At 49.7% G+C, this 71,441-nt stretch overlaps 1 protein-coding gene and 1 non-coding gene across 2 annotated transcripts; one reads left to right on the top strand and one right to left on the bottom strand.

The window, feature by feature from the left end:
• Positions 1 to 23,202: 23,202 nt before the first annotated feature.
• Positions 23,203 to 70,271, top strand: Wnt3a (Wnt family member 3A). The gene is made up of 4 exons (XM_004657446.2): positions 23,203 to 23,282; positions 44,072 to 44,313; positions 67,128 to 67,393; positions 69,792 to 70,271. Exons 1-4 carry the CDS (start codon positions 23,203 to 23,205, stop codon positions 70,269 to 70,271), a joined length of 1,068 nt encoding a protein of 355 aa, XP_004657503.2.
• On the bottom strand, positions 58,119 to 58,251 carry LOC123461953. The gene has a single exon (XR_006637997.1). It is a non-coding gene; the product is annotated as a small nucleolar RNA SNORA33 (small nucleolar RNA).
• Positions 70,272 to 71,441: the final 1,170 nt, after the last annotated feature.

The following is a 71,441-nucleotide window of genomic DNA, read 5'->3' as shown; positions in this document are numbered from 1 at the left end:
TGCATCTGCAACCTGGTTTTCCTGACCGACAGGCCTGCCCACCAGCCAGTGCCTTCTGCATATGGGGGGGGGAGTGTCTCTGAGTCAGAGACCTCCAAGTCTGAGGGTTGAAGCATCTCAGGAAGACTGAGATAGCTGGGTGCGCAAATCTGCTCAGACACCAGACACGAAGGGGAATCACAAAAGATTAGCAAAGGAAGAAACAGCAGAATTTACCTCTGCCTCCATAATGCTCTGAGCCGAGCAGCTCACTCTCGTGATATGTGGACCACCCAAGTGAATATGCCCTGTCCCGTCGGGTGTGGTGGGTGTGTGGCTGGGTGAGGGACGCGCGACAGGCACATCGCTGTCTCTCTGAGCCTTGGTTTCCACATCTTAGCTCCAGTGAGCAATGGCTCTTTCCTATTGGGTGGGACCAGCCTCATATCTTTTTCTCCATTCCTGAAACCTCTTCCCACGGTCTCATCTGCTCACACCTTGTCCCAAAAGGAACATAGAAGGTAGCCCCACCCACGCCAGCCCTGGGTAGCCTCAGGGTGACCAAGACTTCTTCCACCTGGAGGCCTGGCTCTCGCTCCCTGGAAGAGGCAGGGGACCTGAGACCCAGAGCGATGACATGTTTAAAGGCATGAGATCGCTTCCAAGAAAAATGATGTGTGAGATTGTAAATGAGTGTCACCAGGCGCCGCAGTCGATACAAATCTCCCAGTAAGAGTGGAGAGCTGTCACTTAGGCCACCCAGAGAGTCCCGAGAGAGGCAGTGGCTGGCCAGCTCAGGGGCAGAGAGGCCTGATCTTAGCCATGGCTCCCTTTGGCTACATCTGCTAGTGAGGGTGGTACCAATCTTAGAAGGTTCCTGCTTTGTGGGTAGTGGGGACAGGCAAGTCATGGCAACTGGGAGGTGGGGTGAGGCAGTCTGTCCCTGATTAAACCCACCAAACCTCCACTTGAAGCCCTGGTTTAGCTCCACCCAGGAATCTTTATCAGGAGCCCTGAGGACTAGGGCATGTAGGTGACAAGGCCCATGGCCAATATAGGTTAATGCCAGAGATGCACCTGAGGGTCTTGGAGGGCTACCACAGCCCTCTGTCTCTATACCAGAGGAGACAGCAGATGGAGGTGAAGCCACCAGCTGCCCCACCCTCACTGGACCCCAGAAGACACATACCTAGGAGCCCCCTTGGCCTCCAGCTCCATCTCATGTCTGACAGCATTCATTCCATTGTTGCCTACGCGCTGCCTCACCAGGACCTCCAGGTACCTATGGAGCCAAGACTTTTTCAGATGGGACCCTCGCCCACACTCATCTGAGGGGGGCATCCAGGCCTGCCAGTCCTTTGCATCTGCCCAGACTGCCACCACCAACAGCAGCCCAGCACCAGGGAAGAGAGGGTGCCTCCCCTGCCAAGGTTCAGCCCCACCTAAAGGTTTCCTTTGCCTTCGTTGAAGGAAGATAGAACGAAGGTGAGGCTGGGGAGTGGGGTCAGGGATGAAGGAAACAGTGACTTGTCAGGTTTTCTGATGCTGGGCAGAGTTCACTGGCTATGGTGGCCACTGAACAGGTAGAAAGTGAATTCTCATGGAAGAGCTGTTGGCAAGCACTTGGATGGAAAACTGAGCCAGTAGAATTCAGCAGAACTCTGCCCAAGGGCATGCAGCAGGCCTTTGAGGAATACCCCTTCTTCCCCCCCCCCCAAACCCCAGGGCAGATAATTAATCTCCTGGCCTTGTACAGTGTGGAAGGGACTGCCTTCCAGGGCAGGCCAGTTTATTCTCATCCAGTATACTGGGCTCTGGCCCATGGCCAAGTGGCCACCTGGTTTCAGTATGGGGATCTGTGGTTTGAAGGCTCATCGTCACCCACTGTGGCCACTCAGACATGTGAAGCCATCCAGATACTGGGCAAAGAGGCCAGATGTCCCTGGGTCAAGGAATATATCTAACTGAAATCATAAACCAAGCCACCGTACATAAATTGTCCCCAGACTTGAGTCCATTTACAGGCCCATGACCCCTGATGAAGGGAAGGTTAGATCCCCTTGAAGAAGGAGCCTGCTAACTGCCCAGAAGTTATATTGTTATTCTCCTAGCCTTCCCCATGGGGCTTTTGACCAGGTGACCATCCATGGGGAAAAAGGAAATAATTAGACCTTTCCAAGACTACTGAACTAGGGTCGATTTCTGAAAACCTGCAGAGTATCAGTGGCTTGAGGTCAGCTCTGTCTCATGGCTGGTCCCAAGGGCCCCACATCCCTCCTGTAGTCACTTCTCCAGTCCCTGGTGAGTAACACAAGTAGACAGTCAACAGAAGGTAGCGTTACTATGGTATGAGTGACAGCAGTAAGCAGTTAAGGTGACTAGATTTGTCTGACCTCCCTCCATACTCAGCATCTAGAGCCAAGGGGGGCAAATGATGCTTTGAAGGGCAAGACCAGCCCTGTGACAGTGATGTCAGTGCTGGAGAAGAAGGCACATGCTCTGCAACGAACCCTGAAAGGCAGGACACAAAGTCAGCCAGCAGTGAGCACTCCCCACATCTGAGTTTGTGGCAACTCTTGCACGATGAGCTGCTGAATTCATACCACTACAGATGTCTGAGAATGCTGAGGTGGGCGCAGGCTCAGGGGAGACTGGGGAGGAACTGAACAACTTGTGTGGCATGAACCCCCGCAGCTGCAAGGATGCCCCAGGGACATCAAGTAGGGTGAGAGAAAACTATCATCCTAGGCTTGGATCTGCATGCCACAGGACAGCAGGGACGGCTACAGCGGTTCTGGGGAGCTTGTGAGTACCTATGACCCCAACCAAAGTCAGGGTGCCCCATCAGACAGAAAAGAAAACTCAGTTGGATGCACTCTACTCCTAACAGCTTCAGGCAAGCCAGACTCCTCCGAGGCACCTCAGGAAGTACATAGACTGCTTACAGCATCCTGCTCCAAGCCTCCTCCTGCAGCCCCAGCCCAGTATCTGGCAGAGACCCCCCCAACCCCAGCGCACAGCAATCACCAGACTGTGTTCCAGGCTTAGAGGTGATTCCAGTCCCTCCCTCCTGGTACCATACAGTCCAGTGATGCCACCACACAGGCTCCTCTGCCTGTGCCAGTGGCAGAGATCTGGGCGGGGGGGGGGTGGAGGGAATGAATGAGAAGAGGTATTAAGTTGAGAGACAGGGAAAGGCATGAGGAATTGGAGGCAGGCTGAATGAGAAGAGGAAGGTGAAGGAGAGAACTACACACAAGCTGACCATGAAGGTAAGAATGCATGCAAGCGAGAATGAGTAGGAAAGAAAACGAACGAATGAATGAAAAACGAGAATGTGAGGAATGGGGCTGCAGATGTAACTCAGTTGGTGGAGTGCTTGCTTAGCATGCACAAGACCCTGGATTCCATTTCCAGCACCACATAAACTGGGTGTAGTAACGCGCTTCTGTAATCCCAGCACTTGGGAGGTGGAGGCTGAGGGATAAGACGTTTGTCATGTTTGGCTGCACAGCAAGTTTGAGGCCAGCTTGGAATACATGAGACCCTATCTGAAAAAAAAAATATGGAAAGGGAGAGTGCATATGAATGAGAAGGGGATGAATGAATGAGAGTGAGAGAGAGAGAAAAAAAATAATGAGTGAGAGCGAGTCAGGATGGATGTGGGAGGGCAGAGGCCTAAGCACACACACCCGCTCATGCCTGCCTTCTCAGGGCTTTGGTTTCCCAGCACATAATACCTGAAGGTAGGGTCGGGGAAGTTTGGTCCTCCCTGCTGGGGGCTGATGCCTAGGCATGGGGGGGGCACTATCAGGTGGTCTTGGAAGAGTAGGGTAAGGGACCTGATAAAGGCAACATTGCCTAATTGAGAAAGTTGGGCACGGGTCTCCCTAGGGGAGACAAACACCACATATGAGTCATGTGAAATGGAGTTGGACAGAGAACATAAAGAGAAATGAAGCCACCCAGGCTGCCAGCCATGGACCAAATGAGCTCATGGACTGTGATGGGGGCGGAGGCCGGCTGGAGAGTCCAGCCAAGCTGACGGAATGGAGACCCAGTTCCTACGTGGCCAGGCTGCCCCCTGCAGGTTGAGAGAAGGAGCAGACTCCCAAACAGCGTCCTGACTGCCGTCCTCCACCATCCCACCCAACTTCAGGAGACCATTTGAGGTAGAAACCAAGTAGTTTTGGTGAGAAAAGCCTATGTATGCAAAACTATGTCTTCTGGGATATAAGGGAATGAGTTGTTTCTTCTTTTTTTTTTTTTTTCGGGCTGGAGAGTTGGCTTAGTGGTTAAGGTATTTGCCTATAAAGGCAAAGAACTCAGGTTTGATTACCCAGGACCCATGTAAGCCAGATGCACAAGTTGGCACATGTCTCTGGAGTTCATTAGCAGTAGCTTCATGAAGGCCCTGACATGCCGATTCTCTCTCTCTCTCTATCACAAATAAAATAAATCAAAAATCTAAAAGAGATTTATTTTTCCCCCTTGTGCAAGATTTTTTAAAATGACTTTATAGGGCCACATCCAGACTCAAGCTGCACCTGCCAGGGAGACCCTGTAATGCCGTGAGGACTGGCTAGAGCACGCCAGGTGATTTTGAAGCCTTCTGCTCTGGGATAGGGGGTGGTCAGGACCTCATCTCTGGGCTCCATGACACCACATGAGGTAGAAGTCTCTTCAGGCCCAGAGCCAGCATGGTTGTCACTTTGATGGTCAACACACCTTCTCTGAGCAGCACATGGCACAAGGCGGTAGCAACCTGGCAGTTAACAGGGTTTCCCCTGTATCTCACCAGGCCGTCCACAAACTCCATGGACTCAGCCCTCTGTTCAGTGTGGAGTTCCCCAGACAACTCCACCTTGTAGCCCTTGGTTCCTTTCTCCTTGGTAAACCATGGAGCTCCATAGCAATCAGTTCTTGAGCACAGCTTCTCCTCCTCGAGATTTTTTTTCTTAATATTTTCATTTACTTATTTGAAAGAAACAGACAGAGAGAGTGAATGATAATGGGCACGCCAGGGCCCCCTGCCACTGCAAACAAACTCCAGATGCATGTACCGCTTTCTGTGTGTGACTTTATGCTGGCACTGGACAATTGAACCCTGGGCCATCAGGATTTACATGTAAGTACCTTTAACCACTGAGACATCTTCTATGCCCTAAAGTTTCTTTCTCCTTCATTCCCTTCCTTTCTTGACTTTTTTTTTTCTCTCCCAAGGGGCTATGTAGAATAGTAATTTCCTGGATTTTTTGAGGGGTGTGCGTATGTGTCATATGTGTTTGTGTGGTGTGTGCACATGTGTGTGGTGATATAAATGCTGCATGTGCATGTGTGCAAAAGCCAGAGATAGACATCAGGTGTCGTCCTTTGCTGCTCTTTGGCTTTATCTCTCTGAGACACAAGCTCTCACTGAACCTGCAGCTCCTTGCTTTTTCTGTCCCTCAGCAGAAACAAGAGGGGTTACAGGTGTGCGTGGTCATATTCGGTTTATTACATGGTTCTGGTGATTGCACTCGGCCCTTGAGCTCTCACAGCTGGCACTCTTACCTGTGAGCCATCTCCCTGGCTGTCTGCTTCTTGCTTCCTTTTTTTTTTTTTTTTTTTTTTTTTTGAGGTAGGGTCTCACTCTAGCCCAGGCTGACCTGGAATTCACTATGTAGTCTCAAGGTGGCCTCGAACTCTCGGTGATCCTCCTACCTCTGCGTCCTGAGTGCTGGGATTCAAGGCATGCGCCACCACGCCCGGCACTTGCTTCCTTTTTGTTTGTTTGTTTGAGACAGGCTGGCCTCAAACCTTCTATGTAGCTGAGACTGGCCTTGAACTCCCATCTCCACCTCCCAAACCCTGGGATTCGAAGCATGCTCCGCCATGCCTGACTTCCTCCTAGGAATTTCTGACCATGGGCTCTGCCTGGGCAATGCCCACAGACCTCCTGTGGCCACCTTTTCAGCACACATTCTACCTGCTCTCAGGGAAGCCATGCCTCTTAAAACCTTCTACAGCTGACTCCCAGATTTCCCCAGCCCTGCTCACCAAGAACAGTCTGTGTCCTGGGAACTAAAGTAGTGATTTCCATCCTGGTCAGCATGACTCGAACCTCAGCTCCAGAGGAGCCATCTTCAGGCAGCTCCTGATGAAGACACTTGTTCACTTCGGCTATGAAAATGCCATCAGCCACCATCACCATTGAAAGTTATGCGGAAAATTTGAATAGATAATGATAGAGAGACTTCTTGTTCCCTCCATCTGTTCGTCTCCCAACGATGACATCTTGCAAAACTACAGGATGCTACGTGAGCCAGGAAACTGACATTAACACAACCCACTGACTCATGGCACATACTCACTGGTGTGTAGGCACATTTAGTTCTATGCAGTCTTAGCCTACAGGGGGCGCATGTGTCCACCAGCACAGCCAAGGCGACCACATTTCCTTCAGCACAGGATTCCTCATGCTGCCCTTTACAACTGTGCCCAGCCCTTGGCATCCATAAATCTGCTCTCCACCTACCTACTATTTCATCATTTCAAGGATGATGCATGATTGGAATTACACAGTTTGTTACCTTTTGGGATTGTCTTGTTCACTCAGCATAATTCCTTTAAGATCTACCCACACTGCTGTATTTATCAGTAATTCCTTACTTTTCATGCTTCATAGTACGGTTGTCCGCCAGTATCTTTGGGGGGAGCACAAGCTCCCATGGACATCAAAAATCTGCAAATGTTCAAGCCCTGCATTTAAAATGTCAGTCTTCGTATAGAACCTACACATTTGCTTTAAATTTTGTAACAAAACAGTCATCTCCAGATAAAACATCAAGTGAAGTGTAAATGATATACTATATAAGTGGTTGTCACAATGTGTTTTTTTTTTAGGGAAAAATGACAAGGACAGTGTCTGTACATATTCAGTGCAGATACAACTTTTTTATTAATGTTTTGGGTACATAAATGGCTCAACCCAAGGTTACAGAACCCACACGTGCAGACAGCTAACTATAGTCCACTATCTTGATCCATTTTCAATTGCTTTAGGTGAAGAATGCAGGCTGGTAACTTATAAAGAAAAGAGGTTTATTTTGGCTCACAGGCAAGAGGCTGAGAGGTCCAGGGTCAAGGAGCTAAATCTGTTGAGGGTCTTCCTGCTGCCTGGGACACTCTGCAGAGTCCCGGGAAGGTTCAGGTCATCACATGGTGAGACAAAGCTTCTGACCTAGAGGGATCTCACTTGAACACAGTCACTACTGCCACATCCCATCCACCATCCATCCATGAATGAATGAAGTCATTCACAAGAAGCATGGCTTTCAACCCAACTGACTCCCAGAGGTCTCACTTCCACGTATATTAATACACAACCTTGGGGATTCCGTTTCCAACACATGCAATCTGGGAACATGTTCCAACCATTAGCGTCTGCTATCTGGGTGGGTGTTCACAGTCTTCTTCGTTGTTCACCATGGAGAAATCTGGGCTGTTTCGGGTTTCTGGCTATTTCAAAACAAACAAATGAAAGGCTACTGTTGCTCCATGTGGTGCCTCACACCTGTACTCTTAGTACTTGGGAGGCTAAAGCAAAAGGATTGCTTCAGGTTCAAGGCCAGCTCAGGCTAGCTGTGTAGTGGGTTATAAACCAGACTGGCCTACCGTGTGAGACCCTGTCTCAAGAAATGGTGGTGCAAGGTTGTAATTCTGGCACTTGTGAGTTCAAGGTCAAGGCCAGTCTGGCCTATATCAGATCCTGTCATCTCAAAACAACAAAAACCAAAGTGTTTGAAACATTGATATTCAGGTTTTGTGTGAACCCAAGTTTCACTTCTCTGGGATAAATGTTGAGGGATGCAAAAGCTGAGTCCTATGGCAGTCTCAGATAAGACTTTGGAGTTTAGACTTTTGAGCACTGTTGGAACTGTGTCCAAAACATGAGTCTATGGGGTCATTTTACATCCAACCTACAACAATACAGAAAGGGTTTATAGTTTGCATTCAAGTCTGTAGTCCATTTTGAGTTAATTTTGTATAATGTGTGAAATGTAAGTTGAGATTCAGTCTTTTGCTTGTTTGTTTTGTTTTAGTTTTTCAAGGCAGGGTCTCACTCTAGCCTGTGCTGACCTGGAACTCACTCTACAGTCCCAGGCTGGCCTTGAACTCATGACAATCCTCTTATCTCTGCCTCCCAATTGCTGGAATTAAAGGCCTGTGCCACCATGCCTGGCTTCATTCCTCTTCTTCTTCTGCTGCTGCTGCTTCCTTAAAAGAAAAAAGAAAGGTGGGGGGCTGGGCATGGCAGTGCACACCTTTAATTCCAGCACTCAATCAGGAGGCAGAGGTAGGATTATCACTGTGAGTTCTAGGCCACCCTGAGATTACATAGCAAATTTCAAATCAGCCTGGGCTAGAATGAAACCTACCTTGAAAAAAACAAAAACAAAAACAAACAAAAAAAAAAAAAAAGAGGAAGATATACAAATAGTCCATAAAGCATTCTGGGGAGACCAAAGAACTGAAACAACTAAATACAATATGTGATTGTAACTAGAACACTTTCTCAAACAATTTCTCATTGGGACAACTGGTAACCCTTGAGAAATTGTGAGGATTAGACAACAATGAGTCATTAGTGTCCAGATTTCAGTGGCTGCATGGTGGGTATCAAAGCTCCTGAGATCCTGTCTCCTACACTGGCTCCAAGCACTTGACTTCCCAGACAGAGGCCAGCAGCTCTCCTCAAGCCTCATCAACTCTGATCTATGACTCCTCAGACACCTGGCTGTTCAAAGATGAGAAGGTGGGAAAAGTAGGTCAGAGGAAGTTTCATGCTGCCAATGAGAGTATAAATTTGGTTAAACAAACTTCCTAGAACATCAGAACTTGTGTCTGTGTATTTTAGTATCCATAGATCTTCCACCACCCATTTCTTTCCCTTACCCTCCCTAGCACCAAACAGCCACTATTCACTATGAGATCAACATTTTCAGATTCCAGAAATAGTGAGAGAGTGAAATATTTGTCTCTGTGTGCCTGGCAGTTACGTTATGTATACACACATTGAAAAGAAACATCACATGACACCTCATATACTTTAAAGTGTCTATTAAAATAAATAAATAAAAATTTAAAGATTAGCAAAACCTTTCTAGATATCTGTTTACTGATATGTATCAGAATCCCGAGCACACATACCAGCCAGGCATGATAGCTCACACCTGTAGTCCCAGCACTGGGGGAGGGAGACTAAGGCAGATGGATTGCCATGACTTTGAGGCCAACCTGGGCTACAGAGTGAAACCCTGTCTTGTGAAAACAAACAAAAAATACATACCACCTTTGCATTTACTGTCCCACTTGTAGGCATTAGTTGTGAGAAGGTCCTCTCACAAGTAGGACATACCTGCCAGGTTAGCAGTTACACCCAGCTTGGCCACAGCGCCACTAGGAGTGGGACCCTCCTCACCCCCACCCACAGGCTGCTCTCTACTTGGGTTCTTCCCCTTCTGTCTATGGCCTCACAACAGAAGAGCCTTGGGAGGGCAAGGTCATCTTGGAGGAGAAAGGGTGAGAAGGAGGGAAGGGGAGGAAGGGGAGGAAGACGAGGAAAAGAAGGAGAACACTGGACTAGGCAGGACAGAAACATCCAGAGCACACTCCTGCAGATAAATCCTGGGTGGGATTCTCCTATGGTGTGAAAGTCTGCAACGATGACACGGGAGTAGAGGGAAAGTCTTGGGAGAGAGGCACTGTGGGTTGGACACGGCTGAATTGTGCACCCAAGGGTCGTATGTTGGCAGCTTGGTCCTCTGTGTGGTGGTGCTTAGAGGTGGCAGGACCTTGAAAAGATGAGTCTGGAGTCTTTTGCCGTGCCAGGAGGCCATGGCACACCCATTCTCTCCCTCTCTTCTTGTTGTTGTTGTTTTAAAGGTAGGGTCTCTCTCTAGCCCAGGCTGACCTAGAACTCACTCTGTAGTCTCAGGGTGGCCTCGAATTCACAGTGATCCTCCTACCTCTGCCTCCCAGGTGCTGGAATTAAAGATGTGCACCACCACGCCCAGCTCACTCACTCTTGCTGCCTTGCTCTATCTATCTATCTATCTGTCTATCTATCTATCTGACAAATAAACAAATATTTTTAAAAGATGAGGTCTAGGGCTTGAGGGATGGCTTAGTGGTTAAGGCATTTGCCTACAAAACCAAAGGACCCAGGTTTGATTCCCCAGGACTCACGTTAGCCAGATGCACAAGGGGGCGCATGCATCTGGAGTTCGTTTGCAGTGGCTGGAGGCCCTGGCATGCCCATTCTCTCACTCTCTCTCTGTCTCTCCCTCTTTCTCTGTCAAATAAATAAATAAATAAATAAAAATAAAATATTTTTAAAAGATGGGGTCTAAGCCTTGCTGGTCGTGTGCCCCTATGATATCAGCACACATGTGTTTTCTGACCACAATGAAATAAAACTGGAAATCAATATTATTTACTTGCACACACAAGAGAGAGAGGGAAGAAGTGGGAGGAGGAGGGAGGGGAAGCAGTGGAGGAGAGGAGGAGGAGAAAGAGCATAAGCACGCCAGTGCTGCTTGTCCTTGCAAACAGACTCCAGGCACATGGGCCACTTGTGCATCTAGCTATAGGTGGATACTGGGGAATTGAATTTTTTTCATTTTATTTTATTTGCAAGCAGTAAGGACTGGAGACATGGCCCAGTGGCAGAGGGAGAGAGACAGAAAGACAGATCAAACAGGTATGCAAGGGCCTATAGCCACTGCAAACAAATTTCAGATGCTTCACGTGGGTACTGGTAAATCAAACTCAGTTTGTTGGGGTTTGCAGGCAAGTACCTTAACCACTGAGCATCTTTCCTACCCTAAAATTTCTATTTATTTTATTTATTAATTATTTTTTTATCAGAGAGAGAGTTGATGCACCAGAGCCTCCAGCCACTGAAACTGAACTCCAGATGCATGCACCAGCTTGTGCGCATGTGTGACCTTGTGGGCTTTCATCTTGCATCTCGCTGGACCTGAAGAGTCATAGCTCCTTAGGCTTCACAGGCAAGCTCCTTAACTGCTAAGCCATTCTTCCAGCCCCCTAAAAATTTTTTTTTAATATGAAAAGTGCTCAGGAGGTTCTATTTGGTTCTCTGGAGAGGGGTTATTTATTTATTTGCTTGTTTTTAGCTCAGATGACTTTATTTTTTTCAAATAAATGTAGGCTATTCTCAGGGAAAGAAGCAGTGCTTTGATTTACATTCTGGCACATATTTTCTTTGCTGAAATAAATAGTTCTCTGACTTTTAATTATTCTAGAGAATACCCAATGTAATGCTTACTTAGTTCTTATGACCACACAGTGGTGACTATTAGTGAAATTTCATAACATCATCATTATTTTTCTCTTATGCTTCGCTTGTTCCTCCATTGTTTTTTTTCCTCAATTTTTATTAACATTTTCCATGATTATAAAAAGTATCCCATGGTAATACCCTCCCTCCCCCCCACTTTCCCCTTTGAAATTCCATTCTCCATCATATCCCCTCCCCATCTCAATCAGTCTCTGTTTTATTTTGATGTCATGATCTTTTACTCCTCTTATGATGGTCTTGTGTAGGTAGTGTCAGGCACTGTGAGGTCATGGATATCCAGGCCATTTTATGTCTGGAGCAAGTACGTTGTACAGAGTCCTAACCTTCCTTTGGCTCTTACATTCTTTCCACCACCTCTTCCACATTGGACCCTGAGCCTTGGAAGACGTGATCTAGATGTTACTGTAGTCACTTCTTTCCAGCACTATGATACCTTCTGAGGCATCCCAAGGTCACTGCCATCTGAAAAGAGAAGATTCTCTACCCAAAGTGAGAGTAGCATTAAAATAAGGGTATAAATATTAAGAGAAGTACTTACTGGGCAGTTTGATAAGCATAGTATATACATTTATCCATATATCAGCAGATGTTACACCCCTAGGGCTCATGACTACCCCTGTTTTAAGTTTCCCCCCATGGAGCAGGCATCCAGACCAATTGGAGGGCAGTTGGTTTCCACCATGACAGATGTGCTACTATTGCACCCGTTGGCTCATTTGGGCTGGCTGGCCAATTATAAGGCTTGCAGTGTCCACTGTTGAGTATCTTCACTGGTGGTATCTCTTTCTTCCATTGAACTACATGTAGAATGGCTTCTTCCAGCTTTCTGTCAGCTGATCTACATGGAGGAGGTTATCAGCTCAGTTCCAGCGGGATTTCTCAGTGGCCTTGCAGCCCAAGTATGCGAAGTCTTCAGCAATAGGGTCTTACCATCCATTCCTGGTGGGAAACTAAGGGCCTCGGCAATGGCCTATAATGTTTTGGGAGCATCAGGGACCTCCCTGGCCAACAACTCACTGGAGATATCTCATCCCTGGCACTGAAAATTTTCTAACAACGATCTATGGTTCCTGAGTGTTCCATTGTCCAAAACCAGAGGATTCCATATGATTTAATTGCATACTCTTAGATTTTGATTAGCCCTCCCTCCACCTTTCCTTTACTCAATCTCTTCCCCTGACCTCACTTTGGGCCTTTTCACCCCCGTTAATCTATTCTTCTACTTGCATATATACAATACCAACTCCTCCATTGTTTTTGATAATTTTTGAAAGGTTAAATTTTACAGCCACCCTAATCATAATCAATTGAGACAAGAATCATCATCGGGGGAGGCTGGGCCTTGTGGTGTATGCCTTTAATCCCAGCACTTGGGAGGCAGACATAGGAGGATTGCGGTGAGTTCAAGGCCACCCTGAGACTACATAGTGAATTCCAGGTCAGCCTGGGCCAGAATGAGACCCTACCTTGGGAAAAAAGAATCATCACTGAAGACTGAAACATTATATAAAGTACTATTGAAGAGTGATGTTTACATTGCTGAACCTGCAGTTTACTTATGATTATGAAGGAAAAAACCAGCAGATAAGCATTACCAAGTTATCAATTACATTAGTGTTGGGAGACACTGACTGACCTCATGTGTCCCCAGTGTAACGTGTTGTCAAGGATATGCCAGCTATATATTTCTCTTGCTGAAATATTTGATCTGATTTTAATCATGATGAACCACTTTGGCAAGCAAACTATGCAGATGAGGGAAAAATCAGACAAAACCATACGAAGTGAATTTTATAAAACAATTGGTTTTTATTCTTAGTTTATTTGCTTAATTAATTAATTAATTTGAGAGAAGAAAGACAGAGAGAAAGTGAATATAGGTGCACCAGGATCTCTTGCCATTGCAAACAAACTCCAGATACATGCACCAATTTGTGCATCTGCTTTACATGAGTATTGGGGAATCCAAACTGGGCCTTCAGGCTTTGCAAGCAAGTGCCTTCAACCTCTCAACCATCTCTCCAGCTCTAGTTTTGACTCTTTTGAAAAATATTTTATTTGAGAAAGAAAGAAGGAGAGAGAGAAAGAGAGAGTGAATAGGCAGGCCACTGCAAAGAAACTCTAGATGCATGTGCCACCTTGTGCATCTGGCTTTATATGGGTACTGGGGAACTGAACCTGGGTCCTTTGGCTTTGCTGGCAAGTGCCTTAACCACTAAGCCATCTCTCCAGCTCAAGTTTTGACTCTTTAAAAGTATCAACATCATTGGCTGGAGAGATGGCTCAGTGGTTAATGCATTTGCCTGCAAAGCCTAAGCACCCAAGTTTGATTCCCCAGTATCCACATAAAGCCAGATGCATTAGGTGGTACAAGCATCTGAAGTTCGTTTGCAGTGGCTAGAGACCCTGGCAAGCCCATCCCTCCATAAATAAGTGAATAAAATATGTATTTTAAATGTCAACCTCAGACCTGGAGAGATTGCTTGGTGGTTAGAGGTGCTTGCTTATAAAGCCTGGCAACCAGGGTTAAATTCACCAGTACACACTTAAAGACAGATGCACAAAGTGGTGCATGTATCTTGGAGTTCATTTTCAGTGGCAGGAGGCTGTGACATGGTCGCTTGTGCTCTCTCTCTCTCTCTCTCTCTCTACTTGCAAATATAAATAAATAAAAATTTTAAATGTTGCCAGGCATGATGATGCACACCTTTAAGCTCAGCACTTGGGAGGCAGAGGTAGGAGGATTGCTGTGAGTTCTAGGCCAGCCTGAGACTCCACAGTGAATTCCAGGTCAGCCTGGGCTAGAGTGAGATTCTACCACAAACAAACAAACAAACAAGCAAAAAAAGCCAACATCACAGAATTGAAAATGGTCAAGATAAATAAAACTTACTGCTGTGTGTGAATCTTTCTTCTTATTTCTCTTGTTTGTTTTGTATGTATGTTTGTTTGAAGGCAAGGTCTCACTCTAGCCGAAACTGACCTCAAGCTCGCTCCATAGTCCCAGGCTAGCCTCTAACTGATGTTATTCCTACTCAGCCTTCCAAGTGCTAGGATAAAGGCATGGGCACCGCCACACCTGGCTGCTCCTCCTCCTCCTCCTCCTCCTTCTTTTTAGCATATTTTATTTATTTGAGAGGCAGAGAGAGAGAGAATGGGCGTGCTGCCACTGCAAACGAACTCCAGATGCATGTGTCCCCTTGTGCAACAGGCTTACATGGGCCCTGGAGAATCCAACTGGGAGCCTTTGGCTTTACGGGCAAACGCCTTAACTACTAAGCCATGTCTCCAGCCCTCCTTCTCCTCCTCCCTCTTTTAAATAGAAGAAACTTCTGTGTAATGGCAAATATTCAGTGCATATAGGAGAAACAAAATTGGGGTATAATATTGTTCGAAGCATCTCATCAAAGGTCATCAATATAAATTCATTACTTTTAATCTAACTGCAAGAGAACTTCAAGAGACTTAGCTTTTTTCTTTTTTAGACACTAATTTACTGGACATGGTTGCCTAGCCCTGAATTTCTTATCTTTTTTTTTTTTGAATTTATTTTCTTATTGACAATTTTAATATATGAATACATTTTTATTTAATTTGATTGTATTCCTATCTCATTCCCATCTCTATCTTTTTTTTCAAGGTAGGATCTCACTCTAGCTCTGGCTGACCTGGAATTCACTCTGTAGTCCCGGACTGGCCTTGAACTCACAGAAATCCCCCTACCTTTACCTCCCCAGTGCTGGGATTAAAGGCATGTGCCACCATAAGTTCCATTACCTTCTTTTGCCTCCTCTCTACATCTCCATTCCACTGAGGATCCTCCTCTGTCACACAGTCCTTCCTCTCTTGTATTGTCTCATTCCTTTTGTCATAAGAAGTTTGATTTAAAACTCTGAGGTTTGCCAGGCATGGTGGTTCATGCCTTTAATCCCAGCACTTGAGAGGCAGAGGTAGGAGGGTTGCTGTGAGTTTGAGACCACCCTGAGACTACATGATAAATTCCAGGTCAGCCTGGGCCAGAAGGAGACTCTATCTCAGGAAAGAAAAAAAAAAAAAAAGAAGTTTTAAAAACTACATAAAATAAAACCCTGAGCCCAAGCATCCAATCCTTCTGGCTTCCCACTTTGCAGTGAGATCTCCTCCTCCCACACATGGTCCTGCTAGGATTCTGTCTGTCCTGATGTACCACAGCCAGGGCTGTTGCAGAGGAGAAAGAGATAGACTGCCTGATCTTGGACTTTCAACCTCCCAAACTGGAACTAAATAGCCCTTTTCTTTGTAAAGTTTGTTGCCTCTGGCATTCTGTTATGCAGAGGTGAATTCAACCAAGAGGGAGCGAAGGAGGGAGAAGGAATAACCCACGGGGATGATAAAGTGTTAGAGAAATGTGGAAAGAGGAGACAAGTCAACAGGGCTGCGTGGAGGGTCTAGGGGTTCAGCAGGCTCAAGTCCACTCATACCATGCCATACTACGTCAAGTAGGCAAGTCTAGGGCCTGTGGACCACAGTGCCCCACTAGTAAAATGTGAAAGTAAGTCCTTCTGGAATTCTCTATCACATGACACTGTCTGGGGGAGTAAGATTCTCTAGTCCAGAGTGTATTCTTTCCACCCACTGTCACTCCACTTCCTGTGGAGTGCAGTTCTGGGTTGGAGTTGTCATTACTGATCAAATGAGGCAGAAGTGGGGGGCAGTCCATGGAGACTAGGGTTAGCCAAGCACCTGCCTTACTAAGGTGAACTGCTGTCCCTAAGGCCAGTTTGCAAATGCCCCAGGGGGAGGTTCACTATGGCCAGATGAGTTGAGGGTGGTCTGTGTTCTGGTCAAAACAAGCTGCAGTTCTCCAGACGGTGGGGGAAGGCAGGAGGGTCTCAAAGCAGAGCTCACATCCGAGACAGTGAGCTGTTCTCCACACGCTATGCTTGACTCAACATGCCAGAGATTATGCCACCCAGTGGCTGCTAGCCACGCACACACGGTGCTGCTTAAACTGGGGCAGAAATTCATTAAACTAAAATTCATCGCTGAATTCCTCAGTCACATTAGCTATACTTCAAGCGCAGTTTCTACATGTAGCTGGAGGTGACTGCTATGGACAGCGTGGTTGCAAAACACTTCCATTTTCACAGAAAGATCTACTTCCCTGAGCTTAGATAGAATTAGAGAATTAGATAGAATTGTGCATTTTAGTAGCAAATATACATCAAATGCTAACTGCTATGACCTGTTTTGGTACTGAGCAAATAGAAATGAGAAAGCCAGGCAAAAGGTTTGTCTTTGAGGAATTTGAATTCTGTTATGGAGAGATACTAAGTCAAAGAGGAATGGAGGGAGGGAGATAGGTGAATGGATGGATGATAGATAGATAGACAGATAGATAAATGGAACGTGAGCTAGCTAGATGATAGATGACAGACAGATGATGGTGGTAGACAATAGATGCTAGAAAGTGATATTAGTGTGATAGGTAGATGTAGTAAATAGACTGAAAAATAAAAGCCATGTAATGATTGTCTCAATGCATGCAGAAAACTCATTTGACAATTTCTGAAATTTGAGGGGGAAAATTCACAGTAAACTAGGAATAGCAGGAACTTCCTCAACTTGATAAAGGGCATATGTGAAAACCCTACAGCTAATATATTAACAACACTTGCCCCTAATATCAAGAAAAAGCAAAGATACCGGGTTTTCTCCGCTTTTATTCCACACTGTCCTGGAGTTTCTAGGCAGAACTTGGGTTGTTTCTATTTCTTGGCCATTGTAAATTGTTCTGCAGGAAACATGGGAGTTCAGGTGTCTCTTTGACAGATTGGCTTCATTTCCTCTGCTATAGATGGCCAGCCCTGGGAGGCCAGCTCTCGTCAATGCTTCAAGGACGGAGAAGCTTTCATCTCCTATGGTGCCTAAGCTAGGTCACCCAGAGCCCACACAGCAGGCAGGAGTCTCCGTCATCCCCACCTGCAAAACCCTACTCGGTGAACCACAGAATGCCAACTCCATCCAGGACTGTACCCAGAAGGGGCCCTGCTTCCCAGTGCTGAGGTACCCAGTGTTTATTCCAAGCTGCTTTGCACCTCCACGTGGTGGCAGTGTTGGTCGAGAAGCAGACCCTGGCAAGGCAGCCACTGAAGCACAAAGGATGCCACTCAGTCGCAGCAAAGCTTAACCAAGAAAGGCTGGGCAGTCCAGTGCTCTCATCTTACCTCTACGACCTGGGGTCCAGAGAGCCAGACCTCTCATCGATAGATTCTAATGGGCTCTGACTGAAGTCTAAGAGACATTAGAACACTGTGATGTGTGATTTTGCTTACTACAAAAATTCCAATTTCTTATCCTGCTGAGATGCCCCATCGATGCCTCTCTCCAGAGAATCATAAAATTCCAAGCCCCGAGGGCTCAACCTCATCAGCTGCTCTGGGTCTTACAATTCTGCCATTGGGCGCTTCCAGAATGTCACCCTCTCACTCATGGGTCAGTGAGGATTTGCCACTAACTCACAAGGAGTCAGAGGCCGGGGACCCTAACTCTCAGATCCCCTCTGGTTTTGTTTTCTGCGTAGAGATTGATAATGTCTGACATCTCCATGCGTCTAAACACAAGACAGTTCACGGTGAGAACAGCGTCAGGCTTGCTCTTGCATGCCCAAGCCCTAAATGAAGGGGGGGGGGGCTGAGAAACACCCAGAGGTACAAACCTGGCCACAAATGGGCTTCTGAGCAAAGAGGAGGAAAATGTACTGAGGATCCTGGGAGTGGGGACCCACATGCCGGGATCTAGGCCATTTCTCCTCTCTTTTCCACTTTACCCTGAGCCTAGTTTTTCTGTACATGGCAGGGACTGGCCTAAAGGTCTGGTTACTCCCACGGAGTCTGTTATAGCTGGGATGTGGCTTGAGTGTGTCCCCCAAGGTTTCACGCGAAATGTAACCCCCGTCGTGGAGTGGTATGAGGGTGGGTATATGTCAACTGTGATGTGCAGAGGTGGAACAGGATAAGGACAGCAGGGTGGCTTTGCACAGAGAGAGACCAGGAGAGATAAGACACATGCACGTGTGGTGCCCTGCACCGCCTCGGGGCTCTGCCAGAGAGGAGACCATCACCAAAGGCCCCTCAACCACAGATCTCACGAACCATAAGCCCCTACAAACCTCTTATCTTTCAGTTACTCATCCAGTGATATTGTGTTACCGACAACAGAACACAGACTAAGACAGGATCAAAGCTGATAAAAGGTCAAAATGGAATTCCAAAGGGGTTACTTGAAGACATGAGCACCGGAGGAAAAAAGTACATGTTGGGGAAATGTCTGGAGACAAATCAGCTTTATGCCTAAGGGATGCCCCACATACACTCTCTGCAGAACACCACCACTCAGGCAACCCAGCTGCTGGCCCACCACCAGCCATCGTGATTTGGAAATGAGCATCGCATGGTGACTGAGTGAGAAAGACAGCCATGCATCCGGGGTGGACTCCAACAGCTCACCAGCCACCTCCCACTCAGAAGACCTCACAAACAGGAGTCCGTTCAGCAGTCTTCCCCACAGGGCCCCCAGGACTGCTGTTCTTCTGACTTCTGAGTCCTGTAATCAGTATTTCAAGCTCAGATGGAAGGAACCTAAGAGATTAGGGAGGCCTCTGGAACAGCAGATGGCTGTCATCCTGTGGCTGGCCACGTAGCCTTGTAGAGCACCAGGCCCAAGGCAGTGGGATTACTGTTGTCACCCCACTCTAAGGACCAAGAAGAAGCCTTCTCACTGGGGAACCTATATTACACTCCAAACTCTCCAGAGAACTAAGAGGATGGAGAAATCTGACAAGGGGTCTGGGATATAGAAGAGGGAAGGCCTTGGGAATATATAGGAACCTTTGTAGTTAGTTTCAGGAACAGGTTTGCAAGTCGTCCAGTAGATGCCTGAAACCATCAATCCCATTGAACCCCACATATTTCCCCCCCCACATTCCTGTGACAAAGTTGAATTTGTAGGCCGGGCACTCTGAGGGGTAACGCTGACTCCAAACAGCTGCTTCCTCCACAGATTCATATAGACAGCAGCCTCGCTCTTACGAGCAACTCCAGCATATCTGTTTTCTTTCCTCATTGAGAACCTTCCACTTTTTTTGTTTGTTTGTTTGTTTTTTGTTTTTCGAGGTAGGGTCTCACTCTAGTCCAGGCTGACCGGGAATTCACTCTGTATTCTCAGGGTGGCCTTGAACTCACGACGATCCTCCCACCTCTGCTTCCCGAGTGCTGGGATTAAAGGTGTGCACCACCACACCCGGCTCGAGAAATTTCCACTTTTTAAGCACAGGAAGCAATGTTTCTCTCTGGCATCTCTGAATTGTCATTATCTTTTGGGCTGTTATTGAGTAAAAATAAGGGACACTTAAATGCAAGTATGATGATATAGTGGCTTGATCTCATGTCAGAGGTGGCTGCCAAGTGACTTAACGGGAGGGAAGAGTACACAGTGTGGATTTGCTGGACAATGGGTGAATCACATTCCATGTAGCATAGAGTCAGGTTTCATTGCTCCACACACAATAGTGTGCAATTTAAAATCCATGAATTATTTATTTCTGGAAATTTCCACTCAGTATTTTTGGACTATGGTTAATTCAGGATGCATGAAACCACAGAAAGTAAAACTTGGGATGAGAGGTAATGACTGTAAGTGTAAACAAGCTAAGAAAATAAGGCTTTCCAGCACTTGGGATGTGGAAGCAGGAGGATCAGGAGTTCAAGGTCACTCTTGGCTATATAGGCAGTTCAAGGCCAGCCTGGACTCCATAGACCCTGTCAGACAAAGAAAGAAAGGAAAAGACAGAGGACAGAGGGAGGGAAGGAAGAAAGAAAAAGAAGAAAGAAAGGCAGAAGAAAGAGAAGGAAGAAAAGAAGAAAAGGGAAGGAAGAAAAAAAGGAAGGAGGGAAAGAAAGAGAGAAGGAAGGAAAGGAAGAACGAAGGAGAAAGAAAGAACAAGAAAGAGAAGGAATTGGAGCGATAATTCAGCAGTTAAAGGCAATTGCTTGCAAAGCCTGACAACCTGCATTCCATTCCCCAGTGCCCACATAAAGCCAGACACACAAAGTGGCACATGTGTGTGGAGTTCGTTTGCAGCAGCAAGAGGCCCTGGCATGCACCTCTGCACTTGTTCATGCCAACTATGGGAGGGTCCCAGCCTCCATCTTCCAGTGTTCCAGGGAGCACCGGCTTAGCTGGGACAGGGGCTACTATTCCCTTGTCCAGTGACAGAACCCAGAAGAGGGGGTGGTGAGCCTATGTTTGTGGAGAGCCATTGACCTCACAGACTTCTGCCCATCTAGTGGGTTCTGCTTCTCTTCCTTTTTGCACGTCTTCCCTCTACCCAGTCAGAGCAGACTGTGCAGGAGCCAATGCTCACAGAAACCACAGAGTGCCATTTCTGTGCCATCCTGGAAGCCCCCAATCCATCCACACCTCACACCTGACCTGGCTTGCTTGGCTCCACCATCCTAAAGGCACGAGGTGATGGCCCACGTTCCCAGTGAACTCTTAGTGAGACAGAGCTTCTCTGCGCAGGCTCCTCCTCCACTCCCTATAGGCGGGGTGTTATTGGCCTGTGAGTGCCCACTACCCACAGGTGGAGCACAGGCATGGGTTCATGGAAAGAGGGAAGCAACTCAAAGAGAGAAGAAAACGGCTGGCTTTGCAGGCCAAGAGGCAGGAGGACAGACAAGAGAAAACTGCCTAGGAGCCAAGGCGATGGGATTGGAGAGTAAGGGTGCGTCCAGCCAGTGCCGTGGCCACTCCACTTTGGTTGCTCTAGGTGATCCTAGCAGGTCTCAGTGCTGGAAAGTCGGGGCACTGGGTGCCTGCCCACCTCTGTTTCAGCCCCCACTCCATCCATAACTCCGATTCTCCCAGTAATGCGATAATTGGGGGTGGGATTTTCACTGAGAGAGAGAGGGAAAGTCCAGAGTACTGACGAGCCAGCTCTCCTCCCTCCTGCTTCGTTCCACGTACTGGGGAACATGAAGTGACTCAGCGAAGGGGGGCAGATGGGAACCAGACAGGCTTAAACTGAGCAGGGTCTGAAGGTGGCTTGGTGGGATGGGAACTTTTGTTGAAAGAGAATGACTCTCACTCTGAATTCCAGAAGGGACTTCTGAAGTGGTCATCAGGTGACCTCCTGGGGCCAGTGTCCTTAGTAACAAGGCACGTCCAACCCTAGGCGCTGCCTGTGCAAATGCGAAAGTAAAGTACGGACCCACGCAGAGGTGGGCAGCAGGTTGTGAGGTGTAACCTGCATCCAGCTCTCCAGTCCAACTTCCAGGGACAGTGGGGCAAAGCCCTGCTCTGAGAAGCAGCGTGTACGGTGCCCTCGTATGCCAGGGTCCTCTCCAGGAGCCCCTTCCTGAAGAGTGTGCGCGCGTGCGTGTAAGGCAAAGCTCCCGAGTCTGGGAACAGAAGGTCCACACCACGGACACGCCCGAAACTTTTATTTGCAGTTGCAGCTCTGTGCGGGTGGCTCCCGGGAGCTCTTTCCCGGATTCTAAAACACTACAAGAATGTCTGCTAAGCTTCAGTTAGTTACAGCTTGCTGTGCTAGGTGGCACGGTGTCTCTTACCTGTCAGGCTTTCAGGTGCCCCAGGGGTTAAGCTGGGACATCTTCTGACCTGGATCTCCCCCTCCACAAATTACAAACTTCCTGAAGAGTGATGAAGCGGGGAAGAGAGAAAGAGAGAGAGAAGTACAAATGGCCTCAGCCCCCAGGAGTTCCAGTCAAGGTGTGATTTCGGACAATTCACTTTTCCTTCCCCACTTCCCCATCAGCAAAATTATACAGCTTATCTGAATTGTCAGAATTCCCCCTGCTGAAGAGGTCCTACATGGAGCTCGTGGTCCCAGAGCCAGAGTCCAAGGGCTGCCAGCGGCTTCCTTGATCTCTCGGCCTGCTGGATACGAAGCAGAGTGGAGGATCAATCCCGGCCGGCCCCACAGAGCCGGACTCCTTAACCAGTACCTGCCCACCGCAGAGCTGTGGTCCCTGCCCACAGGATCTTGCTGCAGACAGACTCGCAAGGTGTGGTCCGAGGGATCCGCCTCGGAGAAACATTCCCCCACCCTGGGCGAGGTGATGGATAGGAGAACCGGCAGTGTAGCTACTGTCTGGGCAAGAGACCGGGCATAAAGAGCAGGAAACGGCGCGAGGGAGGGGACGGAGTGCAGGGCGCGCGGGACTGGAAACCCAGGACGCACGAGAGCGGCTCCGCGGATGAGGTCTGGGAAGCCTACGGGACAGAACCGGAGACCTGTGCGCTGCAGCTTCCAGCTGTCAGCGAGCGGGCCGCTCACCCGGGCACAGCAGCCCGGGCGCACACCTGGACATCCAACACCCTGCGCACCCCGGTGTGCACTACCCCAGTGCCCCACCATGTACACCCACCTAGCCCAGAACCCCCGCACACAACCGAAATAGCCCGGCGCCCGGTGCGCTCCCATTCACCCCAGCACCTTGCGCACCCACGGCCTCAGGAGGGACCAGGGCCGCGAGGCTCTAACTCCCCGGGCTCCGCCCGCCCCCCTGCCCGCCCCGCCCCGGCCCCAGCCCCGGCGGGCGCCCCCCGCGGCGCTGCCCCGCCCCCGCCGCCCCGCGCCGCCCAGGGCCTCGGCCCGCCGCCCGGCCGCCGGCCCACCTGGCGCAGCGCCGCCCTCGGAGCCCAAGCACCCGAGCTCACCGTGCACACCCGGGAAGCCCCCGAGCACCCCGCGGCCACAGGAGGCCCTGCGCCACAGCCGCCGCGCCACCTCCCAGGGCCCGGCCAGTCCCCCGGCGCCCGAGCTCTCCGGGCCCTGCGCGCTCTCCAGCCCGGCGATGGCTCCGCTCGAATACGGCTTCTTCTGCATCTTGCTATGCAGCGTGAAGCAGGCGCTGGGCAGCTACCCGATCTGGTGGTGAGTGAGTCTCCTCGCGTGCGTCCAGGCCCCGGGGCCCGGGGTGGCCCCAGAGCAGCCGTCCCCTCGGGCAGGGCTGCCCCCGACGCTCCCTCCGCGCGGTGGCTGCCAGAGGCTTGTTTTCCTTGGCTGCCACTTGGACCTGTTCGGGGCCGCAGCTGGGACCCGGTGGCGGAACTGCCCGGGACATTGATTCTCCTGGCTGGGTAGGGGGAGGCAGTGAAGGTCCTAACTGTGTCTGGCGTCGGACAAGGACAGGAGGAAAGCGGGTCAGCGCGTGACACAGACGACCAGGCGATGGGAGAGTCAAGAGAGCGGGCGGGAAACAGTACAGGGCAGACGCTCCTTAGGGACCGTGTTTTACACACACGCACACACACACACACACACACACACACCTTGAAACAAAGTCGGCGAGGCAAGACCGAACAGCTCGGAGCAGCGCAGTTACGTAAAGACAGTCCCGGACCAGCGGGGAGTGGCGAGAAGCCGGCGGCGAGGCGCTCTAGGGCCAGCTGTGAGCCTTGGGCACCTCCCCATCGCTGTTGGGATGTGGGGGTCCCCTGTCTGGGAACATATGTCTAGCAAGGAAGCACTGTTGCCGGGGGGGGGGATTAGGAAGGGGTAAAATAATGGATTTGAGAGCTTCCCATATGAGGGGCCCCAAGATCCCCTCCTGGAAGAGCGGGGAGCAGCATCCTCTACTCAGGACAGATTACAGTGAGAGGAGATCCTTCCCGGTGTGAGGACGGGTGTCCCCATAAACCTGAGGAAACTCAGCTCCGGCCTCCGCGTCCTCTGCAGGCACCAGAGGGAGGAGGAGGAATCAACCTTCCTCGGGGCATGTGGACACACACCCCTTCCTCCAGGCTGTCCAGACGCAGGGCCACTCTCATGCTCAAGTCTCAGGAACACTAGTGACAGGAAGGCGGGCGCCAAGGGGACGGGGTGCGCTCCTGGTGGAGACCCAGTTGGGCAGAAGACTCCCCACAATCATGCTCACTCTCCCCCACACACCCGCCCCAACCCACCCAGGAACACTCTCCGAGGGCTTGCCTGGAATTATAATAATTATGCCGAGGGGAAGGGGGGAACCGAGCGAGCCGAAGTACATCTAATCCGATAATCATTTTTCTCTTCGAGATGCTTCAGTAGAGGAGCTGAGAAGCCGCGGGTGGGGACGCAGGGCAGGCGCCGTGCGGCGGGGAGGGGAGTGTCGGCAGGCCGGGATCGCGGAGGGCCCGGAGAGGCTGCTGGACAGCGGACGCACTGTTGGGGATCCGGGTGAGCCTGGGCTCCCGTGCGTCCTGCGACCCGACCCAACGCGGCACCTGCGGCGGCGCGGGGTGGCCTCCTCATGCGCTCGCTGCGGCGGCTGGAGAGCCTTGGAACACGGGCGCCCTGATGCGCTGCGGGCCGGTCAGGTCGCGGGAGCCAGGACAGCGCCTCCGAGAGAGCCCCGCGGGCTGCCCGCTCCTGCGCCAGGCTTCTAATTAGACCCCGCCGCCGCTGCATTCCTGGGCGCAAGAGGAAGCGCCTTCGCCCCCGCGCTCCTCCCATAAAGAAGGGCCTTGTCGCCAGCCTCCTGGCTACCCTGCGCCCTGGGATCTTTGTCCCGAAGGTCCTGGGGGTTCTCTATGGTCCACCCAACACCAACGCATATACAGCATCCTTTTCACCTGGGCTGTATGTGTTCCGTTCCAAATGGGCACTCAGACACCCTCAGGTGCACCCTGGCATTATCCGGGTGAGCAGGAACGCGGGTGTGAGAGAAACAAGTCCTTGGCCTCTGCACCCCTCCCCTCAAGGGCCGGGGGACAACAGACCTTTGGTCCCAAAAGTGGCATAGAAATCCACTTGGTACTCATAGAAGTGGGTGGCAAGGGCCACCTCTCCTTCCCCCGCTCCCACTCCCACTTTGTTCTCAGCAGGATTTTCACACTTAGAGTTTCTGCTTCCTGAGAATCTACCCCCCCACCACCTCCTTGGGGATGCTGATTCCCTGGGGACAACATGGAGTTCCCCTCCTGTTCTCTCCCCTCCCTCGCTGCTGAGGCTGGCTGAATCACAAGCTTTCTCCACTCCATCAGTTCAATGCACACACAGGCAGAATGGAGAAGACAGCTCCTCTAGAAGGAGGGCCAGTGGCTGTTGTGGCGATTTATCGTGTCATAGTCTGCTCTTCAGTGAAGGTTCTCCTCCACCCTGTATGAGGCCAAGGGTAAAGGTGTCTCCAATCTTTTCTCCTGTCGACACCCTTCTCTCAATCGAGGAATCGCCCCTAGGAGAGGAGAAACATCATGGCCACTTCTGGAGGGGGTGTCTGGAGAGCTCTCTTTATGACTTGTCACCTTCACCCTCAGCCTCCCCATTGGTTGTTTTGCTTCACCTTCCCTCCCTAAATTGAGACCTCTGACCCAAAGCCTCCCTGCCCCCTCCCCCACACCTCGCATATGAAAGTGAAAGTGACTGACAGGGAACCTCCTCACCTGCAGAAACAAAACCAGGAAACAGCTCAAATCGGGAGTAATTAGGCTTTTGAAGTCGAAGTGGTTCTTGGGGGAAGGGAGAGAGAGGAGAAAGTTTCTCCTGTGATTGTGTGAGAATGCGAAGGGCCACGGCCCTCCGGGATCCGCTAGGAGGGGAGGTGTGTTGGGTCCCAGTGCGAGGCCCATAGATAACTAGCTGCCGGAAGGTTCTAAAGCACAGCTGCAGAGAGATGAATTGTTCTAAGTAAGGCCAGAAGGGCCCAGAGCTGTGCAGACCTCCAAGAGGGCTCCTTCAGTGATGGGGCCTGGGGCAAGGGGATCAGAGCCCGGGGATCGGATCAAGGCCTAGACACCTGCTAACTTTGTCTCACAAGGAAGGTCAGCCTCTGCCTCTCCCCACTCCTTGTCCGGTTCCCTTCCCATGGACTTAGAATTGATCCAAAGGTGCCTAAGTGGACAGAGGACTGAAAGAATGTGGACTAGATCAGAGAACAGATCTTCATGGGCTTCAACGTGCTCACAGATGCATTGGGGGGGGGGGCCGGATCCCTCTTTCTTCCTGTGTCAGGGCTCACAGCATTTTATCACCTCCCAGACGGGGCGCTAGAGGTCAGCCCATGGCTTCCATCTTCTCCCCAGGGTCCAAGCCAATCTCCTGGCAGGCAATTAACCTTATTCATCTTTCAAATCCTTCCACAGCCTATACCAGGCTGCACTGCTGCATCCCTACCCTCACACCTCCTGCTTCCATTCTCACCTGTCCCAAGACCCCCATGCCCAAGGCCCCCTCCTGCCTCTATTCTCAGTTCTTACCTACCCTCCCTCCCCTGGGCCTCCAGGCCCTCACTACCACCTAGATTTCCCACCTAGGTAACCACTGCCCTACTCCATCACCTGCAGGAGAGCCTGCACTCCAATCCCCTTCTTGCCCTTTCCCATCAGAGCCCCCTCTACTGCAGCCTACCCCTGACCAGTCCTCGCCTGGCCAGGGGGCTCCTGAGCACAGAGGCTACTCTGTCGAGCAGGCGGGGTTGGCATCCAGCCTCCTCACTGCCCACAGCTGGGTGTCTCAGCAGCTTCAAACAGCCTCCTCTCCTAGATTCTTCTTGGCCTACCTGAGACTGTGCCATGTCACAGACACTTCCTTGAGCCCATTTCCTCGTAGCACGAGCTCACACATCCTGCTCATCCTCTTCCACAGTTCTGGCCCCTGTGCACTCATGGGCACAGCTGCCTCCTATCCTTCTTCCCATCCCCCTGTGGCCTGGTGATGGTTATCATCAGTGAGTCTTACTGCTTGGGCATGGGTGGGGGTGGGGTGGGGAATGCAGCAGCCTGGTGGGGACACAAGGAGGGTGAAGGGAAGAGCATGGGAGGAAGGGCTTGTTGACCCTGAATGTGAAAATAAGCTGAATAGGAGGTTCTAGAGAAAGCAGATGGGTTTGTGAAGGTTCACCATATTCCTGAGATGAGCAGGTGAGTGGGCTGCTGTGTGGAACAGACAAAGAGATGGACAGAAGCCAAAACAGTCAGAGACAGGTGGTCCCAGGCAGGGATCCAGGGATAACCCAGACAGACATCTTGGCTGGTCAGACAGGCAAGGCCCTGGACGTCACTCCTAGAAGACCACAGCAGCGCCTTCGCCCAGTGTCCTGTTGCCCAAGAAACGTGTTCCCTCCATTTCTGTCTGTCTCTTCATATTTCTCTAAATCAATATTTCCTTTCCTCCCTCCCTCCTGTCCTGTCTTCCTCCCTCTGTCAGTAATTCCCTCTGTCAGTAACTAGCACATAAAACTTGCAAAGCAAGAGAAATCAAGACTCCCAAGAACTGCCAACAATCAACCTTTCACTTGAGGCCCTGTCACAAATGGCCACCAGAGGAATATTCAAGAATTACTTGTCGGGCAATTACTGAGATCGCATCTATCATGCTAATTGGTGGCAGCCCATTTTAGAGCCCAACTCACACCCTTGCCCCACTCTTCCTGCCTCTGCCTGCCCACAGCCTCCAAATGCTATGGGAAGGGGTCAGGCCACGCTTCTTTCACTGGGCTTCATGCCTTTTTTTTCCCTACTGAATGATCTTATGTCTCATTTGCATAAGTCTCCCAGCAATCTTTGTGGCCAGGGCACTGAGAGTGAGTTAGTACATCTGCAGTGACCAGCCCTACACTTGGATCTCCTATACAAACCTCTGACTCTGGGGAGGGGAACAGAAAGTTCCATTCTCCTGGCAACTCTGCCATCCTTTTAATGGGTATGGCCCAAGATTCAAGAAGCCAGACTCAGATCTGTCACCTATGTCCACCAAATAAGGACAGTGCTTCTCAACCTATGCTCCACTGGCCAGAATCCATGTGTGAATGATCAGTCACTTTATCTGTCAAATGAAAACTGAAGTTGGGGAAAAAAAAGTTCTTGATGACATCATCACAGCTCCATGGTATGATATTTTCATGTATTTTGCCATAATGGATTGGAAATTACTACACACCAACAGGCTGAGTTCTCCACAGCTACTCTAGGAAACACCAAAGCCTGAAAGCACTCATTCACAAAGCTCTCCCACACCTCCTGCCTGCCCCAGCCCTCGCCGGGTCTCTGACTTTCCTTCACTTCCGGGAAGTTGATGGATTGGTCCAGCACAACTGTGAAGTTTCAGAGAGGACCCACCTGGATCTTTGCAAAGACTTCTGCAGAAGGAAGCTTCAACCTTTGACCTTTGCCTGGCCCCGAAGGATAGAGCCAAGGGTTTAGGTGACCAATGAAGATGCTAATTGGGGCTCAGGGTGTATAAAGGCTCCCCCCAAAATGTGACATAGTACCTGATGGTGAGACGCAGAACCTGAGACGGAGAAAAGAAGTTGGCCATGGGCGGGATGCGCACAGAAGCCCTCAGAATGCTGTTCACAAGGCAGACCCACAAAGCATGGCCAATGAGGTGGTGGTGGCGGTGGCCCTCCCAAAGGGCCACCAAGCCCATAACTTCTACAAGATTAAGGGAAATGTGACCCGTGGTGAGCTGTCAGCCACACATCGGATGGATCTTAGAGAGACGGCACAGAGCCCTGGACTAGAGAGGCTCAGCCTTGCCTTGCCTTGCCATATAGTCCCTGCTGCCTGCCCACAGGGACGGTCCCTTCCTTTGGAACTAGCACACCCCCAGCACGTACATCATCAGGGTTCTGACGTCAGTGAATGGACATACTGGTCAAGCAATTGGTGTCCCTCCCCTTGCCCTTTACCCGCTGCATCTAATCAGTCAGGTGGTGCTGAATGGATGGACTTAGAGGTCTTTTCTGTGAAGCACAGACATTGCACCTGAGGGACACATGAACACAAACTAATGCTTTCAGTACCCTCCCCCATCTACTCGATGAGTTCCTAGCCCCGAGGCCTGGGGGAACCTGGCCTCTGCCTCTGCCTCGGTCTCCCCCCCGGGTTCCCCAGGTGACACCCTGGAGGTGTCTAGTACCTTGGTGCTCCCACATTCCTTCACCAGCAAAACGTGCCGCTGCCGCCCAGGGAGGCTGGCAAACACATGGCCGCCGGCGCGGGAGCCTCCCGCCTGCCAGGACTCGTTCAAAGTATGTGTCAGTAATCCCGCTGGCCCGGCGGGGCAGGACAGGCACTGGCTGGGAAGGCTCTAAGTAGGGCCCCATGCAACCTGGAATGGGGACCGGGGACCCCCTCCCCATCTCAGAGAAACTGCTTGGAGTTATCCGAGTGCTTCCCCTTTCTGGAGATTGGAAGACAGCAGGACTTCGGGGTTCTCAGGTAAGCAGAAGTCTCTCCATTTGGATGGCTCCTGGGCAGCCCCATTCCTGAGAGGAAAGACTTCTTGGGTCACCTACAGACAGGGCAGGCATGAAGTTCTATATCCTGGGTCCCAGGTATGAGGTCAGAAGCCCTGCATGGTCACCCAGAACTCTGAAAAGAGCAGCTTGGAATAAGACAGATACTCTCTCTCCCCTCTTAAGGGGAGATGACCTCCCCCATTATCCTTCCCATTTCCTCTGGGCCTGGGCAGAGCCTCAGGATCCCGCCTGCCTGGATCTGACTGCGCTTACTGTGTCCGGCTCTGTGCCAGCAAAGGACAAGAGAAGATGGAGGGAGCATCTGCTGCCCCAGAAGCAGATGCAGAGAGAGGTGGACAAGAGGCAGAGAGTCCCAGAAAGGCAGGTGGGGACGGGGGTGGGGAAAAGGGGGCAGGACTGGTACGCAACATTTTCCAGGGGATGTGGCCTCCAGAAGACCTGTCCAGGGGATGGGGCTCAGCCCCTCTAAGGTCAGAAAAGCAATGAAGATCTTGAGGTGGACCCACCTGTATGCACTGCTCCTCTCTAGGAGCCTCGGGTAAAATGAAGCACCCCATCAGCCAGACGAGGAAACCAAGACCCAGGAAGAGAAAGGATGTCACAGTAAGCAAGTAAATAGTAGCACAGGAGCCCTGGACCCATGTCCAGGCCCTTCCAGATGCCACCAGCTTCAGCATCCCTGCCAAGCTCGCTCCCCACAGAGTCCCTCTCTGCTTGCCCACATGCCTGCATGGTGAGTGATTGGTGGGCCCTGCTTGCTCCTGGAAAGTCAGCACTAGCTAATGTGAAACCTGTACCCTAGCCCAAGGCTAGTTAAACTCACTTGAGACTAAACAGGAGATGAAGACCCTCAGCCCGGGGAGGCCAGTGCTAGCCCAGGCTGGGCTGGCCCGCTGCCCATCTCAGAGTCCTGAGCCAGCCTCCTTCCTCCCCTGCATGTCACAGCCAGTGTCTCTGTTGTATCCCTGGCCAGGTGCCCGGCCTTTCAACAGGAGCAAGGGAAGGAGGAGGGAGAAAAACCATTAGTGCTTGCTGGCTGCAGGCGTGGCTCACGTGGCTGTGGCCACAGGGTGAAACCGTATCTAAAATGGCATTCTGCATGCTCTGAGTTGAAGGTGATGCCCCCTGCCTCAAAAACAAAGGGTGACTTATTAACATAATTAAAAAAAAATCTTAACAGCATTGACAAAAATTAAGGCAAGAGAAGTCTGTGATCTGACCAGCACAACAAACATTTTTTATCAGTGCTGGATGCTTTCATTTTATTTAGATACATGCTCTTCATAAGGATAAAAGGTTTGTGTTCTTTTTTAAAAAGGCTTTCTGTCATCTGTCAAATATCTGCATTTATTGGACATTTTAAAAAAAAAGTCTTTGTGTGTGTGAGAGAGATGTGTTTGCATTCATGTGTGGGAGTATGGGTGCCACAGTGCACATGTGGACATCAGAAGGCAACCCAGGATGTCAGCCCTTGCTGTCCACCTAGTTTGAGACATGGTCTCTTTTTTACTGCTGCAGACCGTAGACTGGCTGGCCCAAGAGCTTCTGTGATTCTCCCATCTCTGCCTCTCATCTTGCTTTATGAGGGTTGGGATTGCAGATGCTTGCCACTAACTCTGGGTCTACATGGGATCCAGAGATCTTAACTCAGGTCATCAAGCTTGTGCAACAAGCTCTTTTTATCCACTGAGTCATCTCTCCAGATTCTAGGACCTTTTGATGATGACCTTGACAATGGCATTGGGTCTGTGATACTCAGGGGCCACAGTCTGTCTAACCCTGGCCACTTCTCACCTAACCAGCACTTTTGCTGGAAAAGTCTCTCCAGAGCTGGGATTGAAGGGAAGGCTTTTGAGAAGAACCTCAGAAGTGCAGAAAGAAAGGCATTCCATTTGAGAAGCTCTGGTTTTTAGTGGGTAGGGTCCAGGCAACAATGTACAATGTGTCATTCAGTTGTACAGTTAAAATTCTAGCTGCTCAGCTGGGAGACGGATGAAAGTGGGGAATGTAGACACCTTCTGAGAGGCTGTCCTCGACTGTAGGGTTGGCAGGGGGGAGAATGGAATGAATTCTTCCTGGGGTGAATCACCAGGACCAGGTGCAGAGAAATGGGTGCAGTGAGGGTGCGCCAGCCTCCCAGCTCTCCCCAGGCCTGGGCACGGCCCTCCTGCCCTTGCTCTTCCCATCGCCCTGAGGGTCTGAACCTTACAGTGACCCAGACAGATAGGAGGCTGTGGGATGTAGATGGGGGAAAGTGACTGGTTATGACGTCTGTCATCCCCAGTGCTCACCTGGACAAAAGACAGAGCTCAGCCTGGGACGGGACTCCAGGGTTCCACGTTAAGTTTAAATAAGGACCCTCTGTCCGTATCTGGACACTGGTTTGCATATGTATGAAGAGGGTGAAGGCCAGATAGAGAATTCAGTGATGCCCCAGGAGCCTGGATGGGAACTCAGGGTAGACCCCTGGGGCTTAACAAGGGCCTGGGCTCATGCTGGACAAGACAAAGACCACCAGGTTGGCTATGTGCAGGCAGGAGCCACCGGCTAAGTGCCAAGGCTCAGGTTTCTTTAGTCCCTGTCACCTCCTTAATAACCGACAGCTTTTCCCCTGACCTTGAGACATCCCCCTTATTTACTTCAACCTGATGATCTTTGCCCTTTAAGGTGGCATCCTTATGACCTCCTGACATCCAGGAGAGATAATGTCCATGGCTGACTTCTGGGAGAACTGGTTGGAAGGAAGTAGGAAAACAGATGTCAGGGTTGGGGAGATGGCCCAGCCTTTAAAGAAACTTGCTTGCAAAGCTCAGGTTCAATTCCCCAGTATCTATGTATGCACAGATGTATGCATCTGGAATTTGTTTGCAGTGGCAACAAGTGTCAAGAAGCCCTGGCATGCCCATTCTCATTCTGTCTGTCTGCCTCTCTATATACTTAAATAAAAATATTTGAAAATTAAAAAAAAAAAAGAAAGAAAAGGAGTTGGGCATGGTGGCACACGCCTTTAATCCCAGCACTCAGGAGGCAGAGGTAGGAGGGTCTCCATGAGTTCAAGACTACCCTGAGACTACATAATGAATTCCAGGTCAGCCGAAACTATAGTGAAACCCTACCTCGAAAAACAAAAAGAAGAAAGAAAAGAAAGAAAGAAAAAGGAGTGCAGATGGCAAAGGTTCCCCTGCCCTTACTGTTCCTGTCACTCCCAGGCAGAGTCCAGACCTCATGTGACCCAGACAGGAGGATTTGGGGTACAGGTGGAGAGTGGCTGATTAGAGGGTCTCCCATCCCCAACACTAATCTGAGCTGTGGCTGTTGAAAGTCATGTATGCATTTTTTTAAATTTTTATTTATTTATTATTTATTAACAACTTCCACGATTGTAAAAGTATCTCATGGGAATGCTCTCCCTCCCCCTCACTTTCCCTTTCAAATTCCATTCTCCATCATATTCCCTCCTCCTCTCAATCAGTCTTTCTTTTATTTTGATATCATGATCTTTTCCTCCTCTTATGATGGTCTTGTGTAGGTAGTGTCAGGCACTGTGAGATCATGGATATCCAGGCCATTTTGTGTCTGGAGGAGCACGTTGTAAGGAGTCCTACCCTTCCTTTGGCTCTTACATTCTTTCTGCCACCTCTTCCACAATGGACTCTGAGCCTTGGAAGGTGTGATAGAGATATTGCAATATTGAGCACTCCTGTCACTTCTTCCCAGCATCATGATGCCTTCTGAGGTTCAAGGTCCCAAGATTATTGCCATCTGAAAAGAGAAGGTTCTCTACCAAAAGTGAGAGTAGCATTAATATATAGGTATGAACATTAAGGGATGTGCTTACTGGGCAGTTTGATGAGCATAGTATATACAGTTAGCTAGACAGCAGCAGACGTTATATCCCTAGGGCTCATGACTACCCTGTTGTAGGTTTTCAGTATCAGGGATGTATTCCCTCTCATGGACCGGGCCTCCAGTCCAATTAGAGGGAAGTTGGTTTCTCCTATAACAGTTGTGCCACTCTTGCACCCATTGGCTTGTTTGGCTTGGCTGGCCAAATATAAGGCTTTCAGTGCCCACTGTTGAGTATCTTCACTGGGGATTTCTCTTTCTCCCACTGAACTGCATGCAGCATGGCTCCTTCCAGCTTTGTCAGCTGGTCTACATGGAGGAGATTTTCAGCTCAGTTCCAGCAGGATTTCTCAGTGGCCTCACAGGCCAAGTATGTGGAGTCTTCAGCAATAGGGTCTTACCATCTATTCCTGGTGGGAAACCAAGGGCCTTAGCAATGGCCTGTAATGTTTTGGGGGTGTCAGGGACCTTCCTGGCCAACAACTCACTGGAAGGTATCCCATTCCTGGAACTGAAAATTTTCTAGTAACCATCTATGGCTCCTGAGTGTTCCATTGTCCAAAAAAAGTAGGTTTATATATGATTTATTTATATCCTCTTAGAATTTGATTAGCCCAGCCCTCCTTCCACCTTTCCTTTACTCAATCTCTTCCCCTGATCTCATTTGGGCCTTTTCACCCCCATTAACCTATTCTTCTACATACATACATACATTTTTAAATTTTTTATTTATTTAGAAAGTCATGTATGCATTTAGCTCACACATTGGCATAAAGAGACAGCAACCCCATGAAGTCATGAAGTTGCTCTCATTCCTATAACTCAATGGGCTTTGACTCCTCATATCTATTTAATCTCTGCTTTCCTTTTGGATTTTTCTCTCTTTTTTTGGAGAGGGGACGTTAAAGGTAGGGTCTCACTCTAGCCCAAAGTGATCTGGAATTCATTATGTGGTTCCAAGGTGGCCTTGAACTCACAGCAATTCTCCTGTCCTAGTCACCTGTGTGCTGGGATTTAAGGCGTGTGCCACCACTCCCATCTTTTTTTTTTTTTTTTTTTTTTGCCTTGTGGAATTTCTTGATGAGAGTACAGACCTCTGAATGGACTTAGTACTTAGGTTTTACCTGGTTTCCTCTCTTGCTGGCATTAAGAAACAGTAAGCCAGGGCTAGAGAAGGCAAACACACTCTGCATTTGGACTCTGGCCATAGAAGGTTCCTTATCTCTTGGGTGTCTTCAGAGTTTTAGAACATCCGAGCCAGAAGCAGCATCAGAATTCAGTGGCTCTTAAATACCATGTGAGCTCCTGGCTCTGAGACCACCTTGGAGGACTCTACTCCAAGAGTCTCAAAGCACCTGCATATGCAAGCGCTGGGGGTGGGACAAGACATAATGGTTAGGGCCACCACCCTTGTCTTCCTTCCTTGGTGATTGTCCCTTGATTGAAATGGCACTGTAAGGGGGCAGACCATCCTTGGCTGTTCTCTGTCCTTAGTGATGTGGAAGCTGCTTGATGCATGTCATTTACATTGTACTTTCTCAGAAAGTTTATTGTACATATACTGGGGCTTACTGCATTTTTTATAGTTTATTTTTATTTATTTGAGAGACAGAGAGAGAGAGAGAGAGGCAAAGAGAGAGACAAAAGGCACAACAGGACCCCCACCTGCTGCAAACAAACACCAGATGCATTGCCACTTTGTGTATTTGGCTTACATGGGTCCTGGGGAATTGAACCTGGGACCTTTGGTTCACAGGCAAATGCTTTAACCACTAAGCAATCTCTTTAGCCCTGGATCACTACATTTTTAAGAGCATCATAGCATATTTTAAAAAAGGGTGCCCCTGGAGGCCAACATTCTGGAACCCCTATTTCTCCACACTCCAAGCCTTGGCTTCCTGTCTCTGGTGGCCCCAGGTTGCATCTGTTGTATGGTTGGAAAGTGTCAAATATGGGGCCTGTGAACATATCATTCATGAGCTTGTCCAAGGGTCCTAGGGAAACTGGAGCAGGGGTAGGTCAGAAATAGCCTGGCCAGTAGCCCATGGTAGGGGCTTTGTTGGGGAGGACCAGTTGAGGGAACAAATATAGCTCAGGAAGATTCCCTATGAAAAGAAAGGTAGTTGGGGGCTGGGGAGATGGCTTAATGGGCAAAGCACTTGCTATGCAAGCATGAAGAACTGAGTTCAGATCCCCAGCACCCATGTAAAATGCTGGGCATGATGGTGCATGCCTTTAATCCCAGTTCTGGGGGGGTAGATTCCTAAGGCTTTCTGACTAGCTATTATAGCTGAATTAGTGAGCTCCAGGTTCAGTGAGAGACCCTCTCTCAAAAACATAAGGTGACGAGCCAGGTCATGCACCTTAATCCCAGCATTTGGGAGGCAGAGGTAGGAGGATGGCTGTGAGTTCAAAGCCAGCGTGGAGCTACATGAGTTCCAAGTCAGCCTGGGCTAGAATGATACCCTATCTCAATTAAAAAAAAAATAAGTGAAGAATATCTAGGAAAGACACAGACATTACCCTCTGCCCCTACATGCACTCACACACACATTCACCCACACCCATAGAACATGCATATGCATGTATTCATGTACCACACACTCATGCCAGCAACGATAAAGAATGCTGAGATGTAGCAGGATGGAGTAGCTATTTTCAGGCCAAAAAAAAAAAGAGAGATTTTAATGGCTTCTGTCTTTATTTTATTTTATTTTTTATTTATTTATTTGTAAGGAGAGAAAGAAAATGTTGTGCCAGGGCCTCCTGCCACTGTAAACAAACTCCAGATACATGTGCCACTTTGTGCATCTGGCTCTACATGGGTTTTGGGGAACTGAACACAAGGCTGTCAGGCTTTGTAAGCAAGTGCCTTTAGCTACTGAACCATCTCCCAGCCTTGGCTTGTGTCATTAGAGCTTGTACTCCAAGGTGCCCAAGGAAGTGGTGCTTCTCAGAGATGCTGCCCTCTCCCCTCCCCAGGTAGGGTCTCGCTCTATCCCAGGCTGACCTGGAATTCACTATGTAGTCTCAAAGTGGCTTCAAACTCATGGTGATCCTCCTACCTCTGCCTCCCAAGTGCTAGGCTTAAAGGCGTGCACCATCACACCCAGCTTTTTAAAAAATATTTTATTTTTATTTATTTATTTATTTGACAGAGAAAGAGGGAGAGGGAGAATGGGAGCACCAGGGCCTCTAGCCACTGCAAACAAACTCCAGATGCATGTGCTCCCTTGTGCATCTGGCTAACATGGGTCCTGGGGAACTGAACCTGAGTCCAGTGAATGCATGGCACTTTTGCCATTTCCAGGTGTTAGACTGGGGAAGAACCTGGCTCCAACTTCATTGGCACTGCCAAGGGTCCGACTGCAAAGTTGTAGGACTGAGTCTCCAAGGACCAATAGCCAGTTGGGCTCCTGAGGTTCCTCCTCAGAGCCAGGAGCTCTGAGGCAAATCCTATGCTTCTAACCTGACTTCTGAAAGCACACATGTGATTAGACAAACTAGAATGTCAGACCTTAATTTATGTCTACAAAATCCTGGTGGAGAGTCTTATGGATAGTTCTGAATCTCGGGAAAATTTGGGGTACTGCCAGATTCTGGGCTCAGAGAAGTTCCATGGTTAGGGAACTGTCTTCTATCCTGGTGAGCAGCCACCTCCTTCTGGGCATAGAGTGGCCCAGCTATCCAGACTACAGTAGAAGAGCCCAGGAGGACATGAGGCTTAGGAGGCAGGTCTGTGTCCTCAACCCTTGTCACAGCCCCACAAAAGCTTCAGGGGAGCTTCTGGGTACAAATAAGTGGAATGCTCCCACCCCACCTTCCAAAATGGGAGAAGAAAATGAAATTCTCATTCCCACCACTGCCAACTGCTGGCATCTTGCCTTGAACTACAAATGCAGGTGACATACTGCTGTTGAATCTGTGGTTTCTGACATCATCATGGAGAGAAAAAGACAGATACTTTCATCATGGCTGACAGCTGCTCCAGAGATTACAAATGCTATCGCTGTTGGAAGTCAAGTAGGAGTTTAGCCCGTGCATTGGCATTAACAAAGAGGCCAGATCCCTGTGAAATCATGAGCTACAATCCTTGCCGTAGCTCAGTCAGGAGGGTTCATGGTAGCTGTGCTTTTGTCTCCACTTTCCCATGTCTCAAGGGTTCCAGATGGACTTAGTACTTGTGTTTTACCTAGTTTTCTTTCTTTTAAAAAATATTTTATTTTATTTATTTGACAGAGAAAGAGAGAGAGAATGAGCACGCCAGGGCCTCCAGTCACTGCAAATCAACTCCAGACACATGTGCATCTGGCTAATGTGGGTCCTGGGGAATCGATCCTGGGTCCTTTGGCTTTGCAATCAAATGCCTTAACTGCTAAGCCATTCCTCAGCCCCCAGTTTCCTTTCTTGTTGGCATTAAGAGATAGTAAACCCTTCATGATGGCCCATGCCTATGATTCTAGCACTCAGGAGGCTGAGGCAAGAGGATCACAAGTTCGAAGCCAGCCTAGGTTACAGAGAGAGACCCTGCAAACTCAGTGGTAGATACCCATGTATCTGCCAGAGGCAAGCCCCTGGGTTCAACCCCCAGCATGAGAGACAGAGAGACAAAGACACAGAGAGACAGACAGACACAGCTACTAGAGCAGCCACTTAATTTTCATTAACTGTATCCATTTATCCGCTTCCTTCTAACTGTCTTTATTCTCCACTCTGCCCCTTCTGGATGACACAGTCCAGAGAATTCCAAATACGCCTTGTTTCTTGTGCCTGAGCGGCCACCTCACTGCAGTTCTCTGTCTGCTTGGGTTGCTTTCTGGAGGCTTGAACAGAGAGGGCCTGAGCTCCTGGGTATTAAACATGCACAAGTCAGTAAGTAATTTTTAAGAAAAGAAAAAGAAGAGCTGGGGAGACAGCTCAGCATTTAAGGCTCTGGCCTGCAAAACCTAACCACCAGAGTTCGATTCCCCAGAACCCACGATAAAGTAAAGCCAGATGCACAAAATGACACGTGCATCTGAAGTTCATCTGCTGTGGCAAGAGCCCCTGACGCCCCCATTCTGCCTGACTGTCTCTCTCTTACTCTCTCACCATATATATCTGTCTCTCTGTGCTTGCAAATAAATAAATAAACAAACGATAATATTCAAAAAAGAAAAAGACCCAGGCATAATGTCGCATAGCTTTAATCCCAGCACTCAGGAGGCTGAGGTAGGAGGATTGCTGTGAGTTCAAGGCCACCCTGAAACTACATAATGAATTCCAGGCCTGAGACTACATAGTGAATTCTAGGTCACTCTGGATTACAGTGAGAACCTACCTTGAAAAATCCAAAAAATATTAAGTAAAATAAAAAATTATAAAAAGAAAACAAAAGAAAAAGAAAACCAAAGTGCCACCACCACCTGCCAGATGCAGCTGACTTGGGATTCACGTGTTTAATGAAGATGTGCTCTGAGAATGGGCCCATGGGGAGACATCCACCGGGCTGTGGACTTGGTATGCCTTGGCACAGCACTTTTCAGCTGACAAAACTCCTGCCGCCCTGTGCCACCATTCTCTGACAGGGCTTCCATGCCTGTACCTTCTTGGTGTCCTAGATCTCGGGGAAGGAGAAATGGCCCAGGCAGCAATTAAGGGACTTAAGGGGTCGTCGGGCTCGGAGAAGTTAGGATGAGGATCCTCTCCAACCCTCCAAATCCATGAGGCCTAGCAGGAGGGATCCAGCTGGGGTTGTAGAGGCCAGCTGGAGCTGCAGGCGCTGGGGCCTCCTGGCTAGGGGAGGTGGCGAGCAGGGGCCTGCCCGGAGGAGTGGGGGAGAGCAGGCTGACTCAGCACCCCCAGAGGAAGGGGGCTGGGGAGCTGCTGTGTACCTGGGAAGTCCCCTCTCTGCCTTCCCTGGGGGCCTCTCCTTCCCTCACCTGTGAGCTGGGAAGGGAGCTGAGATTTCCAGCACGGAGCTGTCTGCGCAGCTGCACAGTTGTGGGGCTCAGCAGCACCTTTGGTAGCAGAGTTTCGTGACCCCACCATCACCAGCCCCGAGTGACTCCTGGCCTCTGACATACAATGGAGGAGGAGACCACCTGCTCCTTAGGACAGGCCACTGGCCTCGGAAAGTTCCTACTATGAAGATGGCAAATAACCAAGTTTTCTTTTTCTTTCTTTCTTTTCCTTTTCTTCTTCTTCTTTTTTTTTTTTTTTTTTTTTTTTTTGAGGGAGGGTCTTGCTGTAGCCCAAGCTAACCTGGAATTCATTATGTAGTCTCAGGCTGGCCTTGAACTCACAGCGATCCTCCTACCTCTACCTCCCAAGTGCTGTGATTAAAGGCATGTCCTGCCACAGCTGGCAAAGTTTTTTCTCTCTCTCTCTCTTTCTCTCTCTCTCTCTCTTTCTTTCTGAGAGAACTTCTTTGTTTTCCATTCACTCTAAGTCTCCTAGTTAACAACCCTTTAATAGATGTACAGATAGACAGATGAGCTATGAGCAACTAAAGAGAAAATGAACAGGCTCTGGGATCTCAAGAATTGACCTTTTTAAAATTTTATTTATTTGGGGGGGGCAGAGAGAGTGAGAGAAGGGTGCTAGGGCCTTTGGCCTCAGCAAATGAGCTCCCAATGCATGCGCCCCCTTGTGCATCTGGCTTATGTGGGTCCTAGGGAATCAAACCTGGGTTCTTTGGCTTTGCAAACAAGCACTTTAGCAGCTAAGCCATCTCTCTGGCCCCCTCTTTTAAAAGAAGGTATTTATTTATTTATTTATTTATTTGAAAGTAGAGAGAGCTGGGAGAGACAGACAGAGATAATGGGCACACCAGATCCTCCAGCCGCTGTAAATGGATTCCAGGTGCTTGTGCCACTTTGTGCATCTGGCTTTACATGGATACTGGAGATTCGAACTCAGGTCCTTAGGCTTTGCAGGCAAGCACCTTAACCACTGACCCCGAAGCTGACCCAAATGCCACAGCACCTCTTCTGTCTAATATCTGCCCTGTGTTCTGGCCACTTACAAGCTCCCAGCTTGGGTTCCTGTCCTTGAGACCCTCAATTCATGACTAAGGTATCAACTGGACCCCTTGGGCTTCCAGGACAGAGCCTATGAGGAAAGGTACTTCATGAGTCCCAATCCACACCCCTAGACCCCAGGAAGCCCAGATTTCCAGGAGGAGGGAGGTAAGCAGCCCGGATCCAAGCTGTGTGGTCACTGGGTGTGTGGGGGGGAATCAGGATGGAGTGGATTGTACATGAAAAGAGGGAAGGACACTTTTTTAAAATAATTAACAACTTCCATGATTGTAAACAATATCCCATGGCAATTTCCTCCCTCCCCCCACATTCCACTTTGAAACTCCACTCTCCATTATATCCCACCCCCCAATCAGTCTCTCTTTTATTTTGATGTCATTGTCTTTTCCTCCTGTTATGATGGTCTTGTGTAGGTAGTGTCAGGCACTGTGAGGTCATGGATATCCAGGCCATTTTGTGTCTGGAGGAGCACGTTGTAAGGAGTCCCACCCTTCCTTTGGCTCTTACGTTCTTTCTGCCACCTCTTCCACAATGGACCCTGAGCCTTGAAAGGTGTGATAGAGATATTGCAGTGCTGAGCACTCCTCTGTCACTTCTTCTCAGCACCATGATGCCTTCTGAGTCATCCCAAGGTCACTGACATCTGAAAAGAGAAATTTGTCTAATGAAAAAGTGAGAGCAGCATTAATATATGGGTATGAACATTAAGAGAAGTACTTACTGGGCAGTTTGATGAGCATTGTATATACATTTAGCCAGACAGCAACAGACATTACACCCCTATGGTTCATGACTACCCCTGTTGTAGGTTTTCAGTATCAGGGATGTTTTCCCTCCCATGGAGTGGGCCACCAGTCAAATTAGAGGGCAGTTGGTTTCCCCTATAACAGTTGTGCCACTATTGCACCCAAATGGCTCATTTGGCCTGGCTGGCCAAATATAAGACTTTCAGTGTCCACTGTTGAGTATCTTCACTGGTGGTATCTCTTTCTCCCATTGAACTACATGTAGAATGGCTTCTTCCAGCTTTCTGTCAGCTGATCTACATGGAGGAGGTCATCAGCTCAGTTCCAGTGGGATTTCTCAGTGGCCTCGCAGCCCAAGTATGTGAAGTCTTCTGCAATAGGGTCTTACCATCTATTCCTGGTAGGAAACCAAGGGCCTCAGTAATGGCCTGTCATGTTTTGGGGGCATCAGGGACCTCCCTGGCCAACAACTCACTGGAAGGTATCCCATCCCTGGCACTGAAAATTTTCTACTAACAACCAATGGCTCCTGAGTGTCCCATTGGGAAAGGACACTTTTGAAGAGAAGCATTAGTGTGGCCAAGGAAAGATTGTATTCTTTCTTTTCCATAGATGGAAGGGTTTGCGGGTGTCAATGGCTGGTAGCGTCTGAGGGAGGGCTGGGGAATGGAGGAAAGAAAGCTGGGCCCATTCTGGATCCTTGTAACAGTAAGAAAGCAGGTAGGCCTAAGGGAATAATACCTGGGAACTTCTGGATTTCCAGGGATGAGGAGGAGGTGGTTGTTGTTATTGAGGCAGGGTTTCGCTATAGCCCAGGCTGACCTGGAACTCACTTTGTAACCCAGGCTGACCTCAAACTCATGTCATGATCATCCTACTACCTCAGCCAACCAAATGTTGAGACTACAGGCGTGAGCCACCATGCCTAGCTGACTGCTGGTTTGAGGTGGTCAGTTGAGAGTATCAGAAGGCACAAGGAACAACCATGGTTTCCCTACTGGTCCATTCTCCCCTCTTTTTGTGCCCTGGGCACCTGTCCAGCCCCATTCCCTCTATCACCTTCCAGGATAAGGGACACTGAGCCCAGTATACTATCCATTATGTCTGGGTCCTTAAGCAAGGACCCTGAATGGAAAGTTCTCCTTCATACTGCCATGTGTCTGCTTTGGCCATACTCAGAGCCACATGACCTGCCCAGGGTCAACGTGGGCACACAGGGGGCCTCAGGAGTCTGTACCCAGAGAAGACAATACAAATGGTTTCCTATTGAATTCAGAGAAGGGAGCAACCAGCGAGCCAGACCAAATACAGAGGGCAGAGACCTAGAGAGGGAAGACCTCACAGCTACCCAGAGCAGAAACAGCCTCGTCTGTGCCAAAGCTGTCATTCCTATGAACACTAGAACTTGTCAACATGAGCAGAAACACACAGCCCACGACCCCCCCCCCCCAAAGTGTATGTATGAAGGAGCAAAGAGACAAGCCCCCCTTGCCCCCCGCTGTGGTGTGCACAAGAGTTACAGGTTGCATTTAGAGTAAAGAGTGCCCTGGCATGTGGCACCAAGCCCCTGTTTGCTGGTTGAGGAAGAGAAAGTCCAGTTGGAGGAGGAACAGTAACCCCCCCAAACCCTCATGGATGGCCATGTTGGAGACCTGAGAACTGTGAGACAAGCCCAGAGGCCAACAGGGTGGACGCTTCAATAGTCAGCTATGGCTGTGAGAAATTCCTGTTTCTCCACTCTACTAACCCCCCCCAAAAAAAATTCTGGCCAGTCTTTCTTTTAAACTGAGGCTCAAAAAGTGTGGTGGATAATGCCTGTAGTCCCAATACTAAGCAGGCTAAAACAAGAATATCACAAACTTCAATTTGTGCTACATAGTGAGTTTCAGGCCAGCCTTAGCTACATACTAAGAGCTTGTTTCAAAAAAAAAAATAGGTATGGGGGCTGGAGGGAGAGCTTAGTGATTTAGGCACTGGCCTATAAAGCTAAAGGACCTAGGTTCAATTCCCCAGCACCCATATAAGCCAGATGCACAAGGTGGTACATGCTGAAGGCCCTGGCACACCCATTCTTTCTCTCTCTCCCACCCCTTTTTCTCTCTCAAATAAAAAATATATGTATAAAATATAGGTCTGGGATGTTACTTAGTTGATAGAGTTCTTGCCTAGTACATGTAAAACCCTCATTCATTTCTTAGCACCCCATCAACTAGGTATGGTGACATATGCCTGTAATCTCAGCCTGCAAGAGAATCATAAGTTCAAGGTCATCCTCAGCTACATAGTAAATTCTAGGCCAGCCTGGGCTACCTGAGATTCTGCCTCTCCCCTCCACCAAAAAGAGAATGAAAAATATTTTGGAAAAATAATTGTGCATATACTCAGAAGTGCACTTTCTTTCTATGTTATTTCAATATAACAACTATTTACATAATCCTTACATTGTAATTTCCCTAGAGATGATAAAAAGTGTATAGAAAAATATGAAAATATATGCAAGTGTCATGCTGTTTTTTACTCACGGGACTTGAGTACCTCCAGATCTCGTGTGCATCATGAAGCTTCCTCAGCAGCCATCCCCAAAGCCCCATGTTCTTGGCTCTAATCTCTGCAGTCCCCAAATGTCTTCAAGTGCCATCACCTCATTCCCAGGACAAGAGAGGGTCCCCCATTTATGCGGAGCAGAAACACTAGGCCAGCCATCGCATGCTGTGAATTGTGATGGCTGGGGTTTGGTTTGGAGCTGTGTCCTGGGCACATGGTCATGGGAGTGTCCTGGCCTAAGCAATACTTGTCCAGTGCATTCCCCACAGCAAAGGGTCCACCTGCTCCTCCCACTCTCCATTGACTTCCTCATCTTCCTGCCAGGTCCTTGGCTGTGGGGCCTCAGTACTCCTCCCTGAGTGCCCAGCCCATCCTCTGTGCCAGCATCCCAGGACTGGTGCCCAAGCAGCTGCGCTTCTGCAGGAACTACGTGGAGATAATGCCCAGCGTGGCAGAGGGCGTCAAGGCGGGCATCCAGGAGTGCCAGCACCAGTTCCGCGGCCGCCGATGGAACTGCACCACGGTCAGCAACAGCCTGGCCATCTTTGGCCCGGTGCTGGACAAAGGTACCATGGGTGGTCAGGGTGCATCTCTAAGCTCAGGCATTGAAGAGGCCCTTTAGATTCCCATGGGACACACATACACACACACACAAACACACACACACACACACGAGTGTATTTGGCTGAGCCTTCTCCTTTCTCATCTCTAGGTCTGGAGGTGGGGAAAGGACAGCAGAAAACCACAAAGCAGGAGAGGCTTGGGAGCCTGGGGGAGACAGTGTGCAGAACCAGCAGGGTGCTGGGCCTGTGTATTGATTTGGAAAAGGAGAAGGGGTGGGAGGGCTAGGTGTTGGTTACCTTCTGGCAAAGAGCAAATTATTCTAAAGTGTAGAGTGTAGTGGTTAAAGCAATAATTACTGAGCCGTGACCTCCTGCTGCCACAGGTTGGCTCCATTCCTCAGTGCATCCTGTCTGAGCTTCATGCGAGGCCAGCTCAGCACCAGACACCATGGAGAACCCCACATGAGACAGGAGCTCTTGTCCATGGTACCTAGAACCCCAGGGCAGAGACAAAGGGGAGACAGAGAGAGGTAAGGATAAAGAAAGACAAGAGAGGGAAAACAAAGTGAGAGCCAGAACTCCAAACAGAGATAGAGAAATAGACAAAGATAACGAGAGAAAGAGAGAGAGGTGAAGAGAGACAAGAAGGGACAGAGGGAGAGAAAACCACACAAAATTAAAGCTTTCATGCCTTTGAAAAAACTGAGGAGAAAAATCATATAATTTAAATCATTTTAAAGCATACAATTCCGGCACACCTAGCACATCCACAGAAATGTGCTACCATTACCTCTAATTACAAAATATTTTCATCATCTCTAAAGGAAACCTCGAACCCATTAAGCAATCTCTCCCCAGTTCTTTCTCCTCCTCCAAACCCTGGCACCCACTGACCTGCTTTCTATGCCTGTGATTTTTCGATTCTGGACATTCTCTGTGTGCAGTTGCACAACATGTGGCCCTCTGTGGCCAACCTGCTGCGTTCATTGAGCATGGGCATCTCAAGGCTCATCTGTGTGATGGCCTATTAGTGCGTGCTTGCCCTCCTTCCTTCCTTCCTTCCTTTCTTTCTTTTAAGGTAAATTTTACTTCACTTCCACTGACCTGGAACTCACTCTGTAGTCCAGGTTGTCCTTGAACTCATAGTGATCCTCCTACCTCTGCCTCCCAAGTGCTGGGATTAAAGGCATGTGCCACTGTGCCTGTTCAGAGCTTCATTTCTTTGAATGACTGAATACTATTCCATTTTATGCAGAATGTGTGTATATGTTCTTTGGAAATTTATATGTTAAAAAATGATGTCATCTGTGAGTTATTTTAAATTTGCATGTTTTAATTGTACATGATACTCGGTTTTATAAGGACATTTTCATATGAGGTTACAACATTCTTCAACCTATTCCGTTGCCCAGGACATTGGTGCCATGTGGTATGCCCATTCTCCCCTCTCTCTTTCCCCTTGCAAATAAATAATTTTTTAAATGTCTGGAGCTGGGCAAGGTGGCACATGCCTTTAATCCCAGCACTTGGGAGGCAGAGGTAGGATCTTGATGAGTTCAAGGCCAGCCTGAGATTACATAGTGAATTCTAGTGCATTCTCTCTCTCTCTCCCTCTCTCTGTCACTAATAAATAAATAAAATAAACATAAAATCTTTTAAAAAGTATAGGCTTGGAGAGCTGGCTTAAGGCACTTCTCTGCAAAGCCAGAGGTACCAGGTTCCATTGCCCGGTACCCACAGAAAGCCAAATGCCAAGGTACTGCCTGCATCTGGAGTTCGGTTGCAGTAGCTAGAGACCCTGGCATGCCCATTCTCTCTCTATCTGACTTTATCTACATCTCTCTCTCTCTCTCAAATAAATAAGTAAAATATTTTAAAAATGAAAAGAAATATTGAGCTGTCTAGCCATGGTTCTGCCCTGACAGACTTCCAAATTTGGCAAAACATGAGATCCTTTCAGCTAGACGTGTCCAAACAGATAGCACAATCCCCGAGGGTCCATTCTGCTCCCTGCAGAATGATACACCCAACTTGGGGACTGAAGGCTGCCAGCTATACCCCAAGTTCCCAGTGTCTGGGAGGCAGCAGGGTGTGGTCAAGAGAAAACACTTCGGTGCTTTCCCGTGGCTCCTGTGCCATCTGACTCTTTCCCATTCACCTATGAGGATTCTGACATTTTGGTTGGGTTTTTCCATAGCGCTTGGGTCTTCCTATAGTGCTGCAGGGTGAAGTGGGATGTCGAGTGGACCCACAGGTCACCTTGGCAGATCAGCATGAAGGGTGGGAACACATGGCACAGCTCCTGAAAGTGCTCATCTGCACCAGGGGATCCAGTGAGATCGCTTGGGCTGAGGCAGAAGCGGCTGGGACCAAGCCTTAACGAATGTGGTCACCAGCATGGAGAGCAGCTTCAGGACCCCAGGGGCTGAAGAAAAGCTGCTCCCGAAGTTTCGTGCTTGGAAAGCACTGCCCTTGGTTCTGCCCTCCTGTGGGCAGGAGTGTGTGTGTGGGGGGCGGGGGTTAGTAAGAGGACAGCTAAGGCCAGGATCGATCTCAGCTGTCCACAAGTCTGCCACTCTCTGGCTTCCTCTTTGTGCAGCAAGCAGCCCCAGCCTTCTGTTCCTCTGGTCAAAACCTTGGGGGCTCCCAGTGAGCCCTCCTCTTTCAGAGCCTTATCAGCAACACCTTCTGTCTTGATCCAGAAACTGGTCACTTCCCAGCAAACTCTTACCTCACCATGCTAACACCCCTGCAACACTGTAGTGGTCCCGTGAGAGACCACTCAGGTTTTGTCAGGGGTCCCTACTGGCCAAGACAGCCTTCAGACCCTGTATCTCCCTCTGCCCACCAGCTCCCAGCACCCGTCAGTCTCTGCCTCCCTTCCCTCATCTTCCTGGGGTGTGTTTGCCTCTGGAATTTTTACACCCAAGTGGTGGTATTAATTGAGAGGTGATTAGGCCCAAGAGTGGAACTTCAAAAATGAGATTAGTGTCCTTACACAAGGGACCCCGGAGAGCTTCTTCCATGTCAAGACACAGCAAAACAGGGCCATCTATCAATCACAAAGCAGCTCTCACCAGACATAATCTGCCACAGCCGAGCTTCCAGACTCCAGCACTGTGAGCGGTTGATGCCTGTGGTTTGGAAGCTACCCATTCTGGGGTATATGTTATAAAGGGCAGATGGACTAGGCCACTTCCTGACCTCTCGCTTCATATCCCCTGGCTGCTTCCCAAACTGGAGGCATTGTCTGACCTCAGAGTGGGGAAGCAAACAGGTATGCAAGGCTGTCCATAAACAGGGATGCCAGCCAGATACTGTGTCCCCAAGGAGAATGACTTTATAGGGAATGGAGCTGGGAATGGAGGCTCCTGTGGCCTCCTCATGACCTTGAAGGAGAGTCAAAGTTATTTCTCCATGGCAAGTCAAGACAGGCACACAATCCCTTAGGGCTAAAGTCCACTCTGCTTCTGCACGTTTTTATCTACTACCTTTTATTTAAGGGATGCTCTGATGGAAGTCCTCTTTCCACACTATCTATGTGGCTCCATCAGTTCCATCAGCCCCCATTCATAAGCCTCTGGTCTCCTCATATGATGACATCTAGGCCCCTGTCCCTCCCCAGTGGCTTCTCTCTCCCTCTCACCTAGCATCATTGCCCACTGCCATCAATTTTCTATTGACATTCATCAGCTCACTTCCTGAAGTGTCAGCGTCCCTGTCTATAAAATGGGAAATAATTGCAGCTTGTGACTTCACAGAGCTGCTCATGGGGCTAATTACATAGCTGTTCCCCACAGGGACAGCCTCAGCTGTGCATGAGAGAAGGGTCCCCGAAGTGGTGTGACTTAACCAAGCATGGTGTGATGTGTATGTGTGGTGCATTTCTGTTGTGTCCACGTTTGTGTGAGTGTGTTCATATAGTAAGTGTGTGTACCTATACATGCTAGTATGTGTTCATACGCAGCCATATACAAGCAGTGTGTGTGTGTGTGAGTTTATGTATGTATTTGTTTTCTTGCTGCTATGACAACACACCTGAGACAACGTAAAGGAGGGAAGATTAATATTGGCTCTCTGTTTCAGAGGGTTTGGTCAGTGGGTAGATAGCTTCATTGCTCTGAGTCTCAGGTGAGGCAGGAATGAGGTGATGGGAATGTGTGGCAGTGGCTGTTCATTTTATGACAACCAGGAATAGAAACAGCAACAGGAAGGAGCAAGGGACAGGGGATATCTTTCCAGGTCATGTCTTCAGTGTCCTGCTTCCTCCCACAAGCCCTGCCTCCTAATAATGCCATCAAATAAGCCTTGATAATATTCCAGTCTTGGGATACAATCACCTCCTTAAAGCCCTTCAGTAAGAAACCAGGCCTTTTAACATGCTAGCTCTTTTTTTGGGGGGAACACTTTATTTCAAACCACAACATTGTGTGTGGCTATAATCTGTGCATATGTGGGGGGGCTGTGCTCATCTCTGTGTATAAATGACTACATAGATGTGTATATGGCTCCATAAGTGACATGTAAAGATGTATGTGGTATGTGTGCTCATGTGTATGTCTGTGTGCTTGCAGAACAGTGGGTTCCCCTGGCTCCACCCCCATTGCTATAGGCATTGGGGTCACAGATGCAAGCACCATTTTTTAAATTTTTATTTATTTGAGAGGGAAAAAGAAAAAGCTTGGACTTTTAGGCATTATGTGGGACCTATAGGTTAATATTGGGGGAGGTATTGCCACATTAGCAATATTGAGTCTCCTAGTCCATGAGTATGGGAAGTCTTTTCATGGTTCTAATTGCTTTCAATGGTATTGTGTAGTTTTCAGTATGGACTTAAGTCTTATACATCATCTGTTAATTTTTGTCAGGGTGAGGAAGAGAGGGGAAGAAAATAGGGGTACCAGGGCCTCAGCCACTGCAAACAAACTCCAGATGCATGCACCACCATGTATATTTGGCTTAAGTGGGTACTAGGAAGTCAGACCTGGGTCCTTAGGCTTCACAGGCAAATGCTTTAACTGCTAAACCATCTCTCCAGCCCTTTTCCTAAGTATTCTATTTATATTCATACTATTGTAAATGACATTGTTTCTCCTGTTTGGGTTGTTGTTGCTAGTATAAATGGAGAGCTGGTGTGTGTGTGTGTGTGTGTGTGTGTGTGTGTGTGCACGTGCGTGCGTGAGTAGGGGAGTGAACAAGGGCATTGTGCATACTAAGTCAGTGACTCACCACTGGCATCATTTCCAGCCCACTACAACTAACTTTTTTTTTGGTAATTTTTATTTACTTATTTACAAACAGAGAGAGAGAGAATGAATATGGGTGCACCAGGGCCTCTGGCCTCTGCAAACAAACAACCTCTAGATGCATGTGCCACCATGTGCATCTGGTTTACATGGGTTCTGGGGAACTGAACCTGTTGAAGCTGTGTGCTTGGTCAAAAAGGATGACCTTCCCCTATACGGAAGGACTGCTGGAATTAAAGGTGTATGCCACCATGCTTGGCTAAGCCCAGGTTAAAAAAAAAAAAAATCTGTGAACACATAATTTGGTTAGTTTTTTTTTTTTGTTTTTTTTTTTTTTTTTTGAGACAGAATCTTGCTACGTTATCTAGGCTGATCTTTAGTGCCTACTGCCTCGGTCTCCTGAGTGGCTGGGACTCCAGGCATAAGCCATAATACTCAGACTCCCTCGTAAAATCTTGTGGAAAACAGCAGTGGAAGCAACTGAAATTCACAAGATACTGTTGTGATTGGCAGCACCTCCTTTTGGATTTCCAGGACAAATTTCTCGGGGCTGATCCATTCAAGGAGGATCCAGAAATCTCCCAGAACCAGACATGGGGCTCGAGGGGTTCTCCAGTGGATGTGGTGCACAACAGTAGCCCGTCACACACCGAGGTGTGCACCCCACTCATCCACTCGGTTGGTCCCCAGTGGGCAGCAGAGGGGTGCTCTGACACACAGCAGGTGCTTTGTAAGGAAATGCTGACGGAGTAACTCAAAGACAAGTCTGGCACTTGGGGATACCCTGGGAGGGCACCCCAGGGAAGATAGCGCTTGGGCTGGATCCTAAGGGACTTTGCCCCTCTCCCCCCCTTTCAGTATGTATAAACAGTGCTTCCCAGGAGCTGTCGCTGAGTTCATCATACAGTAGCCAGTCAAATCCTAACATTTACCTGAGGACAACATTGTGGTGAGTCTGTTTTCCAGTGGAGGAAACAGAGGCAACTGGTCCAAACAGGCTGAAAACTCAGTAGCCTGGCTCAGAAATCCTCAGGCACAGGGTGGTACACTCTTGGGAAGACCCAACGGTAGGAGGACAGTAAGGGTCCCCAGGTATGGTTAAGGGATTGCCAGGGCACCAAGAGCCTTTAGGGAAAGTGGCTGGCAGAGAGGAAGAGCAGGTTGCTCAGGGACTCCTGGACAAATACAAGGCCCCCACAGGTCAGATGCCCAGTCCTGCCCTAAGGAACAGTCCCGTTAGCTTGTGGTCTGAGGGCACGGGTGCGCATGCTCCTCTACCCACGCTCTACCTCCAAAAGGCTGTCTGTGGGCTGCAGCCGGAGCTGTAGGCATGAGAGTCCACGGTCTGTCAAGGCTGTCCTGCCCCGGGTTGCAGCCTGCACTGTCCCTTCTGCAACCATGGCTGAGTGTCACGCTGCTTCTTGCGTCCTGTTCCCTCATGTCCCCGCTCCACTTTCTCTTCTGCTCTCTCTGGCTCCTCTCCCCTTTTCCTGTCCCCTTTCTCTTATCATATGTTACCCTTCTTTCTTTTTGCTGGATGAACCCAGTATCAAAACCCCACCCCACTTCCTCACCACTCAGTTTAAATAGGAAAGGGCGCTCCCTGCCCTGGCTCCTCCCCACTCATTCCTGGTGGTCAAGGGAGGAAGGCCTTCAGGTGCCCCAGAGAGGCTGACTCCACAGACCATTGTGGAGTTGCCCCCCCGCCACGCCTGCCCGCTGGCCTTGCAGTAATCAATCTGATTGGATTAGGGTCAGGGCGACCCTAATCATGTCAAAGGTCACCCTAGGCTTTGTGGCAGACACCATAGGGGTGCCTGGCCACCCCTGCTGAGGTGGCCTCGGTTGAACAGAGTTTAATGCCGTGTGTGTGTGTGTGTGTGTGTGTGTGTGTGTGTGTGTGTGTGTGAGAGAGAGAGAGAGAGAGAGAGAGAGAGAGAGAGAGAGAGAGGGCACAAACCTGGGTTTGTGTACAATATGTATATACATGTGTGTTATGTATGTGAGTGTGTACATCATGCATGTGGGTGCCCATATGTGTTATGTGGGGGGATATGTCCATGTGCATATGTATTTGTGTGGATGTATGAGCGTGTGTTCTGTGTATGCATGTCTCTGAATCATATGTGCAGATGTGTGCATGGGTATGTGTGTGCATCTGTGTCTTGTGTGGGCATGAGTCAATGTGAAAGTACATTCATGTACCTGTTTGTATGTATTTATGTGTATTGCATGGGTATGTGTGCAGACGTGTGAGTGTGTGTTACATGGGAATGCATGTGTGTATATGTGTGCTCATATGCATTGCATGTGTACCTGAGCATGGCTGGATATTTCTGTGTGGGCATGTCCATGTGGACTGTGTATGTATGGGTGCCCATGGGTCATAGATGCGTGTGTGTGCATATGTAAAGTGTGTGACAAACAAGAAGGAAGGATTACACACTCACGTCTGCTTTCAGACCCATCATCTTGCGTCTGGCTGGCCTGCAGCTGAGCCTCGGGAAGCTCTGGCCCTTGGAACATGGGCCTTTGGCAGCAGAAACTGAGCTGAGCTCTAAAGAGGGCTCTCCTCCAGCATCCAAAGGAAGCAGGACTCTTCCACCTGCGTTAGGTTAGGAAGCATTTGAAGAATTTTGAGTGCATGAAGATTGGGTGCAGCTTATCTGTCCCTTGGGCCTCTGGACACCTGGCAGGCCAGAACTGGGCAACACCCCTCTCTTGACCTCTGGCAAGGTGATGTGTGTGGGAAAACTTGCAAGCAAAGGCTGGGCAGGGCCAGCCTGTCCAGGGCGGACAGGTCCATCCCAGGGCCAGTGTCCACAGGGTAGAGGTCAGGAAAACAGTTGATGTGGCCGTGAGTCCAGTGGGAAGTGCAATAGACAGCCAGGGTCCAGCTAGCAGGCTTCCTAAGCAGGAAACATGTAGCCTTGCAAGGAGGGCAGTTTCCTCATGGTTAGATGGTACATTTGTACCTTAGACAAGAATTACAGAGACATAAGGAACAAAAAAGAACCCACAGAGCCCTAGCCCTGGGAATTGAAACCTCAACCTGCACCCACACTGAGTAGTTCGGGCCCCACAGTCCTCAGAACCCAAGGCTTCCATATGCAGAAGGGGCCTGGAGGGATCTGTCTATAGACAGGCTTGCCCTCTGCACCCCTAGGGGCTCCCTGCCTGTAGAGGCAGCCCTCACTCGCCACAGGATCCCCACTTAGATCTCACCCAATCTGGACAGGGTGCGCATCCGCTCTACCTCCTATTATATGTATATACATCCCCGAGGCCAGCCATACTCAAAGTACTTAAGTGGTCAGACTTGTGGTGGGTCCCCAAGGCCCCTGCAGTCACGACAGGTGGCAGAAGTGGGGACTTCGGGGCATCAGAATCTCAGTATGTCCTAAACGCCTAGTCACCTGTCCTTGTTTGGTCAAGTCGGGGATAAACTTCCTGAATCTCCCAAACATACTCGCTGCTCAACTTGAGCAGGGAGGGCCAGCCCAGCCTCCTTCCCTGCCCAGCAGAGCCCCTTTCTGTGGACCGGCCCCAGCATCTCAGCCTCTCAGGGGTTGGTCCTCCACCTCTCTGTGTGTGCTTGATCTATGGAGGGGCCAGCATGGTGGGGCTAAGCGGGGCCTAGGGCTCTGGAGGGACAGAAAGGGTAGCTTTTTTTTTTTTTTAGGGGGAAACAGCGTCCCCAAATCCAGGTTGCGACCCCTGACCCCCCATCCGAAAGTGTTGCCGTTTGCGAATGCGTTGGGGGTGGAGGGGGGCTCCCCTGGCTCCAGGGGCCTCTCCAGTATATCATTAACTCTCCGCAGTGGGAGGGGGGACCCCGGCCGACACCCCACTGTGCCCGGCTCGGAGCACAATGTCCCCGCGACGACGACAAGATTAAGCACAAGGGAAAAGTGAAAATGCTGTTGGCGATTCACACGCCCTTCGGGGTGTTGAATTAAAGCGTGTGAATAAGGATTTCCCCTCGCGCCCGACGGCACGGCGGGCAGCGCATACTTCCAGGTTGCTATGACTGGCCGGCGATCGCCTAATCACCGGCCAGGGGGAAATTCATATAAAATATCGCTGGCCATTGTGGGCCTAACGCGGCGTGACAGTGCCGCACAAAGCCGGATTCATCAGCCCCAGCGGGTCAGCGAGGCGCCTGGCCGCGCAGGCCCGGGCGGTGTCAGGGGCCGCGGCCACGGAGGGGCGCGGGGCGCATTCCGCTCTCAGGTGGCTCCGGGGCCTTTTGTACCGCCGTGTGATTACCAAATGCCACCGCGACACCCCCTCCGGGCCGCCCGGCTCCTCCGAGGCCTGGAGAGGGGCCTCGGGAAAGAGGGATAGTGAGCAGCCTCATAAGGGGAGGCGCCGGGGCGGGGCCCGGCCTACAAGTCATCAACAGCCAGGGTCTGGGGTCCACAGCATCCCCCTCCCGCCGCCCCATGCGAGGAGATCGCTGGTGGGGGAAAGAGGTGCCCACCCACTGAATGTTCTGGAAGCTTCTCCCGCCATCAGGATGGGAACGGGATGGATGGCCCCATGGTGGCCTTCAGGTCCCTGCCGGTCTGAGCAATGCTGTGACTGTGCCACGGGGGGGGGGAGGGGGGGGAGGCTGTAAGGCAGAATCCTCTTCCTCCCTCCCTCCGAAGGAGGCTCCCAATCTAAGCCTGGACATTGGGGGGCAGGCACCCCTAAGAAGGAGATAACTGGCATACTCAGGCACAGGCTGCTCATCACATAGATCCTTGTGTGTGCCACCTGAAGGGTGTGGATGGTGCCCTGTGGGTAAGCACGTTGTGTCGTCTGCTTGGGTTCCCCAGGCCGAGCCTTGGAAGGCACGTGTGCTTCTACAGCAAGAGTTGCTCTTGTTTCCAGCATGTTGGGGTACTAGGAAAATGGCTCAGTGGGTAAAGCGTTGCTGTGAAAACATGAGGGCCTGAGTTCGAATCCCAACCACCCTGAGTGTAGTGGCAGGCTCCAGTAATCTCAGTGCGGGGAAGGCAGATACGGGAGTGTTCCCAGCCCTTGCTGGTTAGCTTGTCTAGCAGAACGAGTGAGCTCCATGTTCAGTGACTGAGCCTGTCTTGAAAAACAAGCTGAAAGGGCTGGGGAAGTGGCTCAGCAGTTAAAGTCACTTACTCACTTGCAAAACCTTCAGGCCCAGTTTCAATTCCCCAGTACCCATGTAACAGCCAGATGCACAAAGTGGCAAATGCATCTGAAGTTTGTCTGCAGCAAGAGACCCTAGTATGCCCATTTCTTTCCATCTCTCTCTCTCCTAATCTCTCCTTCTCTTCCCCTCCCTCTATATCCACCCCACCCCCGTCTTTCTCTCTCTCCTGGCAAATAAATAATATATATATATATATATTAGAATATGTGTTGCCAAAGCAAATACAAAATAAAAAACATATTTTTTAAATAAAGTGGAAAGTGATAGAAAACCACACATGCATGCATACCCCACACACACACACAAACACTCACACACAGCGTTCTGGGCAGGGAGGACTCAGAGGAGACCCTCTGAGCAGGCTGTGTGGCGGTTCACCCCGCAGAGCTGAGGGAGAGATGCTAGCAGCAGTGGTTGTGCTTAGAAAGAAGACACTGCCCATTGTTCCACAAGTCAGAACTTCCCCGCTGCGCAGCAAGACCACCCAGCAGTAACCATGCCTCTGTCCCTGGACATCGCTGACCCTCGCACCCCTGTAGAACTGAGTGTCCAGCCTAGATGGCTCGGACTGTCCCACAAGAAAGGAAGGCTTGGAGCTCCAAGGTCTGTAGGGCAGTCACATCCCTGCAGGAGCTAGCGGGGGGAGGGGAGACTCACAAGGCTGTACCTAGAAATGTCCTGCAAAATTTGGGGAAGGAAGCCAGTCCTCCAGACAAAGGCTTATGGGTCAGACCTACATTCCAATTTGGGGGCTGAGCCTTGGCCCTTCCCTGGTTAACTGCAGCCAGAACCCAAGTGTCAGAGCCCATCACCAAGGAACTCACCCTCAGGTAGAGACCAGCCAGAGGTCCGCTGGCATCCCGTGGAGTGACCACAGCAGGCTCCTCTGTATCTCCCGCTATCTCCTGCTCTGAGGGAGAGTATGTCAGACATGGCCTCTGGTTGCCCACTCCTGGCAGGGTGCTGGTCCTGTTCAGAGCCTAGTGTAGCCCTTATGAATCATGGCTGAGGTGTCTTCATCCTCTGGTCACCAACAAGAGGAGAGGGATTAGACCAAGCTCCAATCTAAATCTGAGGGTAGAATAGTTGGACCAAGTCTCTGGTAACCTTGTACAGAGGCACATACTCACCATGGCCAGATGGGGCAGCTCCCATGCTGAGGAGCATGCCCCCCCCACCATAGACGAGAACATTCTACCTCCCAAGGCTTCATTTCATTGTCCTGTGGGCACATCTGATCAGCCACATCATTCAGAAAGCTATTCAGAAGTCCACCAAGGGCCAATAGGCATATTCCAAGAATCTTCTCCTCTCATCCAACATTAGCCCACTCAGTCTTCCCATTGAGGGGAAAACAAGTGTGTATCTACCTTGGTCACGGGGTATGGGACTGAGCTGTATAGCTAAGTGTCTTGCCGTCTCAACACTTGGCCAAGGGAACTCCTGGAGGAACTCCAACTGCCTGTGCTGGAGGGTGCAGAGATCTCTCTTGGGATCTCAGCCAGGGGCCCCTAGCTGACCCTCTGTGGGCTTTCTTTTTGTCTGAGCCAGTTCATGAGTTCCGGGGACATAGTGAGACCCTGTGTCATAAAAGAAATAGGAAGAAAACGAGAGAAAGGAAGAAAGTCTCAAGATCCAGAAAGTAAGATCTTACGGTTGAAGCTCATCCCGTAGCTCCTGGAATCTGCAGATTGTTGCCCTCAGCTGAGATAGAGCTCTATCTGCCCCTCCCTAACAACCACATTTGTCTGCCCAGTCATCCAGCTAACCATCTATCAATGCATCCATCACGCCATCCATCCATCCATCCAGGTACCATCCACACAGCTGTCATCCACCCGTCTATCCATCTAGTCATCCAGCTAACCATCTATCAATGCATCCATCACCCCATCCATCCATCCATCCAGGTACCATCCACACAGCTGTCATCCACCCGTCTATCCATCTAGTCATCCAACTAACCATCTATCAATGCATCCATCACCCCATCCATCCATCCATCCATCCAGGTACCATCCACACAGCTGTCATCCACCCGTCTATCCATCTAGTCATCCAGCTAACCATCTATCAATGCATCCATCACCCCATCCATCCATCCATCCAGGTACCATCCACACAGCTGTCATCCACCCATCTATCCATCTAGTCATCCAACTAACCATCTATCAATGCATCCATCACCCCATCCATCCATCCATCCAGGTACCATCCACACAGCTGTCATCCACCCGTCTATCCATCTAGTCATCCAACTAACCATCTATCAATGCATCCATCACCCCATCCATCCATCCATCCAGGTACCATCCACACAGCTGTCATCCACCCGTCTATCCATCTAGTCATCCAACTAACCATCTATCAATGCATCCATCACCCCATCCATCCATCCATCCATCCAGGTACCATCCACACAGCTGTCATCCACCCGTCTATCCATCTAGTCATCCAACTAACCATCTATCAATGCATCCATCACCCCATCCATCCATCCATCCAGGTACCATCCACACAGCTGTCATCCACCCATCTATCCATCTAGTCATCCAACTAACCATCTATCAATGCATCCATCACCCCATCCATCCATCCATCCAGGTACCATCCACACAGCTGTCATCCACCCATCTATCCATCTAGTCATCCAACTAACCATCTATCAATGCATCCATCACCCCATCCATCCATCCATCCAGGTACCATCCACACAGCTGTCATCCACCCGTCTATCCATCTAGTCATCCAACTAACCATCTATCAATGCATCCATCACGCCATCCATCCATCCATCCAGGTACCATCCACACAGCTGTCATCCACCCGTCTATCCATCTAGTCATCCAACTAACCATCTATCAATGCATCCATCACCCCATCCATCCATCCATCCATCCAGGTACCATCCACACAGCTGTCATCCACCCGTCTATCCATCTAGTCATCCAACTAACCATCTATCAATGCATCCATCACCCCATCCATCCATCCATCCAGGTACCATCCACACAGCTGTCATCCACCCATCTATCCATCTAGTCATCCAACTAACCATCTATCAATGCATCCATCACCCCATCCATCCATCCATCCAGGTACCATCCACACAGCTGTCATCCACCCGTCTATCCATCTAGTCATCCAACTAACCATCTATCAATGCATCCATCACCCCATCCATCCATCCATCCAGGTACCATCCACACAGCTGTCATCCACCCGTCTATCCATCTAGTCATCCAGCAGCCCACTTACTGTGATTAACAAATGCCACTCTTTCTTTTTCTTAAAAAACACATGCAATTTATTAATTCTCAACGTCCATTAAACTTAGAACAAGTTACATTAAAATTAAGGCTTATGAAAATGCTCCAACATTAAGGTATTGTAGCCATTTTCAGGGACCTTAACGACCTCAGCTGTCCTTAAGGCTCGTAACATGGCCTCACCGTTGCCAGCTCTCGACATTTCTGCAGAAACACATTCAGATAAGCAGACCAATTAATTAGCTGGCTTAACAAATGCCACTCTTGTCCATTTAGTCAACCACCCACCCATCCTCATAGCATCCATCCATTCAGTCATGGACTGTCCACGCATCTGTTACCCACACATGTCCATCCACTTATCAGCCATCCATTCACCAATGCATTTACCCATCCCCTACTCTGATCCATGTACTGTCCACACACCCATTATCTGCCTATCCAACCATCTACCCATCCACTATCCATGCCTGCCCTAGGACTCATGTTTCCTTGTCCACCATTATGATCTCAATTGTCAACTATAAGTCTCAAAGATGACTTAGGGAACCCCAAAGCAAAATACCTACCTTGAGCCAGCTGAGATTCCCACTAAGGATAGAAAAGTTTTCTCTTCTCTTCTTTCTCTTCCCTCCTCTCTCTCTCTGTGTGTCTCTTTCTCTCTTGTCCAAGAAGACAAGCCTCAATTTACAATTCTCCTGGCTTAGTTTCCCCAATGCTGGTATTACAGGCAAGAGTAACAGTACCTGGCTTGGAATTTGCTTCCTCCCCCCCCTCCCCCCCATCTCTCTTGGATTTGTGATGTATGGTAAATACACGTGGGTGCATATGTGTGATTCCCTGTGTTGCACATCTGCAGCGGCCAGAGGAGAATGTCAGGTCTCCTCTTCGATCACACTTCTGCTTTATTTTCTTGAGATGAAGAGTAAACCCAGAGCTGCCATTTTTAGTCAGACTGGGGGCCAGCAAGCCCCAGCAATTCTCCATCTCTGCACCCCACAGGACTAGGGCTACAGGCATGCATAGCCACACCTAGGGTTTTTAGGGCCCAGGTTCGATTTCCCAGTACTCACATAAGCAGATGCACAAGGTGGCACATGTATCTGGAGGTCATTTGCAGTGGATAGAGGCCCTGGTGTGCCCATTCTCTATCTGCCTCTTCCTCTCTCAAATAAGTAAATTATTTAAAAATATTTAAAACAATTCTTTCACATAATTCCTCTTCTTGGTTTTTTGAGGTAGTGTCTTGCTCTAGCTCAGGCTGACCTGGAATTCACTATGTACTCTCAGGGTGGCCTCGAACTCATGGCGAACCTCCTACCTCTGCCTCCTGAGTGCTGGGATTAAAGGCGAGTGCCACCATACCCAGCTTCCTCTTCTTTCTCTATAAATGAGGGCAGTATGGGTTGAGTCTTAGGTCTGAACAGAGCAAGCTTTCCCTAGCCCAAAGGCTTAGCTCCACCCCAGAAGACTCCCTCAAATCGACAGCATTTGTTTTAGCACCCTGGGCCCAGTTGCCTGCAGACAGCTTGGACCTCATCTGTTCTTCAGCAGCCCATCTGAGGTATGGTACTTTCCTGCTAGCTGAGTTGATTCACTTGTTTTCTGGAGTCATGATACTTCCCGTAGCAAAAAACCTCTGACAAAGGTTTGTGGAGCTGGCTGTGGGGGATGCACACTTTTAATCTTAGCACTCTAAGAGGGCTGAAGTAGGAAGATCACTGTGAGTTTGAGGCCAGTCTAGACTACAGAGTGAGTTCCACATCAGCCTGGGCTAGAGTGAGACTGTGCCTCAAAGGAAAAAAAAAAAAAGTGTTGGGGGCTGAAGAGGTGGCTTAGTGGTTAAGACACTTGCCTGTGGAAGCCTATGGACCCAGGTTCAACTCCCCAGTACCCATGTAAGCCAGATGTACATAGTGGCACCTGTGTCTGGAGTTTGTTTGCAGTGGGTAGAGGCCCTAGTGTGCCCGTTCTCTGTATCTGCCTCTTTCTTTCTCTATCAAATAAATAAATAAGTATTTTTTAAGAAAAAAAAAAAGGTATTGCTTGTGGCAAAGAACTTGGCTATGCTCAAGGCAGCTGCCGTGGCCCACCACAGAGATCTCAGGGAAGCTCCATCTTGATTCTCTGAAAAGGGTGGGCCAGGGAGTCATTCACCATATGTGTTCTAAAACCCCATGGGAATTGGTCAAAAGCAACAGATTCCCTCTCTGGGAAAACGTGTGTTCCCAGGATCTCTGAAGGTCATGAACCATTCCACTGGGATTCAAGTCCCTGACTCTGGGATGTTCCCTAGATGGATAGTCTAAGGCCTTCCTTCTGAGCAACTTCAACATGATTTCTCATGTTCTGATTTTTTGAGGGGGGCCGGAGGTTGAGGTAGGGTCTCACTCTAGTCCAGGCTGACCTGGCACTCACTTTGTACTCCTGGGCTGGCCTTGAACTCACAGTGATCCTCCTACCTCCGCCTCCTGAATGCTGTGATTAAAGGAATGTGCCACCACACCCCACTCATTTCGTAAAAATATTTGTTTGTTTGTTTGTTTATGAGAGAGAGAGAACGGGAGTGCCAGGACCTCTAACCTCTGCAAATGAACTCCAGATGCATGCACCACCTTGTGCATCTGGCTTTGTGTGGGTACTGGGAAATTGAACCTGAGTCCCTCTGGTTTTGCAGGCAAGAGCCTTAACTGTTAAGAAATCTCCCAGCACTCATTTTTAAATTTTTAAATAATTTTAAACATATAGAAACCCTACCAGAATGATACCGAAAGCCTTGTATCCTCTCCTGCAGCCTCCCATACTGCTGGCATGGTATGTAACTGTGCTTTGTCCATCAAAATGACTGATTATATAGCTCAGTGGCAAAGAACTTGCCTAGCATGAGTGAGGCCACAGGTTCAATTCCTAGCACCTAGGTGGGAGGACCCAGTGATTCCAACATATCACCAAAACCCAGACCTGACTCAGATGGCACAGGTCTTTGTGCCACCACATCTCTTGAGCTTCTCCAGCCTTCCCTCTCTCACTGCTCAGACCTCCATTTTGTAGGAAGCACCTCAATTTGGGCTTGGCAGACAGCGTCTGGCTGTCAGGTATAAACTGTGCAACTTTGGCAAGCCTACCTTGAGGACCATTCAGTTTTTCTGGGGAGGTACATGGTATTGGTCTATTGCTAGGAATGTGAACTGGATTCCTTTTTATTTAACTGTTTGTTCTATTATTTTTATTTATTTGAGAGTGACAGACAGAGAGAAAGAGGAAGACAGAGAGAGAGAGAATGAGCGCATCAGGGCCTCCAGCCACTGCAAACGAACTCAATGCATACGTCACCTTCTGCATCTGGCTTAGGTGGGTCCTGGCAAATCGAGCAACAAACTGGGCTTCACAAGCAAGCGCTTAACCACTAAGCCATCTCTCCAGCCCTGGATTCCTTTCTTTGAGGTGGTGTCTAGCAGGCAGTTATTTCGACTGACATCTTTGATCCCAGTGTTTGAGAAACATGCAGAGGATAATCATAAGTTCCTGGCCAGCTTGGGCTATGGGACACTCTCTCTCTCTCTCTCTCTCTCTCTCTGTACATATATATATAGCTTATATATATTAGAGTAATATATATTTGGTTATATATATATGATTCCTGGGGGAAAGGGAGTCATGTCCTTTAGTTGTGTAGCTACTGGCAGACTGCCCATTCTTTTATAAAAATTTTCTTTTGTTATTTTTATTTATTTATTTGAGAGCAACAAAGAGACAGAAAGAGGCAGAGAGAGAGACAGAGAGAGAGAGGGAGGGAGAGAGAAAGTGTGTGTATGGGTGCATCAGGGCCTCCAGACACTGAAAACAAACTCCAGATACATGTGCCACCTTGTACATCTAGCCTACATGGGTCCTGGGGAATTGAGCCTTGAACTGGGGTCCGTAAGCTTCACAGGCAAGTGTTTTACTGCTAAACCATCTCTCCAGGCCCCAGACTGCCCACCCACAATTATGCAAGCAACCTGAATTTAAATCATCAGCAGATAAATACATGAGACATGATAGCAGGATGGAGACTCACAGGGAAGAAGGAAGTGTTAGTGGGAGGGAAAGAGGGTAATTGGGGTGAGTGGGATCCAGAAGCATTGTAGGGCTGGGGAGATTGCTCAGATGCTTGCTTAAAATGCCTGCCGGCCTGGGTTTGATTCCCCAGTGCCCACATAAAACCAGATGGACAGTGTGGCACATGTGTCTGGAGTTTGTTCACAGCAGCAAGAGGCCCTGGTGTGCCCATAGTCCATCTCTCTCTTTCTCTTTCTTGTAAGTAAATATTTTAAAAAATCATTTATACCTGTATAAAGTGTCAAAAATAAGCAATTAAAAAATTAAGAAGATACTAATCACAAACTGCTTAAAAAGTGGTGTATGCAGGTTTCTCCAGAACAGAATTAGATGTTTCCCCTTGTAGTTAATTGGCCACTGTCTTGGAGAGCTTAGAAACCTGTGGTCTCACCTTTAATTCAGAACCGCTTGTCAAATACACCATCTCATGCTCATCTGGCCTGTGGTCTTGCACAGCCTGTAGCTTCGTTCATGGCCTGGCGTAGGGGGTGGAGCAGGGCTATAGGGGTCAGTTTTAAATTTGTTTGCAAAGAGGATTCCGGTCTTCATTTCTTCAGTAACCAGTTGAAAGCTACCCCCAGCATTTCCTCAGCTTAACCGACCCTGACTTTACCAGAAGCATCCCCTCTTCCTTATTTGACTTTAGGGGAAATTGAGGCTCAGTGTGAAGGAAAGGAGGCCCTCCCAGTCAGTTGGTGACAGAGCTGAGCAAGAATGACCTCTTGTCTGTGAACTGCCCTCTCCCTGCCCTGCGCACCGTTTCCCTCAAGTGTGTCTGCCAGCCCGTGGCTGTTTGCTGAGTCCTGATAAGCTGCAAGCCCCACGCCTCCTTTGTTCCAGGCAGGGCAGGGGCGAGGCCCCAACTGGCCCCTTATCTCTGAACAGAGAAGGGCTGGTGGGGCTGGGTGGCTCCTGTTGGCTCCACCCTCCTCGGATGCGAAGGCAGCTTCCTTTGGCGGAGCAGGGTGTTATGAGGCAGGGATGCCCGGCTGTGAGGCTGGGAAGGAGAGAGTACAGAGAGGTAGACAGTACCCAGGAGGCAGCTCAGGCTTAAGGTCCCTGACCCAGGCTCAGGGCAGGAAAGTAGGGAAGCTGAGGACCCGGAAGCACGGGGAAGGAACTCGGGTACTTCAAAGATAAACTAGGACAGGGGTGATGAGCTGTGTCCAGTGATCACTGCTATGTATTCATTCAGCCTGTCCTCTAACTGAACATTTGTATTAGGAAAGGAAAACAGGGTAGGGGCCTTTAGATACGCTGGGAAGGGGTGAAGGCAGTGGCTACCAGACAGGGACCTGTTCTGGGTCCATTTGCAGACCCACACAGTAGTCTCACCATCAGTGGGCAAGGTGCTGGTGAGATGAAAGCAAGGCAAGCAGGGTGAAAGCCTTCAAGAACTTCAGAAGGGACCTGCATGCCGCACTAGCACTGAGCGTAGAGCTCAGCCTGCAGTGAGCAGCTGCGCACGCACGTGCGGAGGAGGCAGCTAGAGGCTGAGTGCACTTACGAGCCTCTGCGGGGTCCATGTGGTCCATCTGGGGGCACAGAGTGAACTGGGAAACCCTGGAGCCCCCTGAGAGGCCAGAGCCAGTGGGTTAAAGCCAACTGTCCAATATGGGCAGTCTTTCACTGGCCAGCAGAGCCCTTCCCCAGACCCCTTGAGGAGATAAGAGTTCCTTTTGGGGCTCCAGGCCAGCTTAGGTGGGGTATCCAGAGCCCTAGGGAAGGGACAGAGCAGCTAGACTCTGAAGAAGGCCATCCAGGGAGTGATGCAAGTCTGTAGAAACTAGAGTCACCAAAAGAGCCAGTGCCTCAGCCAGCCACAGGGAAGCCATGGCCCATGTTCTTTGTGCCTTCTTGGTAGGAGGCTCAAAGTGAGCTCTTTGGTGATAGCTCTGTGTGAATAAGCACTGAGCTCCATGGATAGGCGCATACTAGTTCACAGTCCCTCTGCGCCAACCTGCCTGAGCTTTAGGACACAAAGAGCCCCAGAGACTAATCTCCCAAGATTTGGTTGGTGTCCAGGTAGAGTCAAGAGAGGCCACAGCCTTCTTCTGTCTGGTGGCAAGTGGACGAGAGAATGCCTTCTATTAGTAACAGCAGGGCTGGTGTGCCTGGGTCCCCTCACCCTTATACCCAAGGCAGATGTTGCTTCTTGCCCTGCACAAGAGGGTGGACATGCTAGGAGAGATGAAGCTTTCATTCCCCTGTGTGAGGAAGCCTGCCTCCAGTCCATTTTACCTTCTGCAAGTCACTACCTCCCCCATGCCTCCCTTGGTTCTGAGTCTCTTAAGCTCACAGCAACAGCCCCTTCCTAACTTGCCTTTCGGCAAAAAAATAGCACCGTTTACCCATCCCCCCTCTCTTTACCCATTTAAATATTTCATCTTTTTATATTTATTTAACAGAGAAAGAGGGGGAAGAGAGAGAAAGAATGGGCATGCCAGGGCCTCCAGCCACTGCAAATGAACTCCAGATGTGTGCGCCCCCTTGTACATCTGGCTAACGTGGATCCTGGGGAATGGAACCTGGGTCCTTAGTCTTCACAGGCAAACGCCTTAACCACTAAGCCATCCCTCCAGCCCTCTTTACCCATTTAAAAGCAAGCAGCACGCAGTCAGCTCCTATCCCAGCCCTACAATCACCAGCAGCCAGGATGTCCATCCTTGTAAACACTGTGTCCACACTGTGCTGTGGCATTGGCATGGGTTTCCCCTGGAGGAGGGACTCAGGCCCTGGGTGGAGAAGTGTATGTTTGGCTTCTGAGGAAGTGGCTTCTAAGAGAACTGTACCCTTATCCTTCCTCCCAGTCTCCTATAGGAGGCTAGTTTTCTCCATGTCCTCACCAGCCCTTGCTGACTTCTGATTTGACTCCAGCAGCTCTTGTATGCATGAGGTGGCACCTTTGTTTGCATTGCTCTGTGGTAAGTGGCATTGGGCATCTGCCCTTGTGGACACTACTGTAATTTTTTAAGACAATGTTTTGTTATATATTCCTGGCTGGCCTGACTTGCTATGTAGCCCAGGCTGGCTTTGAACTCAAAGCAATCCTCTTGGCTCAGCCTTCTAAGTGCTGGGATTACAAGTATGTACCACCCTGCTCTTGGCTTGCTGATGATTTTGTTGTTGTTGTTTGTTTGTTTTTGGTTTTGTTTTTTTGAGGTAGGGTTTTACTCTAGCCCAGGCTGACCTGGAGTTCACTCTGTAGTCTCAGGGTGGCCTCAAACTCATGGCAATCCTCGTACCTCTGCCTCCCGAGTGCTCAGAATTAAAGGTGTGCACCCCCACGCCTGGCTTTTCTGGTGCTTTTTGTTTTGCTAAATTTTATTTATTTTTTTCTTATGTTTTGGTGTTTTTCAAGGAAGGGTCTCACTCTAGCCAAGGCTAACCTGGAACTCACTCTGTAGTGTCAGGCTGGCCTGAAACTCTCAGCAATCCTCCTGCCTTAGCCTCCTGTGTGCTGGGATTAAAGGTGTGTGCCACCATGCCTGGCTCAATGCTTCATTTCTCTGTTGCCCATGTAAAGCCAGATACACAAAGTGGTACATGCATCTGGAGTTCATTTGAGGCGGCAGGAGGCCCTGAGACACCCATTCTCATTCATTCTCTCTCTCTTCTTTCAAGTAAATAAATAAATAAATATTTTGTTGATTTTTTGAGGCAGGGTCTTGCTCTAACCCAGGCTGACCTGGAATTCACTATGTAGTTTCAGGCTGGCCTCAAATTCATAGTAATTCTCCTACCTCTGTCTTATGAGTTCTGGGATTAAAGTCTTGCATCATTACACCTGGCTAATAATTTTTTAAAATATTTTTATTTGAGAGAGAGAAGGGAAGACAGAGGAAAAGACAGAGAAGGGATGCACCAAGGCCTCTTACTAATGCAAACAAACTCTCAATACCTTCACCATTTTGTGCATTTGGCTTTATGTGGATACTGAGGAATCAAACCTGTGCTCTTAGGCTTTGCAAGCAAGTACTTTTAACCACTGAGCCATCTCCTAGCCCAACTATTTTTATTTAGTTTATTTATTTGCAAGCAGGGAGATAGGGAGAGGGAGAGAAAAAGAAAGAGAGAGAATGGGCATGCCGGGGCCTCTAGCCACTGCAGACAAACTCCAGATGCATGCACCACTTTGTGCATCTGGCTTTATGTGGATATTGAGGAATCAAACTCAAGTGCTTGGGTTTTGCAGGCAAGCACCTTAAGTGCTGAGTCATCTCTCCAGCCCACTATTTTTAATATATACAATAAATTACTGTTCACTGTAGTCATTATTGTTCAATACCAAACCAGAACTCATTCCCCAACTCTAAGTGCAACTTTAAGCCCACTGACCAACATCTTGCCACCTCTCTCCTCTCCCCCCTCCCAGGGCTCTGGTCACCATCATTCTATTCTTTACTTCTATGAAATTATCTTTTTTTAGACTCCACATCAGAATGCCACTATGTCTTCTGTGCCTGGCCTATTCACTTAATGTCTTCTGGGTTCATCCATCTTGCTATAAACTACAGGACTTCACACTTCTTTATGCCAAGTCATATTCCATGTGCATATTCTAGAGCTATTAAAACAAATAAAAAGTATAATGCTGGCAAAAAGAGACACATGGACCAATGGAACAGAACATCAATTCCAGAAATAAACCCACACATTTATACTCAAATGATTTCAAACAAATGGTGCCTAGAACTCACATGAGGGAACCAGTGTCTTTTCTAAATAGTGCTGGGAACCTAGATTACTGATGTCTACACACACAAGAACAAAACCAAACCCTTATCTGCCACATATAAAAAACAAACTGTATTTGACTAAAATGTACAAGTCTGAGCTGTGAAACTACTACATGAAAACTTAGGGAAGAACTTCAGACATTAGTCAGGGTCGGGAGTCTTCAGGCAAGACCCTAGAAGCACTGTGTCCTCTGAGGAGTTCTCCCTCCTCCTGCCCTGAATGTCCACCTTTCTGACTGCAGCCCTCCGCCCTGTCCCACTAACTCCCCGCCTCTTCCCTGTGCAGCTACGCGGGAGTCAGCTTTTGTCCATGCGATTGCCTCGGCTGGAGTGGCCTTTGCGGTCACACGCTCATGTGCAGAGGGCTCATCAATCTTCTGTGGCTGTAGCAACCGCCTCCAAGGCTCCCCTGGAGAGGGCTGGAAGTGGGGTGGCTGCAGTGAGGACATCGAATTTGGTGGAATGGTGTCCCGGGAGTTCGCAGATGCCCGGGAGAACAGGCCAGATGCCCGCTCTGCCATGAACCGCCACAACAACGAAGCTGGGCGCCAGGTATGTCCATGGCACCTAAGAGTCCTGCGGCAAGAGGACTTTCTTCACACACGTGTGTGTGTGTGTGTGTGTATGTGTGTGTGTGTGTGTGTGTGTTGGGGACAAAACAGGGGGCTAGAGGAGGACTGCCCTTGGTAGTCAGGATGGAGGGTCCAGGATGTGAAGGCCAGCACGGCCCGGCTGTTCCTCAAGTTTCCAGTGCATTCCCACAAAATGCCAAGCCCACCTGTGGACTTAGGGTCACTGGGAAGGAATCAAGGCCACAGCTTGACCTGAAGGAGTTCCTGCACAGCCTGGGGAGGAAGACAGTAAGGAAGCCATAGAACATGGGAGTTATGCAGGTAGAAAATACACACACCAAAGATGACAAGACATGAAGTCAGAGACAGGAGCAATAGACGGATGGATGGATATAAACTGAGATGCCTTTAATCCCAGCCAAGGTAGGAAGATCACTGTGAGTTTGAGGCCCGCCTGGGGCTACAGAGTGAGTTCCAGGTCAGCCTGGGCTAAAGTGAGACCTTACCTCAAAAAAGAAAAGAAAGAACCAGGCGTGGTGGTGCATGCCTTTAATCCCAGTACTGGGGAGGCAGAGGTAGGTAGACTGCCGTGAGTTCGAGGCCACCCTGAGACTCCATGGTGAATTCCAGGTCAGCCTGGGCTAGAGTGAGACCCTACCTCAAAAAAAAAAAAACAAAGAGATAGACAGTTGCTAGGGATAGTTGATATATGTGATGGGTTGCTTGACGAGGGGGGAGGCATGCAATGAGAGATTTTCGTTGAGATATCAGGATCTACAAGACAGAGGAGACAACAAGACTTCAAAGGCTTCCTTTTCCTTGGAGAGTGATCGGGCTTTGGGGCCAGCACTGGGGAATTCAGAAATGGTGAAAATATGAACCCCTGTTTGTGAAGAGATGAATTTCACTATGGCAACTTGTCCACAGATGAACTTGGTGTCCCTCAAAGGACAGACCCTCAGAGAACACACCCCAAACTGGCAGACTGAAGGACAGAATCATAAGTTAGTAGTAGGGAAGGCTGACACCCTCTAGGGAATTTCTAGAGAAGTAGAGATAGTGATGGGGAGGGAAACGGGCTAAAAGCTTATGTTTTTAAAGCACTTTAAGAAGGGTGTGTTAGTACTCACCTGTAATCCCAGCCCCTGGGAGGTGGAAGGAGGAAGATTAGGAGTTCAAGGTCATCCTAAACTGCTGCACAGAGTCTGAGGCTAGCCTAGGCTACATGAGACCCTGTCTCAAAAAATAAAAACAAAAGCCTGGCATAGTGGTTTCACGCCTATAATCCCAGTATTCAGGAGGCTGAGCTAGGTTGAGACCCTGCCTCAAAAAAATCAAAACAAATAACTAAAAATAAGGAAGGAAAGAAGTGTTTTTTGTTTTTTGTTTTTAACCTCTGGTTCTTGGAAATTCTCTGAAAAGGGTAAGCAGGGGTCTCTGGTCTGAGTGATGCCAAGTGCACCTGAGGGCGAGCTGCCAGTGAAATGTGTCTCTGCATGCAACGTCAGAGCTTCACCCTTCCCTCAGACTCCAGCCACAAAGCCCGATATTCTCCAGGGAGCAGGGCGAAAGATTCTTCTAGCGACTCAACTCATCCAGAAGCAGTGGATGGTCCCCAATAAAACAAGGCAGCTAGATCACTTTATAGTGAGCCAAAGCTGACAAGTGCCTCCCCCATTCCAGACATTTCTAGAAAACATACAAACAAAAACAGAATGTAACTGGATGTGGTGGCCCAAGTCTGTAACCACAGCACTAGGGAGGCTGAGACAGGAGGACCATGAGTGAGCCAGCCTGAATTATATGATGAGTTTGAAACCAGCCTGGGCCTTGTTTCAAACAAAACAAAAAATAAATGAAAATAAAAACAAACCCAGACCTTCCACAGGAAAAAAAAAAAAAAACTGCAAGGAGAGATAAGAACTTCACAGAAAAGAAAGAAAGAGAGAGAGAGAAGGAGGGAGGGAGGGAGGGAGGGAGGAAAGTGGCCCTACCGCCCATGATGCTCATCCAGGCCCTCCTCTGTCCACTGTCTTCAGCCCCCCAAGGCCTCCCAGAGCCCTCACAATGGCCACCCCTAGTAAGTGCCCGCTCAGGAATCCCCTAGCCTTCCCACCCAGCCCACCGCACCAGCTCTGGGCAGTTTCCCAAGTCTTTCCCTTGACATCCTCAAAGTACGACAGGCCTACACTCCCTCATCCCAGGAAGGAGAATCAGAAGGGAACCTCCCCCTCCACCTCCCCGCCCCCAGGCCTGGGTCTGACAGGGAAGACCCAAGTCACCACGGGGAATTGGGAACGAGCAGAGAGAAAGAAGTCTCTGCAGGTGGGCTGCAGGCGGAAGCGCAGGCTGGCTTATGCGCATGCACGCCTCCGCAGGCCATCGCCAGCCACATGCACCTCAAGTGCAAATGCCACGGGCTGTCGGGGAGCTGCGAGGTGAAGACGTGCTGGTGGTCCCAGCCGGACTTCCGCACCATCGGCGACTTCCTCAAGGACAAGTACGACAGCGCCTCGGAGATGATGGTGGAGAAGCACCGCGAGTCCCGCGGCTGGGTGGAGACCCTGCGCCCGCGCTACAATTACTTCAAGGTGCCCACGGAGCGCGACCTGGTCTACTACGAGGTCTCGCCCAACTTCTGCGAGCCCAACCCGGAGACGGGATCGTTCGGGACGCGCGACCGCACCTGCAACGTGAGCTCGCCGGGCATCGACGGCTGCGACCTGCTGTGCTGCGGCCGCGGCCACAACGCGCGCACCGAGCGGCGCCGGGAGAAGTGCCACTGCGTCTTCCACTGGTGCTGCTACGTCAGCTGCCAGGAGTGCACGCGCGTCTACGACGTGCACACCTGCAAGTAGGCGGCGGCGGGCTGGGGCTCCCCACGGCACCGAGCGCGGGGCGGGCGGGGGCCAGGCTGGGGGCGCCCGCTCCCGGCGCAGGGCTGGACTCCGAGCTGGAGCGGGGGGTGGGGGGGGGGTGAGGGTGGGAGTGGGCGGGGCTCCTGCTGAGGACCTCGTCTCTGGACAGATAACTGGGCCTGGACGGGACTCCTCCCTCGACCAGGTAAGGCTCCAGCGCGGCCGCAGCATCTCCCGCTGGGGGCGGGGCTCCCTACCCGCTGCGCCGGGCGTCTGGATGGGGCGGCGAAGCTCTGGAGAGGAGGGCTTTCAGGGTGGACCTCACTGGGGCTGGGGCTGGGGCTGGGGCTGGAGGAAAGCAGGGTGCTCCCTGGATGGGTGGAGCTGTGGGTGGGGGAGGGGAACCCACTCCGAGGGAGGTGGGGCTCTGGATGGGGCGGAGCTCCATCTGAGCTCCGTCCTGAGCGGACCTAAGCTCCCAACAGGCCACTCTCCCGCTCCTTCCAAGTCTTCTCGTGAGGTTCTGTTCAGCTGGCTCAACGGTACAGAGCAGGATTTCCAGGCAGAATGAGCCATTGAGAACTCACGGGCAGCTTCTGCCCCACCATGTCTCCAGGACCTGAGAGGCCCTGGCCCTCTGCAAGGCCTGTACCCTCCGGACTCTGTCTGGGAGTTTATCCTGATCAGGCCCGCTCAGCCTCCAGCCAGGGCCCGTGAACCGAGCTTCCTAAGCAAAGAAGGGCCTTGGAGGGCAGCTGCTGAGAAGGAACCTGGGAAACCTGGCCCCTTCGCGCCGAGGCCCGCCTCCTCCCTGCCATTCAACACCCAGAACCTCCTCCCAGCTCTCCATCTGCCCAGCGGTGCCCAGTCTCCAAAGCTGCTCAGAGATGTTGGCGTCACTTTCAGTTGTGTGAGCTCCAGGGACACCAGTACACACCATGCTGCAAACAGAAGGGTGTCTCCACAGAGCCTCGCTGGCCAGTACTGACCCCAGGGCCTTCTGTTGAATCCACTGTCCCCAGATTTGCCAGTCTCCACATGTTCCCATCGTCTAGAGCTGTGCTGACCTCTGCCACTGTGAATGGTCTCTCTCCTCCAGGCAGGGGAGAGTCTGTGGCCAGGGAGAGGGTGTGCCTCAAGAGAACCCATGAGAGGCCACTTTGTAGTGAC

The sequence above is a fragment of the Jaculus jaculus genome, chromosome 6, assembly GCF_020740685.1.
Source record: "Jaculus jaculus isolate mJacJac1 chromosome 6, mJacJac1.mat.Y.cur, whole genome shotgun sequence".
Classification (NCBI taxonomy): Eukaryota; Metazoa; Chordata; class Mammalia; order Rodentia; family Dipodidae; genus Jaculus; species Jaculus jaculus.
Note: the sequence above shows the minus strand (reverse complement) of the source record. Positions and strands in the feature narration are given on the sequence as shown.

Excerpts from the sequence above, each read along its gene's own strand:
- Wnt3a (XM_004657446.2), top strand. The coding sequence starts at position 23,203 with ATGGCTCCGCTCGAATACGGCTTCTTCTGCATCTTGCTATGCAGCGTG. Across the intron at positions 23,283-44,071 it reads GGCAGCTACCCGATCTGGTG|GTCCTTGGCTGTGGGGCCTC; the intron begins GTGAGTGAGTCT and ends TCTTCCTGCCAG. Across the intron at positions 67,394-69,791 it reads ACAACGAAGCTGGGCGCCAG|GCCATCGCCAGCCACATGCA; the intron begins GTATGTCCATGG and ends ACGCCTCCGCAG.